Genomic DNA, 60,948 nt, shown 5'->3' on the forward strand with positions numbered 1-60,948 from the left:
GTGAAGAACAGTGAACCGGGTGTGTGTTTGAGGCTCTTTGATATTGGGCCTGATGTTGACAGATCCCTTTAACTGTTCATTTACAGGATTACTGTCTGTTTGAACAGCATTCACACCAAGGAACGATAATGCTCACACTGGCCCTGTATGTGCTCACTCTCTCCCCCTCTCTTTCGCACTCTTTCTCAGAGATAATGGTTAGAAATGTAATGTTTTTTTAAATCGAGCTTGTCGTGTTGGGCATGAAAGCAGGTCTAGCTGTCAGAGATCTGCGCTGGCCATCAACTTGAACGTGGCCACTTGGCCAAGGTTAATACAGACACAATGGTGTCCAAACACGCAGGCATCACTGGAATTTGCACCTGCCTGAGACATGGCTCCTGTGATTGGCCTACGCCACGGAGAGACGGACCTCGCTGACCATATCTGCGCAGATTTGCATTCCTTTATAACGTAGAGGAGAAAGGGGGGGGGGGGGTGAGTTAAAATATGTGAACATGGAGCAGAAGTAGCTATGATTGTTTCAATTGACTGAAGGCAGGGAATTGAGGACTAGTTATGAGAATGTTTGCATCATTGCAGCTGTAGTTGTTTGTAGGTGATCAGAATCAGAATCGACTTTATTGTCACATCACAGGTTTACAGGTGATGAGAGGGTCTGAGATATAGGAAGGCAAAAGGGGGGTGTACCTATTTTCATGCAAAATGTGCTTGTACGCTGTGTGGCCACTCGGTCTCGGCATGCCCGCATCATAAACGACCCAGCGCCTGTGCAGTTGTTGTTTAGTGGCGGGACCCTGCATGTTACTGATTTTCCTTCCAGGGTGAGGGGAGCCGGTCCAGGGCTCAGATTAAAAGGCCTCTCTTCCCACCCGCGTGCGAATCACAAATCACGCAGAGCCACAGTGCTTCCTCTGCCCAGGAACCCAACAAACACTCAGTTAAAAAAGCCGCAGCCACAGCCCTGGGTTTTCATCTCGCTGGGCACGGAAAGCCGAGTTTGTATTTTAATTAAACAAGCGTGTGTGCCAACGTTGACATGTGGAAGTCACTGCTTCAATGAATTCTGTACTGTACACTTTCTTTTAGCCGGCTCTTTTAATTCTAGAGTGCAATCTGCAAGCAAAACTCCTAGTAATTAGGCAGTTAGACACAGAGCTACCGTTTGTGAGTGGGCGCAAACTGTGCATGTCCATACAGCTGTACTGTAGCATGCACACAACAATCCTCAGAAAGCTAATGTGGTGGAACAATTTATCCTAATACATCATGTTGTTATCATCTGCTGTGTGCTCTGCATCAAACTTTGGCTCTATCCGCTCAACACTGACATGAATTGTGTTCATATCACAGCCTTGTACCAGTTAAAGACCTCTGGGGGAGGGGGTAATTGAATGGCCTATCTGCCCCATGTTAAATCCTAATTCTCTCTCTCAACAGGCCCCTGGCGGCATGCTTTATGGGATTATATGCAACCAGGCATTTAGGATGTTGTAGCACAGATAGACCTTCCTCCCTGCATACAGCTTGTTCCCCCTTTCTCCTTGTTCCTGCCTTTCACCTTCTCGCCTGAGAGGATTAAGTCAGGCTTCCGGACATGGAGCGCTGCATGGCGAGGATGAGACGTTTGAAAGGTCCTCTGGAGACGGGAAGGGACTTGGACTCTGGCGTCACGGCAACAATTGCTGCTTTCTCACAGTGCGTTCTGGGGTCAAGACTTTTTTTCAAAGTTGACAAAGAGCCAACCTATTTTTCACCGAGAATGTGAATATAAACAAAACAACTTTGTGTGCAGATTGCTCGGCTCTACCCGAGAGACAGAGTGGAGTCTGCGGGACGAGAGTCTACGAAGTGAAATGGCTATTTGTTGAATTGTATTATTGTTCAGTGGTGTGGAGACAGTGTATTTGTGGCTCTGATGGAACTCTGCTCCAAGGTCAATGGCATGCTCGACCAATGTCATCTTTGTTCTATCTCGGGTAAATCTTTTCGTTTTTGGAAGCAAAACATCGTAAAAATGGAAAACTGGGCACATCAACAGCTCCAGTTCAAACCCGGGTCACGTTGAATTTGATCAATCCACCTAATTCAGAGATAATCTTGGTTGGTTGATCGATTGATTGAAAATGATCTGTGTTTATTGCATACTTTTTGTTTAGTTTTTGCTTTTGCAAAAAAATATTGTCCATGTTCACTTTTTGGGGCGGTGTAGCCGCCCCCTATAAGTGAGTTTTGGACACCGACCAAAACATTTGTGTACCCCCTAACCCTTCCATTGTTAATGCAAATCGATACTTTTTTCATATCAGCCAATCACATTACAGCTAGTGTCATCACCACTAACTGTAATGTGATTGGCTGACTTTGCAAATTCAGGACTGTGATTGGCTAGCGAAACACATGACACATGTGCAGCCCTATGAATAGCAGTATGGACTTTAAAAAAAGTCATTTATCCTTTTTTTTAAGTGAGTCATGTTGTGATGACCACACACCGCCCACTTCACACTGGGTGTGATTTTTTATCAGCCTAATGCCTACAGCTTGAAATTACCCATACTGTACCTCTGGCCTGTATAGTAGCATTCTATACAGAAACATACAAACCCCTTTTTTGGACAGGTAATGAAATGTGTCTCCCACACGTGTGTGCATAAACACCCATGAAGGACTTTAGGGGCCTTGCGAAACATATTGCATTGTCTCGAATTCTTCAGGTTTTCATGCACAAAGGCAACTTGTTTTTTTGTGCCAGTTCTGCTGGAGTTGGGGTAGGGGTCAAGGGTCATGACTGAGGCGCTGTGTGTCAGCTGCAGAGGGGACCCCTCACAAAGCCTGTGGGGAATTATGGCCCACCAGCTCCTAGTCCATTATTGGCATGTTGAGTTGACCCCCCCCCCCCCCCCCCCCCCTCCTTTTTGAATATCACGTCATGGGGTAACAAAAGACTCATGCAAGGCAGGCCTCTCTTTCTCCCCCAATCTATCTGACTTTCTCCATCACGCATGCATACTGTATACTGACACTCTTTTTCCCCCTTAATTTCTCACTCCGTTTTAGCTTTGATACAAGAGTCAAGATTCAAATGTATTTGTCACTAACTTATACAAGTACAAGCAGTGAAATTGATTGGGAGTTGTTCCGCAAATTGACACTTTAACATCATATATTAAAGTACAAAATAAATAATAATATAATATAATAATAATAATAATAATAATAATACAAATATACAATGAAGAATACATTAGGTTTAGATCTTGTCTTGGACAGGTACAATAACTTCATTTGGCAGGCATTTTAAAAAAATGTACAGGTAAGTTCCAAAAGTGCTGTCCAACATGCTGTCTGCCGTGTTTGACTCCTAACATACTGTACACACATGATGAAGGTACCTGGAATGAACTCAGAAGTACAGCTTCAAAGAGGTCATTCACGGTACTACGCTACTCCAGAGTTATTTATATTTATCCACAAGTGACTTGTTTGCGTTCCCAACAAACTCCTTTCAAAATACTTTCTCCATTAACCACTTTAGTCCTGGCATCCCAATTTTGGGCATGTAATTATAGGGCAAACATTTTAACATTTTCAAAAATAGTAGATCTATAAGCTCACAATGTGTCACAAAGTAAAGCGCTGAGAGCTTGTAGATCTGTTGTTTATCAACTATTTTCAAAATAATTGAAAAAAAGTTTTGTGTTTAAAGGAACAGTGTCAGTTTTTTTTTTAAGTTTCCATCGGAATTCTCAAAGTAACAACACACTTAAACATATTTTAGTAAACTCAGCAAAAACACAGATCCCCCACTTGTAGTTTCAGAAATCCCTGGGGCTTGGCCCAGGGATTTCTGGTCAGTACTTCACTATCACAATCCTGGCAGGCAGAATGTCTTTCATCTCCTTGCCTCAACCCTAGAAATAATGATGTATATCTCCTCACTCTATCTGTCCCTCAGACTCTATCTCCATGGCTTACAGCAGTGCTTCCCGGGTCTTTACCGAACCTCAAGGCTACGCTTTAGATAATTTCCGGCATCCTGTGACTCGCGAGATCAGCCGAACGATAATATTTCTCGCTCTATTTATAACTGGCTTCATTAGAAATCCTGCTTGGAATATGTCAATATTGCCTTAAAATGACTCCACTATGGGGGGTCTAAAGGATTCCAAGACAAGTAGATGTATTCTTTTCATTTGGAACGTAAAATTTTGTTTTCAGGCATTTAATGCATTGCCGTGGTGATGGCTGGAGGTGGCGGAGGAATTGGAATAGCTGGGAGGAGAGATAGACTTGAGAAATGGGTTCCTTGATCCATTTGAAGGCAGCACTGGATATTGGGCCCACAGTTACTGCAATACAGACAGTGTTTGAAGTTCTTGATCAATAAGGGTGTCAGTGTGTTCTTTGTTTGCTGCCTCTGGCAGTCACAAAGGGCCAGTGGATCACAGTGCTGTGACAGTTGTTGTTGTTATTTGGCAAATCTGGATGCACTTATATTTTTTCCGTGCCAATAATCATTTGCTCCAGGCTGCATTCTTCCCCAGCTTGATGTGTGCAAGTGAGTTCCTCATTTGCACCTGTGTAGAATTACCGATGCTGTACAACACATTGTCATTTGATATTTGTGTGGAAATCAGTTCAGTATTTCCTCTGAACAACAACAGTGACCAGCAAAATAAAAGGATTTAGTTGACACTAGAGTGGGGTGTGTCTACAGGAAGACATCTGTTATTTCCACACAAGTGACAGGGTCACTTATGGAACCAATTTGCATTCAATGAAGCACATCCCCTGTTGCGCTTTAATGAAACGGAAAGAGGGAGATATGCAGATTGCCACTGCAGTAATGACATGTTGATAACACTTTGATAACCTTTGTTAACACGTTAACACTTGCTTAAATGACTCGAGATTAAATTAGTTCAGTATCATCTTGGGCTGCTAATGGAAATGGGTTTCCCTTTTCCGCAGATAAACAAAGCTGATAGTGGTAAACATCCACCAGCTTTCCTCTCACAGGGTTATAACACCTCTGGCTTTTGACTGAAGGCCATTGATGGATGTCATTAACTACAACCCTCTAATCCTATCATCGCTGTCTAACATGTTGCCTCTATTTTCTTTTTGATGGGTCCATTATGTGTTAGTGTATTTCATTTGTTTTGTGTATCTGCCTGTTAGCTTAGAAAACAGAGGGTTTCCACAATAAATCTCAGCCATCATTTTTTAATCAGTGAACAAATGTCAACTTGTATGGGAGAAAAAACATAAATACATACTGTAATATAATGCACAGTAAAATCCTCGGGTGTTCTTTTTTTACTCTGAGGGTGTAAAAATGGACCGTTACGGGTCAGAGTTGTATTGACACTGAGGATTTTTATTTTGTGTTCTTTGTGTGTCCTGTATACTGTCATTTGAAAGGATCCACACTTTTAGAGCACAGGCATAGCGAATTGGCCCTATTCAGGCTATTGTGACAGATGCTGCCGTGCGCGTCTGCTGCGCACGTTGTTTCATGCGTGCTAAGCCACGTGCGTGTGTGGTGTGGTGCAAGAAAGCGAGGGCACATGCGTGCCACAGCAGGAGGTATGGCGTGAGCAGAGCTCCCTCCACATGCGTGTTCTACGTGTTCAGCTGTCACAGAGCCACCAGGGGACGCCAGGAATTTCATGACCCCCGCCCTCTCTCTCCCTCTCTCTCCTCCCACACTCCTCCCACATTCCCCCCTTCCTTCTATATTGTCTTCTATATTTTTCCCTCTTATTGTCCCTCATCCCTGTCATCCCATTTTCCTCTCTTCTCCTCCCATTCATTTCTCCTCCTGCTCTCTGACCTTTTCTGTGTGGTACAATCCCAACTAACTGACCCCCCACTCCTTCTACCCCCATCACCCTCTCCACCCATCCCAATACCCCCATTTCTTTCAGCTGTGCCTGCCTGGCATGAACTTGAGATGCTGGTGGTTTGGCCCCCTGGTGTCTGAAGGGTCCTGGGAACCAGCAGCAGAGGGGCCGAGGCTTGATAAACACAGTGACCAGTAAGGGTCCCTCCTGGCTACCATACTGTCAATGACACATGGGCTTAGCTGCAGAATTTCACAATAATTCACAGGGCAGCCGTTTTACTCCTATACGTGGCGGTAATACCTCCCGTGTGTGATGTCACAACTCAAGGAGCCCGCTGGCAGCTGGCACCTTCAAAGCTTTGATCCCTGTGTCGGTCATCTGACACTGGGCAGCCAGCGCCACGTCAGGGAGAGAGCGAGGGGATGGAGGGGGTTAGCATGGCATTAGCCATGTGGTTAGTATTCAGCCTGTGGTGTAGGACAAGACAGGCCAATGTCACCCCAAGGTCTGCATTCCCCCTGCATCGCAGCAGCATTCTCCAGCTCCTGCTCTCTCCACTGACCCAGAGGCAGGATCACAGCTATGACACCTCTCTGTATCTCATTCAGACGGAGAGAATGGGGCAAGTGAACCGAGTAGCCCCCCAACACTGGCCCCTGCCTGCACCTGCGAGCCCTGCTGATGAGTAGCAAGAGAGGAAGGGGAGAATGGGAGAATGAAGATCCTTATTTAAAGGATAAAGCTTGGACTTGGGGCAAGTGTGTTGAAGTGTGAGGGGTTGTTGCAGGGGAGAGCTGTTTGAGGAAACCGATTAGATGTCCGTTATGGTAGGTTATTAATTTCTGAAGGAGGAGGGGGGTGGAAAGGACGCGGGGAGACATCAAGAAAGAGAGCATATGAGAGAGTGAATGGGGGTTACCACCACTGACCCCCTGCAGGTCATTCAGTCATTCATAGGATGAGGCCATTTTATAAGGCTCCTTCTTCCCTGCCTTTGTTGCTATTCTCCCCATCAGCGGAAGAGAATTTGGAAATCAGAAGATAAGTCTCGTCATGGGAAATGAATGAGGTGTCTGTCAGCAGAGGAGGGGAGGTACCCAGTAGCTATCTCTGAAAAGATTTGGGGGTTACGTTCTCAAAGGCCTTCTACGGGTCCTCGCTTGATAAGACTGCCGTCCTTTTTCCTCGAAGACACCGCAGAGCCTGATAACCCGTTCTGTCTGCGTGGATGTATGATGTTTACAGATGTGCTCAGCTCCTGGGAAAAAAACAGTCCCTCTTCCCTACCGGGGCGGCCATCTTTAATCCGGTAAAGAGCAGGGGGATTTGGTCGCCCCTGGCCTGCCTGACGGCCCTTTGGAAATCTCTCGCCCGTGAGAATGGGGGCTTGGGGGACGGAGGTGTGGGCTGGGGTGTGTGCGTAGCCATGCAGGAGGGGACAGTCTTTGTGAATTTAGTTAATCTAATTTGAGCTTTTTCCCCCGAAGGCTCTCTCTTTCCCTGGCCCCTGCCCCTGTTCCAGACCTCAACCCAAGAAGGCCAAAGTTTCACGTTGTCCTGGTGAAAATAGGCTTTGTTTTGTTTAATCCAATATCCTTATGCAGTAAACCTGGGGTGAATATAAACGGGAAAGTCTGATGAAAAGGTGGATGTATCCTTTTACTGTGTGTGCACGGGGCACTCAGATCTGATTGTCAGATTGGAAAGCTGATACACAGTGGAGATTAGAGGGATACACTCAAATAAACATATTTAGCACAACACAGGAAGTGTGGCCTCTCTGCTGCTCTGTAAATAAAGTTTGAATGCAACAACACTTTGATTATTATTTAGCAGGATTAGTGTGACACAGAAGTGGAAAGAACTCATCCGATCTCCAAATGTCTTGAAATATGTTTTCATACAGACTCCTGCAGAAACCTTTTGTGCTATCTTGTTTATATATCCATACACCACATGGACTGTATTGCTGAATAAAGGCAATCTAATGGGACAAGGCACTGAGTATCAAATGAAACTGAGTATCAAAAAACTTGAGACAGGTGACCAGGGTGTGAAAATGTCTTACAAAATGCAAATGCTCACATTTAAAGGTCTTTCTCTGGTGTTTCACACCTCTGGTGAATACACTGTGATGCTGTTTAGCTGTGAGATGTGTATTCACACATAACACTGGGCCTTTTGATGTTGGCGTGTTGGATATCATCAAGGTCCCGTAATCCATTTGTAATGGTTCAGTGGATGGGGACAGTTTTTTGATTAATGGGCCAGGCTTTGTCACCTAATTGTCCCAGTGTTTAGCGTGAACGAGTGAGTTTGTACATTCATTTGCTCTCACATCAATGGTATCATTGCATTGCATTGATTAAATAGGAAATGGCCCATTAGAAGTGTTGATGTTGGAACAAGTCTCGCTGATAGCAACTGTTTGTACTCATGTAAGCTTTGTATCTTTTCTGTCTCCCTTTTTTGCTCTCTTTCTCTCTCTCTCTCTCTCTCTCTCGCGCTTCCTCTTCCCTTAGCTATGCAATTTTTAGTGTCTGCTGCACTGCCCTCCTTTTTTAACTTAAGGCAATAGATGGCGAAGGGCAAGAATGCAGCTGTGTTGGATTGCAAGGATTTGTCACACTGAGGTGTGAGGGCTGCTGCCTGCGCTGCTGCCCCTGTAGATGTAACAGTTTAGTGCCAATGGCACTCCCACTGTGGAGCCATTACAGAGGTTTATTGCTTTATTAGTTTGATTCTGCAGAGCACATTATTCTGTGGCCACTGTTATAGGGAGGGGGGTGGTCAGAGAAATAAGGGAATATACTCTGTAAACCTGTGTGTTAAGTAGCATTACTGGTCAATTTGGCATAGTCTGTCCCCTCATTCTCTCTCTCTCTCTCTCTTGCTCTCTCTGTCTGTACTCTCTTTCTGTGCTCTCCCCACCCTGCCTCTCAGTCATGCACTCTCTTGCGCTCTCCTTCTCTCTTTCTCCTCCCATTCCCTCTCTTTCCCCCTCCTTTCTCTCTCCCTCTCTCCCTTTCTCCCTCTCTGGCTCTCAAGTTACGTTGGACTGGGGGTTTTCTTGCTTGCATCCTATAGAGTGTCGTGTGTGTGTGCGTGTGTGTGTGTGTGTGTGTGTGTGTGTGTTTGTGTGTACTGTGTGTGTGAGTGTGTGTCTCCCCCTGCGCTGTGCCGTGTCCTTGTCCCTGCCTCCTGGCAGCAAGGAGCCACCCAGCAGCCGGGCTGTGATTGGGCAGGGGGAGTGGGGTTTCTTGACACAGCTCTACGGTGCCGACTCGCACACCGCTCCCGGGGACGTGTTTCAACAGATGGTCGAGGTTAGAGAGTGTCATCACATCGGAGAGAGGATTAGAGGAGAGAGGTTGTCTTCCAGGAGCTGTGTGGTCCCAGCCTATAGACCCCCCCCTCTATACTCTTCAATCCCAAGCAACCCTCACACCGAAGACGCACTCACTCAACCCCCCCTCTCCATGAGTGGAGGCAGAAGACTTGCTGCAGAAGAGAAGAGAAGAGTCAAACTCCAAGAGAGAGAGAGAGAGAGAGGAATCCTAGCCTTTCCTCTCACCCTGCCAGCGCTCTGCTCTCCTGCCCTCCAGGTACTTTTTTTTTGTGTGTGCAACTTTCCTACTATTTCACTATTTTCTGTTTCTTTTTCTTGCATTACTGTGAACTGTTCTACTGCTTTTTGCTTCTTACACGTCTGCCTGGTGTGGCGTTACACAGAATTAAGACTGTGGTTTTGACAGCGTGGAGATAAGAGTGCTGTGGAGTATCTCTCAGCAGTGATTTGTGGTGTTGCTGTGTTTCTGCACACTTCCAACTGTGTGTGTGTGTGTGTGTGTGTGTGTGTGTGTGTGTGTGTGTGTGTGTGTGTGTGTGTGTGTGTGTGTGTGTGTGTGTGTGTGTGTGTGTGTGTGTGTGTGTGTGTGTGTGTGTTGCCTGTACACAGCACAGCAGCCCTCTGTGTGCAGAAGTTTTACCCCCTTGAATGACAGGAATTCTCCCCGTCACAAATTCCTCTGTCTCCGGGGATTAGAAGGCAGTACATTCCATTAATCTCATTTTGTTTTGCCTCCTCTGCCCATAAGCAACCACTGAATTTCTCTTGTCTTCTGTTTTTTTTTTGGTTGTTGTTTTTTTGCTTGGATGTTTTTTGGGGCTTGAACACTAATGGTATCAGAGAATCATGCTGTTGACCCCTCTGAAAAGTTAAGTACATGAGCGACTGTGGTGTCAGTCGTGGTTCTCCTACCCATTTGGGTGGTTCTCCTACCCATTCTGATGGCTTTACCCAAGCCATCTGCATGTGACGTATCATATATACAGTACACCAAGAAGTACACATTTGTGGTCTAACATTTTTCGTCAGTTTTCAGACTTAAAAGAATCACTTTTTTCTCACATGACCTGAAGAAAACGATTCAGGCTTCTCCTTATTCATTTTTTATTAGTTTCTTCGAGGGTGCCTAAAATAGAAAACCAAAAACCACTGGTTTGGTTAATGTCCATTCCCCAAACTCAGTGTAGCATTTAACACCCCTTCACATCAGTCCAGTTAAGACTTTTCATAAATCTAATTCAGAGTGCACTCTTGGCAGACGGTGTCAGTGTAGCCTAAATGGATGGGCTGTTGAAGAGCATTTTCCGCACAAACTGTCAGAGCTGCACCAGAGAGAGAGAGAGAGAGAGAGAGAGAGAGAGAGGGAGAGAGAGAGAGTCGCAGCGAATGTACGCCTCACTTCAGCTATTTAGCTCAACTCAAGTGAGAAGGGAAACTTGCCAATGGAGTGGGAATATGATGTATAGTATTTATGCCCAGCTCCAGGCACTGTGTGTGTAGTGTGCGTGCATGTATGTGAACCTGTGTGTGTGTGTGTGTGTGTGTGTGTGTGTGTGTGTGTGTGTGTGTGTGTGTGTGTGTGTGTGTGTGTGTGTGTAAGGTGTTTGCGAATGGAGATTGTGCAGCTGTGAAAGACTGTGAACAGCAGCGGGACTGAGGAGTGAGGAGGTTGTATGGGTGAAAGCTGCTGTTGTGTGAATATGTGTTTGCCTTAGTAAATCAGCCATAGCTACACTTCCTGCCTGTTACTTGAAGTATTTAACGAAACCACTGGTAGATTGTGATAGCTGCTGCTCTTTAGTGTGTGTGTGTGTGTGTGTGTGTGTGTGTGTGTGTGTGTGTGTGTGTGTGTGTGTGTGTGCCCGTGTGTTGTGATGGTTTGCATGAGCAGGGTAATGATACATTAATTATAATTTAGCTGATAATGGATAGTAAATAATTATGCTTTTAAGTGATGCTAGACCAGTTTCATCCCAGCACTTCAGCTGGAAAGCGTTTCACCTCCACTTGAAATGCGACTAGTGTTTGTTGCAGGAGTCACTGAGTTCAGCCTCAGTTGTTAAAGTCCCGCTGTTATGGAGATCCATGCGAGTGACTTCTCACTGTTCGCATGTGTTGTATGGGCTCTCTGTGCGTACCTACCGGCCCATACGAACTGCACAATCTCTCCCTCTGACCTAGTTTCCCTCCTAAATGGCGAGCTTATGCTGTGGTCGTGTTCAAAGGCTACCGCCAATTGGTTGTACCGGGCACAATTAGCGTAAAACGGAACGGGCATGGTTCAGATTTCCATGCATTGCCAGACCCTGACTCTGCAAAGGTTTGCAGAGGAACGACAGGCTCTGTGTGCTTTAAGACCTGAACTGAGTCAATCTTTACGTTCTGTGTCGTTGAACCTCCCCCCAACCCACCCCACCCGTCTGTCTTGTCTGTCCATCCAAACCCACTGGCACAGGCCAGTTCCAGCCAGCAGTGTTTCAGTGTTTTTTTCTGATTCCTCAGCTGGACATATAGGAGGGCATCGGCTTTAAGAACAGCACCAACTGGTCCTAGAGGGAAGGGAGGTCCTTTCAAGCGTCACTGTGCTACAAACAACGTGAGCAGCTGGTGCAAATAACGTGAGGGTCCAGGGGGCAGAGGCTTGCCAAGACAAACGTTTTTCCAGTAGCTGCTTTGCCGTCATTCGAATCTACTGAGCTGTGTGTGTGTGTGTGAGTGTGTGTCTGTGTGCATGCAAGCGTGTGTTTGAACGCAAAGGCTGGCGTAATAACATTGTTCTGATAGATATGGCATGAGGGAAGAGGTGGAATTTGCGGCCGCGTTGTGCAATGCTAAGTGTTATTCCTACAAATGGAAAAGTGTGTGTGCCTGTGCGAGCGCGCTGGCGCGTGCATGCGTGTGTGTGTGTATGTGAATGCCAACCACAGTGAATCAGAGTTCTCAGACATCCTGAATGACCTCATAGGTGCTGACTGATGAACAAGAGCAAAGAAATGTATCTCAAAATAGTCAGACTAAATAAGCTCTATGAGAGGGACATAAAACACAAAGAGTCTATAAGTCTGCATCATGTCAATGCCTGAGTTCTAATATGTATAACTGTCAGAAATACTACAAGCAGATTGATTTAGTACTAAGAGTGTCCTGTGTGCGTGAGCTGGCTAGCGGTGCAGCTCTTCGGAGCAGGCTTAGGAGGCACATATGTAAAGTATTTTACCTCCCCACATCTTTCTCCTTTATGAACTCCAAATCAGGAACATGTTTGACGCGGCACTGCCCTCTTTTCCATAAGGTTTTCTTCTTCTTCTTCTTTTTCTGCTTCTGCTTCTTCAAGTCACAATTTGATCTTTACAGAATGCCCCTTAGCCTCAACCTGGTGCTGTATTTTTGCACTTAGCTACCTACCTTATGTCAAGAAAATGGCTGACGGTACATCCTTCAGGCTCTTCACAACATGAACTCAAGCGTCCCTATTCTGGGGGGGCAAATATTCCGCGAAAAATAGCAGATCGGCATGCTCAATGTGTTGTAACACGGCACATTGTGAGTTCGTAGATCGGATAGATATTTTTGGCGCAGATATTTGGTGTAGAGGGAAAAGGGAGGGGACCAAGTATAGAGGCCTGGGGTTTAAGTGGTGCGTTTTAAGTGGCTCTGTTGTGAGAGATGCCACATATCTAGCATCAGATCTCTGCTCCAGGGTCTCTGTTGGATGCAGTGTAATGGGAAGTCTTTCAAATGACTTTCCATATTCCTGGGAGACTGGAGGGAAAGTGGTGGTCTATAAAAAGCAGAAGAAGAAGAAGAAGAAGAAGAGAGTCTGGGGATGTGATGCAGAAATGTTGAAAAAGAGGCACTGATGAATATGCAATGTCAAAACTTTAGTCTTATATTGAGCAATATTTTGCCACAATTTGTGCTCTGTTCAAACTCAAGTTTACTAATTGTCTTTTTTTTCCTCTCACTTTTTTGGTTTTGTCAAAGTTTAGTGCGTTTGGGGTTTGTTTTTTGTTTTGTTTTTTATTTGACATCAGTTGGTGCAAGAGAATATGAATTATGCAAAGCTTAGTTTGTGCAAATCATTGTGCAAATCCAAACATGATTCTGTTTATCTTTTAACCACCAGTATTGTGTGTGTGTGTGTCACTCTCACCTCATGCATGGAAGAGTGCGTTAAGAAAAGGTTTCCTAAACCACCCTCTGCTCAAAGCTTTTGTTTATCTCAAGGGCTTAATGATAGTGTTGCTCACACAGGACTGATTGCATGGTAGCACTCAGGCAGAATACACAGTCCTATCACTGCAAATGACCAGTATTTGAACACTGAGCTCATGGCATGCTTTATTTATGTGGGATCCGGAGAGGCTATCTTTAGATGAGTCAGCCACTTTCTCGGTTGCCTCACTGTCCCTCGCTGTTCAAACAGTGATATGGAGTTAAGATATGCTTCCAAATGCAGGCTGACATAGAGACGAGCGTCCTCTGCTTTTACCAGCACGGCTCAAGGGAAATCTACCTTGCACGCATGAATGCCCACAAGCATGTGCTTTACGCATGTGCACGCACACATTTACACACAAAGACACACACACACACACACACACACACGAGCACGCTCGCACTGCAGGGAGCTATTTTGGGGGTGTTTGGGAGCTCACAATAGCACCCCCAAGTGTTTGTTCAGTCTCTGTTGGATGCGGTGGAGGTCAGGGCAGGCAAACATCACATCCACCTCATCGCTGGGAGGAATTTGCTAATCCTCCAACACACCTTCACGTGTTAACTAAATGGAGCGAAGTGAGCACACGGCCACTACGTTCTCCTGTGCCAGCATTTCCTCTCTTTTCTACAGCATCAGATCATGGCCAGTTAAGACACACACGCCTGTGTTCTGGAAGTCAGGATGGTAGCTCAACCTATGAAGGAACCGGCTTCCAAACGTGCACCCCCAGACCCTTCTTATTCTTATTTCATTTATTTTTTATGTATTAGTGGATGGAGTGGAGAAAGTGCAGGAGAGTGGGTGAGAGTGCATGAAATCAAAGAAGAAAACAAAGAGAGAGAGCAAGGGAGTTTTATTTTCACAGGGTCCGGAGCAGCTCTCATTCAAATATCACTGCACGTGGATGCAGCATGGGCTGCAAGGGGCAGGGGCAGAGAGGAGAGAGAAGGAGGAAAAAAGGGGGAGATGTGAACAAGGAATCAAGGGGGGCTTGGGTGGGAGGGAGTGGTAGGAGAGGGAGAGAAAGGGAGAGAGAGAGAGATAGGGGACTCATTGGAGTGCAGTTGCTTACCCGAGTGGTGGTGAGTCACAGAACGAGCAGGCTTTACTTTCCACACATACTGTCTCGTCACACACACACACACACACGTCTCGAGAGACACACACACACGCACACGCACACACACACACACACACACACACACACACACACACACACACACACACACACACACACACACACACACAGTGTGCTTGAAACGCATGCAATCTTAGTATATTATAATCTTCCTTGCGGCACAGGCATGCACGCGAGAGAGCAACGTAGCAAAACGTGTGTGTGTACACACATACACAAAGTATCCCCCCACCCCGGAGGGCTGCACTGTCCCTGCTTTGTCATCCCTCTTGTCCAATAATCCGCTCCCCGGGGAGAAGCAATCTGTTTTAGATTTGAAAGAGAAAGGAGCCCTGCCTGGATCACGTACAATTAAGCAGCCGTCAGAATGCATCGTCCTGAGGTTTGAGGGAGAAGTGCTGCCCCTGGGGGGGAATGGGGGGGGGGGTCCTCCTCCCTTTCATCTGCCGCCCCTCCAGAATGGAGATAATGGGGAGGGAGGGATGGAGGGATAGAAAGGGTTTAGAAGGGGAGGGTTGGGAGGAATGAATAAGTTTCTTCCTCACCCCATCCATCCCCTGCTCCGCGGCTCCGCTAATAGAAGCCAGCATGCGTTTGTTTCAGCTCCTCTGCGCCTTTTCTTCCACCTCTCCCCCGGAGCGGGCAAACACATTCAGCCTCTGCCAGCTCTCCCCTCCACTGTCTGTCTCTCTGTGCGCGCATGTGTGTGTGTGTGTGTGTCTGTGGCCATGTGGTACTAAGAACTACTAAGAACTATAGGAACTAGTAGCCTCTGGTCCTGTTTTTTCTTCTTGACCAGAGCAGTCTCTTTCTCTGTGCTGCGTGGATGCAGCATAATCGTATCTTTGACCAGCTGTTTACTAGTGAGTCGCTGAGCAACTCTCAAGGCAGTTTGTTTATCCTGCCAAGGTCCAGCTTGATGTGTTATCTCTGCTTTGTTTGCCCTGAAATGCCCGCGGTTAGTTCAGCTGAGTTACACTTGTGTTTTCTGGTGCCTCTTGAATATACCGTGGTGCTATATTGACTGCATTCCTCCCAGCTTTGCGTTGGAATGGCAGCATTTTGGAGAGGTAAGCTAAGCTGCATATTTGATGCTTTGTGTAATATATGGGAGCTCTCTAGTAGTCATCATTTTTTTTAAGATGTAGAGGAAGGAGCCAGAACTTTTGCCAGGAAAGATAAAGTTAATTGAATTACAAATTACGTTATTGCACGCTTTGGAAAGCCACACACATTGAGCCAAGGGCAAAGGAATGAGAGCCCCCTTGAGTACAAATTACAGGTTAGGGATGTCTGTCTGACTGTGTGTGTGTGTGTGTGTGTGTGTGTGTGTGTGTGTGTGTGTGTGTGTGTGTCTCTTACACTTGCATGTTGCCAGAGAGAGTGAAAGACTCCTATAGGCTAGCATGTACGACATACAGTACACAAGGAGGGCAGGTGCAATCGGTTGGACGCATTTTATGAGCGGTATCATGTGTTGGTGTATGTCACACTCATGGAAGAGTTTGTTTATGGCATCCAGGGTCACACAGCCTAGGTTCTCATGCTCTATGTATGTCTATGGTTTCCAGAGAATAGGCCTGCACATGCTCTACATTTCGTTGGTGTAGCATTTCACGCTCCAGCTGCGGCAGTACTCTCGCCTGGGGTTTCTGCTGACTGAACTGCTGTCTTCTTTCGCCCGTCGACTGAAAATGCACATCGTTACACACAAACTCACGAGAGAACTCAAATCTCAAACTCTGTCAAGAACGCAATACAAACTTGCTCAAAGCTTCTCTCTGGAACATGAATCAATTGTGTTTTTCAGTCTTTATGTTAAAATTGTCCCCTTTGTGTTTGACTTCGGTCTCTGAAAGCTTTTTTGCCTTAAGCACCATGTTAGAGTTACAAGAACCCAGTTGAACTTCATTTTTGTGGTATTCGTGGTGTAGTAAGGTGATGTAAACACGCTTCCAGTATACAACTTTTAAAAATGTAACCAGATCAGGTTGTCTGTTAAAGACTCACTTTTACACACACAGACACAGACACACACACACACACACACACACACACACACACACACACACACACACACACACACACACACACACACACACACACACACACACACACACCCCCCATCTCAATCTCTCTCTCCTCCCTCTCTCTCTCTCTCTCTCTCTCTCTCTCTCTCTCTCTCACACCCTCTCTCTCCCAACACACTGGAAGAAACCAAATTTGCTGCATTGTACATGAAAACAATTGCCCTGCCTCTGACAAATCTGTTCAACAAGTGGCCTTAAAGAAGGCCACATTAATCATTGCACCGTCCGTGTTGCCCATTAATTCTCTAAACTAATACAGATTGAGTCTTCTCTTGTGTTCATTGTCAATGAGTAACCCGGGCCTACAGGCATGCAAGGACCCTGTTTCTTCCTAATGGCTCATTACGGTTTAGGCCTTAACTGCAAAACACAGACCCCCTCCGCTCTGCCTCGAGAAAGAACGTCATGTTGTACATGAAAGGGGATTGAAATGTTGATGCAATGCCACTCTGCCACTCTTTTCAAGTCGGTAGTTGGTATGAAAACATTCCAGGACTATTGAAGTTAGAACACTGAGCCTGAACCAAAAATAAAAAAATAAATAAAGCAAATCCCCCAAACTCGTTGCACTCGCTCCGTCTCTGTGCTGCTGTGCTGCTGATTTCATGGAAAAAAGAAAAAGTCAATCTCTTTATTCTTGACAATTACCTCAGTGGAAACCCATTGAAGCAATTTGCCATAGTTCTCTTTTGTGGCTGAAAGAATAATTTATCCGCACCATATTTGACATGTGGCAGAGAGACGAGAAAGCCACCCGTGAGCGAGCAGTTCTTTCTCTCTCTCTCTCTCTCTCTCTCTCCCCCTCCTCTCTCTTTCTTTCCCTGATAGAGTGTTTTCTGATGGGAGTGTGGGGTTTGACAAGAGTGGAGCAGCAGGAATATTAATGACCTGTATTTTATTCATCTCAGGTCCCCTATCTCTAATCGTTTCCATTCATGGCTCAGAATAGAATAGAAACGCTGAGATGTTGGTTCATACAATTTTTCCATGGCTGCTGTTCCTCAGATTGCGATTCCAGTTATTTCTGTGGTATCACACAGTGAATTGAAATGTCACGTCGCTGGGTGGGTTTCCTTCTCGTTCATCCTTTGATGTGATAAATATGTTTTCCCAACTTGACACGTCAATCCACCTTAAATAATGTAATCAGTCTACGGCAATCCTCTATCATAGAACAAAGAAATAAAGAGATCTGAAAGGTGATGTTGAGGCAATGAGCCGAAGGATAACGCGCCAACTTTATACATAATACATCACTGTTTTGACTTTACCATCACATGATTTAGCATTAATCCCCATTGGTAAAAGATGCAAACGTGAAAGCTTGTGGTTAGAGGTACCATGTAAAACATGCACGCACACGCACACACACACACATACAGCCTTTCTGAAATGTGTGTGTGTGTGTTTTAATTATTTCCCTCTTAGCGTTCCCAGAAGCCCCTCATGATTCCCAGCAGACCACCTGGTAACCCACAAGCCACTCTTAACTTTGAAGTCTGTGGGACCAGGATTCATTTAATTATATATTTACATGCATCCATAATTAATGATGGCGTGGCCTGGCAGCCTTGGCACTACAAAGGGTTTCTTACCCGCTCAGGGAGATGGACAAGGGGTTTAACTCAGGGCAAGGCGTGCCCCCGGGCCAGGTTCACATTTCACTGAATCGACGCCATTCTTCTAGCTGCGGAGTGACCACTGGTAACCACCCAAATGAAGAACCACAGGTCATGGGATCATGATCGCCGTGACGTTTTCATTTCTGAGGTTGCTTGTTTGAGACATGCAAAGCTTAAGGTTAAGACTCAGATATATGGCCGTCAAATTGAAGAGCAGTGTGTGTGTGTGTGTGTGTGTGTGTGTGTGTGTGTGTTTGTGTGTGTGTGTGTGTGTGTTGCTATGTTTTTTCATATTTTTTTCAGTAAACATCCCCGAAAACAAAGACTCATTGATCTCTCCCTCCCACCACTCCACACTCGCGCTTGAATTTCTTGCTGGAATTTAGTCCGAGTGCCTACACCAATTTGGCCATTTTTTTGGTCAAACAAATCAACGACCTTAAGAGTCTGAAAACACCAAGGTATGAGACCGTTCCCAGTGTGTACACGCGGGCAAGTGAGTGTATCGGGACAGTGCTCTCCTTCAGTGAGCGTGGCGAGGCTGACAGGCGGGTCTTGGCGGGCACAGCGTTCTGCCCCTGGCCTGCCGGGCACGGCGGGTCGCAACACAGGCGCTCCTCAGTGTAAAGGGCCCTCATCAGGTCCCGTGGCGGCAGAGAGGCCAAATTCCCTCGGATTAGAGAAACATTTGGACTAACCTCAATATTAATCTAAGGCCGCTTCGTAATCATTTTTTTCCCCCTTAGAAATCGAACGAGAGTAATCAGGCCTTAAGCTTCACTTGCCATGAAAACCTTTAGCACTGGTTTGAGGCTAAATCAGGATACCTACCCTTGTTTTCCCCACTGCACCGCATACTTCTACCTCTTCCAACAGTGTTTTCTTTGTCTCTCATTTTACATTCATGCATGTACCACTCTTTTACCTTTGTCGCTCTTTCTCGCATGACAAAAGGATCTTTGCTGTTACTGGTGGTCTGCTAAACTATAGACTCAGAACAGCCAATAGAATTTGAACTATGCCATCAGGCTTTAATACCCCTCTCATCGCCATTGTTCCTCTGTGACTTGGCCGCCCCGTAGATGGACCGAACAAACAGTGGGAGCGAGAGAGAGAACGAGGGGGAAAGAAAAGAGAGGGGATTTGAGGTGCTTTGAAATGGCCATTGTCCTTAATGGTGAGGGTCTTTATGTATGACTGATTTACTTTAGAGGTCCATTGACCATATTCTGTTTTGGGTTTTGACTAGCATCTTATTTTAGGAATGTGAAACCCTCTCACATACCAAACCTCAACAAGAACCAATGTCCATAGGCAGAACCATGTACACGGTTGAGGAATTCTACTGCCACCGCAGTTTTCTTTGAGGGTACATACACATTGACATGTGGCCATCAGTCTGTGTTGTTTTACAGAAGAATTCCTCCGGTGTCATCCCTTTACAGCATGTCTCTATTGTTCTTGAACTATGATTGATAATCGCAAAGGACGTGGCGCTGAGCAAACGGCACCCAAGCCAAAATGATGTCTTTGTTTGTCGTGTTGCGCACCGTGGCCAGAGAAAAATGCTTCCGTAAAGATTACCCACCATGCTTTTTAATTGTTGCCCTCCTCTCCCTCTCTCTCTCTCTCTCTCTCTCTCTTTCTCTCTTTCTGATCCCCCACTATTTTTCTACCCCTGTAGCCCCCCTCTCCCCCTCTTAACCCCTGTGTGTGGGTATCCCCAGGTGGCTGAGGTTAGGCTAAACTAGCCACCATCAAAGCCACATTACCACGCGGGTCAGAGGACGGTCAGGGTGCAGAAGGGTGTGTGGTTGGAGGCCCTAACCGCAGGGCACAACCACCAACCAGCCCTGTTCTGAGTGGGTTACACCAACAGCAACTCCTCCTGACTCCAGCATGTTTGATGTTGCAGTACAAGCAAGGCACAGCTGTCAGCATGGCCACACCAAACGACTTTGAGCCCTGCTGTCACGTGCTGCAAGGGAGCCAGTGAACGGGCTTAGAGAGAGAAAACCCCATGAAAGTACCGTAAAGATTACAGGGGTGTTGAGGTGCGCTAAAGGTCGCTTGTTTTTGATGGCCATTAATCTGAAAATTGCGCATTTTTTACCTCTCTGGCAGCTGTGTGTAAGTAAGACTGAAAAGTCCATAGTGCCCTTTTTGTTTGGTTCCTTTGAACCCCCCGAGCCCTTTTCTTTCCTCTCGTCCGTCCCCACTATTTTCCCCCAGCTTAAGCCTGATGAGTACAGTAAGAGCTCATTTAAAGGGTCATTAGTGCTAATCCTCCGAAACAATGAGGAATGAGGAACACTGTGCACCCTAGTCCTCTGACTTGGGCCTGGCATAAAGGCCTCTTGTCTGTTCTCCAGATGTATAGAGGGCTGTTCTGCTGCTATCAAGCTGGATGCTATGAATAAATTCAGCTAAAGAGAATGACCCCAAAATATGGAAAATTATTTTCATGAAAAGACTCTTGAAGTTATTCAGAATTTATTGTTTCTTGCTGTAAAATAAAACTTTGTGTTTAACATTGGGAGCTCTATTTTAACTCATCTTTATGTTACAGATGTAATCTTTTTTTTAAATAAAACAGAAAAACTTATCAGATATCAACATGGCAGTGTGACATAAAATATAAGGTGCATGATATACATAATATGCTTGTTACAAAATAGCAGTGGGGTGAGGCAGTAAAAAAATAGCAGATGTAATGACGCATGCATGGTTTAGTTATATACTGTGTCTGATGTCCCTGGCTGAGCCTAAATGCGAGATGCTAGAGGTCTTTGACTTTATTGTGTTTTTATCGTTGATGTGTTCTTTTATGTGAAAAGCATGTACCGGTATACCATGTATTTTTCGTTTAATTATGACGTCTAAATAAATCAAATCAAATAAACATATATGATAGATAGTATAACACTGTCACTTTGTTAATCATAATATTTTAAGAAAATTATAATCTAAAACCTCTCCTTTACTCGTAGATTTGGGCAACATCTGTTGCCTAATCTTCATAGTTCATGATATGTCATGATATAGACTGTTTTACAGCCCCCCTCCCCCACAAAAGGATTTTAGCCAAACGCCAGTAGACCTCTGTCTACTTTAAAGCAGTCACAGTCTGATTGCGATATTTCATCCATACCGGATATGATACGGCTGCTGGTTTTGTGTTGAAGAGACTGTGTTATCCCATAAGTTGTGTGAGCTCCAGAATACCACGGACCATAGCACTCCTGACTGACACATTCTACACCAACCCTCCAGCCAGTGGGATGCTGGCGAAGATATTTGCCTGCATGAGGCAGAGAACGGTCTGGTATGTCAGTCCACTCTGATACCAGGGCACTTGTGGAAAACTGCTGTAGGAGGTCCACTGTGTTTCATATTTGGAATTGAATAGCAGATCTACCAGCTCACAATGTGTTGCGACACATCGTGTGCTTGTAGATCAGCTATTTTTCTGTACTAAGTAAGTTCATGAAATGAATGGATTACTTGAAATACTGCAGTAACTGTAATAATATTTCCCATGTTGTAAAAGTAAGCTAGAGCTACGGTGAAGATGAGTAGTGGCATCGTCTTGTTGTGTATAATAGCGTACTTGATAGCTGTTGACAATGTCGGTATACCTTTTCAGGCACGTGTCAGAGAGAGTTTGGGTCAAAGACGAACTTCAGGCGACCCAGAGAGGAAAGTGGAAGAGGATCAGGTCAAATTGAATTAGAACAGGAGACCTAGAGGACAGGGAGGCCACAGCTGTATCACTTTGCCTTCGTCACTTCAGCCCATATCACATGGGTCACTCCTTATTTTATTAACCCAGCTATCCAAGTCATTTAAGACAGTGTCACTATTGATATCACTGAGGCTAACCCCATTAGCACCACAAGGTTTGTATCAAATGGCACAATGAAACTCCTTGTCTGTTTTCTCAATTCCACAAGTCACATGAAAAGGCTATTGCTGGGAATCATTGGCATGTCAAATTGAATGTGTGCTGGGTGCTAATATTACACAGGCTGCCTGGCTGACCAGCTTTCCATTGGTTTTAAGGTCTTCCACAGCTTGTCAACGAGAGAGAGAGACAGAGAGACAGAGAGAGAGAGAGAGGGGCAGATTATGAACTTTTAGTTTCAGTGAGTGGGAATTGTTCAGAGTTATGTAGGAGGAGTCGGCAATGCTCGCTGGCTCACAGCGGGAGTGCGTGTTTTTTTGGGAGAGTGAGTGGAAGTACAGCCTGCGCATATGTGTGCGCGCGTGTGTGTGTGTCTGTGTGTGTCAGTGTGTGCCTCGGTGTGTTTGTACAGTAGGTTGTGTAGGATGGGTGTATGTAGGGTGTGTGTTATCCGGTGTGAAGGTCTGTGCACTCTGCCACCCTGTGCTGGAAGGGAGGGGGTTTGGGGGGGGAGTGGAGGGGGTTTGTCCAAACAGCGCCAGTGTTTGCACTGGGCTGTCAGGATGACTGGGCAGGCTGGCCCGGACACTGCCTGTCTGCAAAACTCTCCAAAAAAGCTCTTAAAGCTCCATTTGAAGCGATGCTTATCACGAGAACCCATCAAACTGGAGGAAAGGGTAAAGATAAGAAATGGGAGAGTCTCGTGTCTAAAACATGATTTTTCTCACCTAATTTTCATTTTTATATTTGTTTTGGAAGGGTGCCATACGTTTGGGGTGTTCTCACCTGTCATCTCTTGACAGGTCCATCTGTTAGACGCATCACTGAGAGCAGGTGTTGCAGGGTTTGCCGATGTAAGCTGCGTCTGTTTAGGGTGTGTGTGTGTGTGTGTGTGTGTTGGGACAGACGTTAGACATGTGGAAACGCCAGGACCAGCCCCCTGGTCATGATCTCACTGCCCTTTGCCTTCTGTACAATTTCATTGGCCGTAGCAAATTACCCGTGACCTCATCCATCTTTGCGTGTCTTCCTCAACAGCTTGTTTGAAACAACCTCGTTTTAGTGAAGAAAATAAACCGTTTTAGATATAGATCCAGATTATACTGTATTTAAATGATAGAATGATCGACAAATGACATTATATTAAATGTTATACTTTTAAAATGTGTTTTACTTCAGCAGATGCTCTTTTCCAGAATGTCTTAGACATTTGGCATAGAGTTTGCATAGACAGCAGTATAGTGCAGGGGTCTTCAACAGGGGGTCCGGGACCCCTAGGGGGTCCTCAGAGTTACTACAGGGGGTCCGCCAAATCTTTGTGTGATATGATAGGATTTTTTATTTTACCTTAACCACTTGAACCCTCACATCCCTTTTCTGAGGAGAACTTCAGCCAAAAATAGCAGATCTACAAGCTCACAACGCCTCGCGCTGCGAGGCGTTGTGAGCTTGTAGATCGGCTATTTTTGGCAAAGAGGTATAGGTGTAGAGGGGAAAAAAACAGACCACAGATTTTTTTTTATTTTTATCTGACACAATTGTATACGATATAGAGGGGGTCCCTGCTTCATCTCTCTCTCAGCTAGGGGGTCCTTGGCCTGAAAACGTTGAAGACCCCTGGTATAGTGTAATACAATAGCATATTCTGCATTTGTTTAAAATGCAACCTGATGGGTTCCATGTATTCTTATTTTGCATTTGCCAACAAATCAGTCGCCAGTCGGGCACCATCCCCTGTGTGCTCAACTTGGACGGAAAGAAAGGGCGGTGGCCGGTCTCAGGTGTTCGTTTTCCATGCCATTAACTCACAATGGAGAAGCGGCATGGTGCCACTGAGTGAGACCACAGCCCATAAGGCACTCATGCAGTAGTCATTAGTACAGTGTGGTTCATCATCCACCCACAAGCCACGCTCTGAGATACTCAATAATATCGTAAACTTTTAATATTGTATGTAATTACTTGTCATGTTTCACCCCGGTCAGAAAACATTTGATACGTGTATAGAGCAATATGGGGGTTACTCCCTAGCATCACCCAAGCATCCCTGCTCCTTATTTCCTTATATCAGCTCTTGTTGCCTATTTAGATAGATGCTGGTTTTGATATCCTGATGTATGTTGTTTACTCGTTCATAGATGCTGAGCATATACTGTAGATACAGTAGATACATGCTAGGTTTGATGTCTACCTGCTATCATAGTTGCTTTGTGGCACTTGGTTGTTTTCTTGGCATTCTATTTACTTGGCCGCTTACCCTGTTGATGGTTTACCAGAGGTCAGGCTAAATGGCTAAATTAGGTTAAATACAAAAAATATGGCATGGAGGACTCTGTCTTGGGATAACCACAAAAAAGAGTCTCCTCTTTCTATAGTGAGCTGTGTGTTGAGCCTTGGGTTATTTAGACTTTTTATGACAAGCCATGACATTGAGATGTTGTCCACTGTCCTTGGCTGGCTGGCTGGCTGGCTATCTCTCTCCCTCTCTCTGTGTGTGTGTGTGTGTGTGTGTGTGTGTGTGTGTGTGTGTGTGTGTGTGTGTGTGTGTGTGTGTGTGTGTGTGTGTGTGTGTGTGTGTGTGTGTGTGTGTGTGTGTGTGTGTGTGTGTGTGTGTGTGTGTGTGTGTGTGTGTGTGTGTGCACGTAAGTGCGTGTGTGTGTGTGACCAAGTGAGGAGAGGGGCCACGAAGGGCTAGGATGACTCAGTGTAAACCTGTGATTGGCGACAGTGGCATGGGGTTAATGTAGCGGAACCCTCCCTCCCCTGGGACGCCCATCTCCCTTGTCCCCCAACTGTGGTCCCATCCTCCCCACAGGCCCTCTGTCACGCTTGACTCGCCAGGGGGTGACGTTTGAGTGACAGGTGGTGGGTGGACCACGATTGGCTCTCTCGTGGGTGTTTTGAGTGTGGGCCAGCCAATGGCGTGGCCTCAGCACAAGTTAGCCCCAAACAAGAGCTCTGCGGTTGATATGATGGGCAGTTGGAGTTAACGTGCACTACCGTGTGGTTGGTTGGTTGTGTGTGTGTAGTGTGTGTGTGTGTGTGTGTGTGTTTGTGTGTGTCTGTTATCTCGCACAGGAAGAGAGAATCAGACTCTTGCCGGTCTAGGGTGAATGCGTGCTCATAGAGGAGTAATACACAGAAAAGTTGCAACATGAGACTCGTGGAATCCTCCAGGGTGAGATCGGTTTCTTTCGTTGCGCTCTGCTGTTTATTGTGTGGAAGTCAGTTTTGAAGGTTTGCTGTGGTTTACTTGTTAGTTCAGACTAGGACAGGAGAGTTGAAGATGAGAGATTTTTTTCGAGTGGCGAGTGTAATTCAGTCAACATGCAACACATGTTGGATATGTTAAGAGACATATTTCTTGGTGGACTTTTAAGGGTCTCTTAACTCGAGGGGGAAACCCTCCCTTTGGTTTCTCTGCTGATTGATATTGTTGAGTTTGAGGGTGATTTGTGAGAGGACGTCATTATTGTCATTGAAGTAAATACGCTGACATACTCTCAGAGGGAATCTGGGAACTCCATTGACTCTTTTTTTTTTCTTTTTCTCCCACTTATAGTTTGATGTTTCCTTTCTTGCTCTTTATTTCCTCTTTGTACCATTTCCCCATCGCACGCAAACCTCTCAACTGCAGAGCTCTGATCTGGATCTGTGGCTTTGACCCGTATACTCACCCCGTCCACCCCCGATTCCTTTCCTCTGTCTCCTCAGACGCGGCCGTAAGAGCTCCACCGGCGTGAGCGAGCAACCCTCCATCCAGTCCTCCTCTCCGCTCCATCTTACCATCTGCCTGCGTCCCGCCCTCGGTCTTAGGCCATCATGCTGCTGCAGTGTGTGGCCTGGCTGGTCCTCCTGTCCCTGGACTGGGCCCCAGGCAGTTCGGCCTTCACCACCACCAGAGCCCAGGGCCTGAGGGGGCGCATCCAGAGGGACCGCCGGAACATACGGCCCAACATCATTCTCATCATGACTGATGACCAAGATGTTGAGCTGGGTAAGAGTCACATCTCTGGAACTGGTTTATAAATGTTATTTTTTACATTCTTGCCTCGCCTTCATTTTCTCTCTCTCTCTCTCTCTCTCTCTCTCTCTCTCTCTCTCTCTCTCTCTCTCTCTCTCTCTCTCTCATTATCTATGTGGGATTCACTCCAAGATTTATGAACGTGTTGTAGCCTTCTTCTGCACATGAAATATTAAATGGAAACCATAAGCTGGAGCAGAAGGGCCATCTGGGCCTTAGCATAGCTTTATCTGTGTTTACTTCATTCATAATGGATTGTGATTATGTTTACTGCTGTCTATTTTAAGATGCTTTGAGAAAGCGTCACCTAGTCTGTGTTTTTTCCACAGGAGAATAAAATAAATAGTGGTTCATTTTTAGAAGATTCTTTCCTATTGGAATCCCACAGACAGTAACATTTGGCACAGGGTGCTACGTGTTGGCATATTATCTGGTTTAATTTTGCGGTATTAGTCACAGCTGTGTGGCGAAACTCAAAACAGAAATTCTGCAGAACATTCAAAGCGTTTCCCCAGCGTCAACCTCACTCTCCCCTCTCTCTCTCTTTCTCTCTCTCTCTCTCTCCAAAACGCAGGTTCTCTTCAGGTGATGAATAAAACTCGCAAGATCATGGAGGACGGGGGCACGAGTTTCACCAACGCTTTCGTCACCACACCCATGTGCTGCCCGTCGCGCTCTTCCATGCTGACGGGGAAGTACGTCCACAACCACAACACCTACACCAACAACGAGAACTGCTCGTCCCCATCCTGGCAGGCCCAACACGAGCCACGCTCCTTCGCCGTGTACCTCAACAACACCGGCTACAGGACGGGTAGGTAGACACACAGTGGGAAGACAAAAGCCCCGTATTTTGGTCAGCATATTAAACAATGTATTGAAGGGATAGCCCCTTGAGATGAATCATCTCATTTTCAAGGGGGTCCTCAAAATACACACAAATACACACAGGTACAGGCACAATCACATACAAAATACAGTACAACATGCACAAAGGCTATTATTTACCCATTCACCTACCCACTCACAGATCACTTCCAATCAACCCACATCACCCACATAAAATAAACACATAATAAATTGAGTAAAGACATAAAGGTAAATGATTAACTAATATATAACTATTTTGGCCTTACAGGCCGTAGTCATTACGAGACTAGAACAAATAACATGATGTTTAAACATCTTTGATAATATCACAAGAAACCAGTTGTAAGGAGTGGCAAAGTCATAATGCGGTTGTGACAGGAAAATAATCCTAGTGTAATGCCAGTAGAGTAAGGACGATACAATACGTGGCTGAGAAGGAAGAGAGGGTAGGAAGGGAGACCCATGAAAAGATGAATTTTCAGGTTATAACAGGTCATCCCACGTTGAACCCCATGTTACCTTTTTCCACTGGGGTTCCGTCAGTCAATGCTACAGTCGCTCAAATGGCCTGCTGGCCCACTTATATATACATAAGTAAGTAAGTAGGTCGGAGAGGCTTACTAACAGGACTATTAGTCAATGCAGATTTTTACGGGAAGCCTAGAGAGTCTGCCCTGCCTGCCCTGCCCTGTTCTGCCCTGCCCGCCTGTCTGCTGTGAGAAATGCAAACACGGCCAGGGTGCCAGGTCCCTGTCGTGGCTCATCAGCCAGTGTCTGCATGAGTGATGGGCAAGCGCTGGCCTGGGCAGCTCAATGGGGTGCTGTGGGTTGCAGCGTGGCCTGCGGTTTTCGAGCTGATGTGTTAGTCTACAATTAGCCTTCTCCTGGACTGGCTGGCTTTGAGCCCAGCGTACTGGGAACGGTTGTGTAGTAAAGACCGTGGGGGGGGGGGGGGGGGGGGGTCGGACATTATACTCATGCACACAAGTATACCCACACAGCACCATAAAAAAAAAAAGTGATTGTATGGATAGACGGCACAATGCGCCAAAACCCAGCACACATCGATGTTGACCTTTCTCGAAGCTCTGTTTTAAAACTTTCCTCTTCTCCTCTGCAGCGTTCTTCGGCAAGTATCTCAACGAATACAACGGCAGCTACATCCCGCCCGGGTGGCGTGAGTGGGTCGGACTGATCAAAAATTCTCGCTTCTATAATTACACTGTCTGTCGAAACGGCTTCAAGGAGAAGCACGGTGCCGATTATGCCAAGGTATGTGCCCGCCGGTGTGTTCCCACAACCCCTTACAAAGGGAGCCGTTAACTCAATCACGTTTTTGTTTTTTACCTTTATGACCCAATGTCAGGTCTTCTCCTGACTAATTGCAGGGTCCCCCCCCCCCACTCCCCTGCACTTATAAAAATAGAAATCACAGCCGCTTGGCTTATAAGAGTGTTATGATCCAGACTGGAATTCTCAGGGGAGGATGAAAGGGGAGGTGTTGATATGAAGTGGCGTCTACTTGTTCTGCAGTGCATTAAAGTGTCTCTTTATTACGGTGTGGCTTACCACAACATTTAGACACCTTTATGTTTATAGGGGACCCGAGCTGCATGTGGAAATTACCACCTTGCACCTTGTTACTGTCTCTCTCTCTCTCTCTCTCTCTCTCTCTCTCTCTCTCTCTTTCCACTGTCTCTCTCACTCTCCTCTGCACTGTGAGAGTGGCAGAGCGATTCCATGCTGCCATGGCAGGAAGATGTAGGAGGAAAAGTTCATTTTGCCATTCCAGTGTCAGAGTCCGGCTATGAGCGATGGGATGGCTACGTGTTTGCACTGCAGGGCTTCGCATGGCATCGGGCATCCATCTTCCCGCAATGTTTTTGGAGGAGCTGTCAGGTTCTTTTCCCAGCTCTGTGCCAATGTCCTCCCAGGTAGCGTAGTCCTGGGGGCATGAGGAATGCGCAAGGGGGGTTTCATGGTTTGGGCACATGTCAAGTCGAGTTTTTAAATGGTCTGCCTGAAGGATGGGCAAACAAATGTTTGGACTGGTACTCCCATGCCAAATGACTTGCTTGTTGAGTTAGACCGAGGTGTAAAGTTACCCACAAGCTGAGGGCAAGGTGTTTACGAGACGTGGGCCCAGTAAGCAGGTTGTGGTTTGAGACCAAATGGACCCACTATGAGCACTCACCTGCCAGAACCCATTAACCTACCACTAGAATGATGGCTCCCCTTCTCCACACCGAGTCCCACAGGGTGAGGAGTTCAGCGTGTCACGGTGAGTGCAGTTGGCTCACCGGGTCATTGTGATGTGATGTGGCTGCTCACCCAGTGAGATGATTTCATCCAACTCCATCTAGTTCTCCACCTGTGAGGAGGCTGAGATATTTGAGGTTAGGGTCCTCGCCATAATGCACTGTGTAATGGTTTAGCAGCCTCTCTCCACTTCTAAAGCATTCCTCTCATTCCATGACAGCAGGGAGATGAAATGAAAATCTAGCATGCTAGCATTATCTATGTCAGCGATAACAATTTATTCTTATCAATTTTAGATACATATGCTTGGTATAAGATAAGACAAGACAAGACAATAAAAGATATAATGAAGTTAAAACCACAATCTGAATGATGAATGTTGACGGTCAAACATTTAGATAAATGTTTGCAGCATAAATCAGACTGAGAAAGTTAAACTGGAAGTGATGAGTTGCTACGTGCTCACCGTAAGTATCACTTACAGTACTACCAATCATCTACAAATGACGCATGTTTTACTTGGCCAGCCATTGTTTCTCCTCACTCTCACTTCCATTTGCCCTGCCAGAGCCCTTAGCGGCAATGAGTCAGATTATGGAGCATTGGCAGTCCACAGGAAACCAGTATGGCAAATTGGCGATGCTTCTTTGCCATGTGCATGCGATACACCAGCCTGTGTGTTGTGTGTGTGTGTGTTAGTGTGTGCAGCCAGGCCATTAAGGACGGTCATAAAAAAGACTATTAATAGACACAGGCTAAATCATCCAAACCCACTCCTGACATTTCAGGGAAATCACCCCCTTTCCCCATTGTCGGTGTCAGCTGTGTGCCAACGTGCAGGTAGAACGCCTAATCATCTGGTGGAATCTTGGCAAGTGCTGCAGTGATTTTAGCCGAGGGTGTAACTCTGTGCAAGTAAAATACTCCTACAGTGCTCCTGGCATCAGGCTTTGATAGGAAGGCAGTCATAAGACAATGCCAAACTTCCTGAGTCTAAGCTCCCCAGAGTTGCCCATAATTCCCAGGTCATACACAAACACATTTAAACCCAAATGTGACTGTAGTCCTCTCATAATATGGTGTGTTCTGTTTCTTCGAAATGGCCGTAGTGTGGGCATGGCCATTTTACCCTGTATTTACATCATACTGTAGGGGTTGGGTGGTTCTCACCCGCACTACCGAGTACGACGTAAGAGCAAAGTGGCAGCCATGGGAATGTGGTCAATAGAAATGTACTGTGGGGTCACAGAGACTGCATGCCTTTCTCGTCATCTGCTCTCCTACTCTCTCCCCACCCCTGGTAAACTCTGAGGCTATTCTAATTAATACATTCCTTCATCTCCCATGCTGGTGCATACAAGAAAGAGAGAGAGATAGAGAGAGAGAGAGAGAGAGAGAGAGAGACATGGTGCAATAGCATGAAGGGAGAGGAGGGGAATGGATGGCATGGATGGAGAGAAGTGGAGGGAGAGATTGTTGTCATAACAGCATACCAGTTGAAAGAGCACCAGACTCCCCCCCGCCATCAAATGGTGTCGCATCCAATCCTGCACAGTCACTGATGAGGCAGCAGTTTGCTCATACACATGCACAGATTGCACGGCACGCACACACACACGTAAGCACAAACACACGCACACACACACGCACACACACACACACACACACACACACACACACACACACACACACACACACACACACACACACACACACACACACACACGCAAGGCAGATTGGTGCTGTAGTGTACTCAGTGGTCCCTCATATCCTTATCAGCCCCTCGTCCTTACTAATCTTTTAAGCTAAGCTGTTCTATTTAGTGTTGATCTAGCTCTTTTTGTCCTTCCAGGACTATTTCACAGATCTGATCACCAACGACAGCATCAACTACTTCCGCATGTCCAAGAGGATGTTCCCGCACCGTCCTGTGATGATGGTCATCAGCCACGCTGCCCCGCATGGCCCGGAGGACTCGGCGCCACAGTACTCTGAATTCTTCCCCAATGCCTCACAACACATGTAAGTTACACACGAAACACTTAAATACACACATCAGGGGTCAACGTTTATACTGTATGTCTTGACATTTTTTTTATCATCATGATATAAATGGGTTTTAATGTTGAAAGCTCTACACATACAGCACATTTTTAGATCTTGTAGAGTCATTTTCAGTTACAGTGTGTAGGCCTTGTTCCTCTCATTCCTTGCTTTATAGTGTAGAACAGCATTTAACCCTGTGACACAATGCAGAAGCGTGGGCCTGTAAATTATACACACAGAAATACCCGTTGGACCAGACATTTCACAGAATCTGTCTGGCAACGGTTATGTCTGTTGCTGTTGGGGAATTTTTCTCACTTAAATGCCAATTTGCCTACTTTTATGATTTTGGTGCGCTGCACATCAGGTCTCCATTCTAAGAACGCAGTTACAAGCGTGAAAGCCGACAAGTGCAGAGGAGCCGCTGGGGAAGACGACTCGGCGAGCGTGAAATCAAAAATGATTTATCATCTAAGAATAGCTATGGGTACACACCAGGGAGACCATCACGGATGTTTTTGTGTGTGTTTTATTTTTTATGGAGTGATGCTCCCATGCCAAGCCCACAGTGGCCTCCCACATCTCTCAACGCCAAGCTGTGGCAGCGTTCCGATGCTGTGGGTCGTTCCATGGCAACGCGCCTTAGCCCATCCCTACGTCGGCACCTCTACCCCCGTCTCCCTGGAATCCCTGAGGCCACCGGCTGGGGGGTGGGTGGGGTTGGTGGGAGATGGAGTTCAGGAAGGGGGGGGGGCCATATGCTCTCACCGCTCCTCTCCGTGTCTCTCTCCGCTTTGCTTATCTTTCCGAGTGTCTTCCTCTTCTTCTCTATCCTCGCCGTCCGTATCTATTCGCCCCTTCTCCGTTTTTTTACTCCGTCTCCTCGTCCCCTTCCTCCTCCTGTTCAACCCCAACCCCCCCCCCATCCTCCTATGTAATTCCCAGAGGACTTCCTGACCCTGTACATATCAATCAGTGGTCTCTCCCTGCGGCTCCCGGGATGTGAGGAATGCATTGTGTGCTCTGGAACACCCTTTGTGACATTATTAATTTATTTTTAGCGCAAGCCTCCGGGCAGAGATGGGTGGAGCCAGGGGCCTTGGGGTGAATGGAGGGCTGCCCCACTGATCGCTTGCGTTTGTACCGTAGGTGCAGCGAGGGTCTGTAAATTGTGGTGCCACCTGAGTGGCAAGACAGATGGCATGGCATGGCACTGCTGCTCGCAGGTTTACAGGCATAGTTGCTGACTGTGCAGTTTATAACCAAATATGGTGCAAAACTCTTTTCATGGAGAGATGTAATTGGAGCACAGTTTCTGTTTTAAGCACCATTCTATTTGGGGCACTGTTCCATTTCGAGTTAACGTTGGTCCAGAGAGGCTTGGTAACACCCTACAGAAGCCAACCGTGTGCCAGATAAGGTCATCCGCTACCTAACCCCCCAGGTAATGGAAAATTACGATTGGAAGCTCTGTGTGCTCTGTGTCACTTTTCCTCTTGGCTGTATAAGCTATAATACAACTAATCTGTAATGCATGTATTTGGGAGGAGGCTGTGTGGCTGTAAAACGGGAGCCAGCTTGTAAATCAAAAAGGCGTCTGTACTTTTGACGGGGAGCAATAGCAGGGGAGGGTTTGATGTTAATGTCATTAACATTCCTCGCCCCAAAGGTTTTCTACCAGGCCTACTCAGACGCAAAGGGTAGCTGCTCCACAGTTTTGCTTGGTCAGGCCTCCCTGCAAAGACACTGAATCTTAAATTATATCTGGATACAGCTGAATGTGTAGCTTTTGGGAAAGGCAGTGAGCCATGTTGAGCGGGAGACCATAACCGCAGCTCTGCCTATCGCTCAAAGTAGTCAGGAGACATTGTGAAGCGAACACAGGGCCCTCGAGGGTAGAAATCCATGGCTAATTCCACAAAACGCCAACCTTATATGCGACAGGTGGCAGGTGTGACCTCCCCCTATATGGGACTGGCTTCATTCCAGTGACCCCTGCATTCCTGGTTCCCTGGTGCCCAGGACTCCATACCTTGGTGGCCCAGTGCCCAGAGACGGGTCCCTTTGTGGGGCTTATTAGACCGCCCGGTTGGCTGGGTGAAGAGTTCACCCCTTTGCACAATGAGGGCCTGAGCAGCGGAGGGTAGGAAGGCAGCTCACTCAATCAGATCAGAGCAGCTCCCATAGCAAGTCTTCATTAAGTACCTAAGCCTGGGTATGCTGTCTAGAGGTCTGCCACTACAGGGGTGGAATCTGAAGAGCCCACTCCTTTTAATTCATGCATTGTGCTAAGACCATGTTTCTAAAATAAAAAAAACTATGTGAATAATTTGCCAGCATTGTAGCATTATTCTAGGAACACTTAAGAAAGCTCTGTGGGTCTAATCTAGATTTGGACTTTGGAACATGCACTATTCATCATTGTATTTCATGACCCGGGAACTGCAGAGCACTTCCAGGCACAAAAGGCAAATTATACTCATTCTGTCTTTTCTGGTCTATGTGGCCCTTCTGGTCCTGACAACCAATACCACAGCAGACAGGTGAACAGCGTCTCTCAGCCACAACTCCACAAACAACACCCTCTCTCCCTCCCACTCGCTGTTTACCCAGCCTTTTTATTCCCTCACTTCAAATGACCATGACTTATTGAGTTTTCGGTCCAGGGGTTGTTGCAAACTTGACTTTGGGGGCCTATTATTTTCTTAAGCATGTGCCAACCCTCAAACGACTCGTCCATGCCAAGAGCGCAGCGGAGCGGGGAGACTCTCGTCTCTGTGCGAGCTGAGAGATGACCGGAGGGAGGCGCGCGGAAAAACAGCTAGCGTGCCGGGCCGCCTGTCCGAGCATTAGGACATTTCCCTCAGCAAACAGGCCCGGTTATTGATGCTTGTCAAACACACCCGACAGCAGGTTAGAAGAACCCACAGGCACCTGTTGCTGAAAAATGGCAGACAGGTGCCCGTTGACATGTTTTAAATGGGTTCTTTATGTCTGTTAATGTCTGTTAGGTGGCATGATGTCTCCCGTGTTTTTGAGAGCGTTCCAGTGAGATTTTTTTCTTGCATGCATGCGACTGTCGGGCACATGGTACATGCTCTGTCAGTTCCAACACTGGCGCCATGACGGCACACATTCTACCACTGCAAACATGCCTCTAGCGTGTTTTCCTTGGTTGAAAGTTGGAATAAAGCCAATTTGTCTAATATCTCTCCCCGTCTGTCTTGCTTCTCCCTAGCACCCCTAGCTACAACTACGCCCCCAACATGGACAAACACTGGATCATGCAGTACACAGGGCCGATGAGACCCATACACATGGAGTTTACTAACTTCCTCCACAGGAAACGGCTGCAGACGCTCATGTCCGTGGATGACTCAGTGCAGAAGGTAAATTGTTTTCTTAGTGGAATAGAGTAAATTAGAATCTTGTCCACACATGTGGAAATGTGTCTTTGGCTTCACCTTGGCAGGGATATCCATGTGTCTTGTCGATGCCAGCCTCACACAACACTCGGATCAGTAATTTTGGATGAGACGTCATGAGCTATCAGCGGTGCCTATTATAGCATGTAGTCCTTCATCGGAATAGCACAGATTTTCCTCTGGAAGGCTCTTGCGTACCTCACAGTGATGGAAGAAGTACTCACATTATTTACTTACTTTACTAGTAAAAGTATCAATACCACAATGTAGAAATGCTTCTGTTACAAGTAAAAGTCCTGTATCCAAAATTAAAAAGTACAAAGTAAAAGTACAAAAGTATTTAAATGTTTATTTAAGTACCAGTCTAATGTCTAAATATACCGGTACTTAAATTACCAAAAGTAAAAGTAGTCACATATGAACAAAAGAGGATTTCCAAAGAAGTACTGCTTGCCAAAAAAGGTGTGAAATGCAGACTTGCAACGAAAAGAATTCCAAGGCACTCAAGTGAAAAAATACATACATTTATTTAGAGCAATGCAAATGAATATGACCGAGTAAAAGTAGTCATTTTGTAGAATGTCCCATTTTACATGTTTTCAAATGTATAAAATGTATTCAAATCTTTTGAAAATTGCAGATCTACAAGCTCACATGCGACGCATTGCTAGCTTGTACAGTAGATCGGCTATTTTCAAATAGCCAAAGTTTAAGGGCTGAAGTTATGTATATTTTGTAATCTAAATCTACAAAGTACCTAGTAACTAAAGTGGTCAAATAATTGTAGTGGAGTAAAAGTATAATATTTGCCTCTGAGATGTAGTGGAGTAGAAGAAAAAGTATTGAAAATTGGAAATACTCAAGTAAACTTAGAAGATACATCAACATTGTACCCAAGTACAGTACTTGAATACATGTACTTAGTGTCTTTCCATCACTGGTACCTCAGGCTTTCTCAGACATGCTTCTTCGTTATTTTCCAGGTTTATGAAATGTTAGTGGAAACCGGAGAGCTGGACAACACTTACATCATATACACAGCAGACCACGGCTACCACATCGGTCAGTTTGGGCTCGTGAAGGGCAAATCCATGCCTTATGACTTTGACATCCGAGTGCCATTCTTCCTGAGAGGCCCCAATGTGGAACCAGGAGCAGTGTAAGACCATCCAGTCATATTATGTTCATGTAGTCACAGCAGGTGACATTGTTTCCATGGAGAGCAAACGTGTCCGTTTATGAAAACTTTGGAGCATTGTTGGAGTTACAAGGTTTATTCCAGGACACTGGCTATGTTCCTACAGCACTCATTAGAGCGGCTCAGTCAATGATTCTGATTAATCCCACATGGTGCTGTCAGTATACTTGTTTTAAATAGCTTTTTGCCACACTACATCATGTGCTATTCAGAGGATGATGTTTAGTTTAATTTGGTGTGTGTGTGTGTGTGTGTGTGTGTGCGTGTGTGTCTTTAGGAACCCTCATATGGTGCTGAACATTGACCTCGCTCCCACTATTCTTCACATTGCTGGACTGGACACCCCCCCAGACATGGATGGAAAATCCATCCTTAAGCTGCTGGAACAGGAGAAGACGGGCAACAGGTTTGTCTATGGGCCCATAATACCATTTTATAATCCAAAACCTTAAATACAATAAGAGTTTATTGTGTACTATATGTTACACTCCCATGTATAAGCCCTTGTTGTTTAGTGAACACAAAGTATTTCAGCAAGGTGACTGCTTCAGGTCCAGCTTTGTGGGGAGTATCCAATTGCAAGTTGAACGGATTGCTTTCAGCTTTGAGCTTTGACCGAGATACTTATAAGCTCTAATGAAGTTTCCTGTAGTTAAATTAACTATGTTGAATCATGCATTTCCCCAGAGCAACTCATTACCAATGGAAGGTGTTATTAGAATGTCAGACCATTATTCATGTAACATTAGTGATCCACTATTGATTAAAATAAAATACATACTGTGATTTAGTACATCTCACCAGAATGACTGTAAACAATTTAACTAAGGCATGAGATACTCTCCAATGTTCCTGACCATAAGCATTAGATTAGTATCATAACACGAATAACAAAATGTTAGATCCTATTGGAAGAGACTGGGAGCAACAGAGAGGACAGATATATTGACTTTCAAGCTCCAAAAGCAGAGTTTTCAACACATTTTGTTCCCCCATGGTCCATAGCCATACTTGACCCTGCAAAGCTCGCTGTGATCAACTTGCATAATGCTGACTTGTCTTTCTGTCGGTGAGTGCAACAGGCCATATGAATTCTATAAACCTTGTGCGTTTTGTTTTCCCAGATTCAAACCCAACCGGAAACCCAAAGTCTGGAGGGACACATTCCTTGTGGAGCGAGGGTAAACTGGCATTCTTTATTCCCTTTCCACCCCTCAGGCACACATCTCTGTCACTTCAGAACGTGGCTGTGTCGCACAAGCCCGACAGAACTTTACACTGAACCCGAGACGTGTGAGGCCCAGTGGGTGCTCCCTCACGCAGAATCCCAGCCTCTCTCCCCAGTTATTTGTTATCTGACAGACATTTCCTGACCACAGTCGGCTTGGAAGGCAGCGACGGCATAGGGCGGTTAGAAATATCCTCGGTTTTTGCTTTTTCAGTGTGGCTATAAACGGCTGGCACTCTGTGACAGTTCACGCAAGAGGCGCTGACACAATGTGTAGCAGGGCATTCTGCCGGTTGCGGGGGAAAAACAAGCCGAGCCTTTGTCCTCCGCGGGGGCCCCCTCGCTGCATATTCAGCACGCCACCGAGACGCTAAACTTGACATAGCCTGTGCTGTCCTTGCTCTGCCGCAGACAGCCAGAGGATACATTACAGCAACACTGTGGAGCTAGACACGCAGAAAATAAACAAGGGCTGGCCAGGCTCAGGATGATGTTACCTGAGGAATGGCAGGAAGGCTCACACTCGATCCGCGCACAGGACGTGTCACCGTCCCTGCCCCCCTCCCCCACCCCACCCCCGGTGCGGAATGCATCAGCCGAGCTATCGGCGGCACCTGCCTGTTTCTTCATGACCTGTTTTCTCTATAGACCATGGCTCTCTCGCTATAGCACATCTGTAAACCCGGCAAGTTCCTTTACTTAACCTTTCTTTTGCTGCCATCGGATATCTTTTCATGCTTCAAGAACATGACATGTCACATTTCAGCCGCCTCTTTTTTTCACTCAACATGCGCTAACCCTAGGAGTGAAATGTGTGAAAACCTGGCTGCACAAAGAAATTAACTTCTTCCTCTGGGTCATTCCGATTGAATGAGAGGGCAAAGGAGGGCATGTCTCCTATCACTGGTTACGTCCCAGGATGTACTGGCAATGGGCGTAATGATACTGTGTATTACGTCTCAGAGAGATACACCCTCAGATAGCTCCTGTTTTCCCATACCCTCCTTTCCTCACAAAGCCATTTTGCTTGCTTGATGCTCCGCCATGATTCCCTTCTCCCTTCCCACAGTGTTTTCTTTTTTTTCAATGGGTTAGGGTTCATTCAGCGCATGAGCAAAGAGCTCATGCAGTGGTGAACGCGTCAGCATCTCCAGACACGTGTCCAGGAGGTTAACTGGAGAACCGGTTAGCTCTGCTGCTGCTGCTGGTGATCAGTCTCCCTGCTGGCTTATGTTTGTGTGACAGAGGAAATATCCGGCCCGTGGACTGCTGTGTACGAAATGAAAAGTCCATGACCCTTGACCTGTCGGGGCTTTAGCTTGCTTTAATCCAACCTTCCATTAATCCACAATGTTTATGAAGGCTGTCCACCGGGGCTCCGTTCTGCAAGTGCTGAGATTAGCCTCCACGGACCTTCCACTCTGTTACTTAGACGCAGAGGTGACGGCAGCATGCAGTGCGCTGCGTCACATGCCGTAGCTAAAGTATTATTTTATCACTCTGTCATCGGCCACGTGCTTGACGGAATCTGTTTGTAATGTCCTCCAGTTACCTTCCAGTGCCGTGCAGTCTCAATCAGGCAGTGACTGACAGCTGGAGCCTTGCTCTGCTATTTGAGGAACCAATCATATCTGCATGCAGGAAAAAAAACAGAAGTGGCAAGTTAATTCAGTTGCGCAGCCGCTAATGCAGCCGTCGGGGAGTTACACAGAAAACAACTGTTAGCTGTTTAATCACCCTTGGCTGGAAGCTAGAGAAAACAACCAGCCAGTGTGTGAACACTGGCTGGTTTCCCTTTGGCCCAGTGTGTCAGACAGGATGGGACAGGACAGCGGCTCTACTCTTGAAGGGGACAGCTTGTTCTTGTCGTGGTCGTCGCTCTGTCTGTGGGTCTTGAACAGCCAGGACACTTTGGCAGAGAGCTGGCAAGTCTCTCTCTGTGTGTGTGTGTGTGTGTGTGTGTGTGTGTGTGTGTGTGTGTGTGTGTGTGTGTGTGTGTGTGTGTGTGTGTGTGTGTGTGTGTGTGTGTGGTGGGTGGGGAGTTGGCGTGGGATTTACCATAGACTTGGCTGGACCCGGTGGTGAAGGGGGCCAATGTGGTGCCAAGGCGAGGTCAAACAGCTTGGCCTTGGACTTGCACCGGTGAGAGGCTGAGCTGGGCTCCCGGCCTTAGGGGCTGGCACACACAGGCACTGCATAGCCACTCACAGGCTATTATCATGAGAAACACACACACACACACACACACACACACACACACACAACCTATCGTCACGAAACATAGACCTAACAGGGCAGCAGAACACTCCTTAGAGGAGACTGCTCAATATTGTGTAATATGTAATATACAAGCCCCTGATTGGTCCATTGTGTCATCACTGATTTCGATTTTTCACTGTTGTGTTGTGCAGAAAGATCTTGAGAAAGAAGGATGACTCGACGAACACACAGCACACCAACAGTCTTCCCAAATACAAGAAGGTTAAAGAAACCTGCCAACAGGCTGAATTCCAGACGCCCTGTGAGCAGCCAGGACAGGTAAAACAAACAGACAAACTCTGTCTCTCTGTCTCTGTCTCTCTCTCTCTCTCTCTCTCTCTCTCTCTCTCTCTCTCTCTCTCACTCGCTCACACACACACACACACACACACACACACACACACACACACACACACACACACACACACACACACACACACACACACACACACACACACACACACACACACACACACACACACACACACACACACACACCTATTTCCTAAAACCTTTGGTAGCCTTTTGTGAAGGGAAGGGAGTTGCCTTCATATCCACAAAGTCAAATTTCCTTGCTTTCTTTTCCAATGGCAGAGAGGTGCAAATCAATCATCCCAAATGTTGGCATGTTAGCAGCCTGGTGGACCAGCGGTCTACAGAACCACAAGTCAAATAGCCACTTACATCAATTGGTCCATAATTGGGCATTTTTGCACTGTTGTGTTGTAGACTAATTTGTTGGGGCTTCCTTTCATCTCTGCCCATTAATTTTGAAACCAGCATTAAGTGGTATGTGGCCAGGGAGCAGGCAGACCTGAACAATACAAATTGTTACAATCTTCAGGTAGCATTAAACGGCACACAGAGGGTGTTTGAGGAGCTAACTAATGCGAACCAGATCCCTTTTATTGCCACGTGCGTGTGTGTACATAACACTCAATCACTTATTAAATGCTACTAAAGTGGCGATTCTAGCTCTGTGTGTGTGTGTGTGTGTGTGTGTGTGTGTGTGTGTGTGTGTGTGTGTGTGTGTGTGTGTGTGTGTGTGTGTGTGTGTGTGTGTGTCTGTGTGTCTGTGTGTGTGTGTGTGTGTGTGCTATAAATGATGTAGTGTACTTGTGTACAGTACACACATTAATGTGTTGCTGCATAACATGGGGGTGGGGATTTGGTCATAAAAAGTCTTTCTGGCATGATTTAACAGAACCTCCTAGTGAGCAGGCCTGAACTGCAGTCAAGTGTTCCTTACACACACACACACACACACACACACACACACACACACACACACACACACACACACACACACACACACACACACACACACACACACACAGGGGAACACGTATTACTGTCACGCACAGCTCTGACACTCCTTCTCTTATTCCTTCTCCCCTTCCCTTCCCTTGCTCTGGCACCCTCTCTGATCCTGTCTCTCTTGTGCAAACAAAGCATGGTTGACAGTGAGCATCATCACATCGTCAGGATATACTATATTTTGATACAGTACTATCTCTACGCACCTTTCTATAACAACACCCACCCAAACTTTACTGAACCCAAAAATCAAGGGAGCATATGAATTGTTGGACGTCAATGGGTTTTCAGAAAGGACCCGTCAGATCCTCAATTTTAATTGTTATAAATGTCGAGAGGTTTGTGCCAGAGAAAACAGAAACCTTAGATAAATGCCCTATGTACGTGAAGAAGACCTATGACATTGTTTATATGGAGCTATTGTATTACTTCGTCTTCCCTTTCTGAACCGCGTCCCTCCTTTTGCTCGTACAGTTCCTGTTCCCGTCCCCCCCTTTATTATCAATTAAGAGGTGAAAGTGAAAGCTTGCCGTCACAGTTTTGTATAATGCTGAGTTACACAGCTTCAGCTAAAGAGGGACTGGGGGCAAGGGGGACGGGAACTGTACGAGCAAAAGGAGGGACGCTTCTGCCCCCCCCCCCCCCCCCCCCCCCCCCCCCCCCCCACACACACACACCCCTAGACACACCTCTCTGACATCCCCATCCCTCTCTTCTGGCCTGCACGTGTGTGTGTGTGTGTGTGTGTGTGTGTGTGTGTGTGTGTGTGTGTGTGTGTGTGTGTGTGTGTGTGTGTGTGTGTGTGTGTGTGTGTGTGTGTGTGTGCACGCGCTCATCTTTGCCAATACATCTCTTTGCCTGTTTTGCTCATTTTCTCTCCCTATCTCTCTCCATGTATTACCTCCCTCCATGCAACCCTGACCCATGTTGATATAACAGCTCTGTTGGATCCACAAGTCGTTTGTCAGTGTGTGTGTGTGTGTGTGTGTGTGTGTGTGAGAGAGTTACACAGGAAACCCGATCTGCCTTATGGCCTTTTGTTTGGAGCCCTGTTCCCACACTCAACTCACTGATCATCTGCCTCTGGTCCGTTTAAAACTAGCAGCGCTGCTCACAGTAATTAAGCTCCAGTGAGGTTTTTGTTTTTTATTTTTTTGGGTGGGAATGCACAGTGAGAGGGGGAACAGTGCACGGATGTACATGTACAGAATTACGCTGGTGACGCACTTGGCATCGACACATCCAGCAGATCAGTGAGAGTGAGAGGGGGTGTGCGTGTGTAGGGGGGTTCCACGTTGTTTACAGACACCAGACAGATCCAATTCATCTCGTGCGGTGGTTTTGGTTTATCTTTCTCACCACTCTTGGAGGCCATTCTTTCCCACAGCCCCGTCTGGGACTAGCCTGATGTGTCTGTCAAAAGCCCTTTTGTCTCTGGGAGTCAAATCAGAATCCGTGCAAAACAGAGGCCTTGTGATTTGCAACCTTAGATTGTTTTTTTTCCTCTAATATGAGTTACAGTCATAGTGCTTTACTGGCTGGTCAAAATATTGTTCATGACCAAACTAGGATAGGTGAATACATTTCTCAAAAGGAGCACTGATTTAACTACTTAAACCATATATACTTTGTTGACCGGGGTCCCTCTTGGTTCTGTACTCGGCCCCCTCTTTTTTCCCCTCTACACCAAATTTCTTGAACCAAAAATAGGCAACCTATAATAAACGCGATGTGTTCTGAGCTCGTGGATCTGATATTTTCACCAAATTAATGCCCAGAATAGGGACGCTGCAGTTCACGTGGGTAATGACTCAATTTCAATTCCGAAGGTTTTTGACTTTCCTCTCGCTACACTTTAAAACAACGACACACACACACACACACACACACATGCACGTGTTCCCCACTGTGCATCAATTATTTTTGTTTGTGTTTTGACAGAAGTGGCACTGCATAGAGGAGATCACAGGGAAGTGGAGGATCCAGAAATGTAAGGGCAGTGGCCTGAAGGAGAGCTCCAGGAAACGCGTCCGCAGCCTGAGGCCCCGCAGCAGCTACGACAGCCGGGACGGGGACTGTGACTGCGGGGACGCACTCTACAAGCCTCCCAGGGCCGGTCGCCGCGGCCACCGCCAGTTCGGGTCTTCCTCCGGTCAACGTAAGTGAAACGCAGAAACGTCAAATCCACCGCGGTGCATCCGGCTTTGTCGGGCGTCTATGCGAACACAATTGGCCCTTGTCAGCAGGGAGTGTTGGGCGGGAGGAGTAGTCCTCCCGGTGGGGGCTCCTCACTGGCATGTGAGTCAGTAGGATACAACAGCAGTGACAACACAGAAATGTGTGTGGGGAGGAATTAATTGACGACTTAATTGGGGAGAAAAAAGAGGGGGGGGAATAATTGGCTACGCTGCATAAAAAAAATACAAAAAATGCAGAAACCTCTCGCGTTGGAGACAAAAAATGTGTGGGGATGATTGGTCTCTGTGCTTGGTGAAATCTTGATCTTTTGTTGGCTGCCTTTAGCAAATAAACTCCCATGACGTCATGCAAGGGCTGCGGGAACACAGGTGTGGAATGAAGAATAAAGCCTGTGGTTTTGGTTCAAAGGTACTGCACAGGCCAAGGGGCTTAGGAAGCACTCAATTCGGTATCAAACGCCTAAATCAACCATTTGAATCCAAATGCTCTCAAATCCCTTATCAAATATTTTAAAGATGATTGGTGATGAAAAGAATCTGAATAGTTTTCATTACTCTCAGTGCCTAAACCAGTCCAGACTCTTTGGCTGAACTTAAAATACATTTAAATAAAGCCGACATGCAGAAGACTGAATGTGTTTACCCAATGTGAGACTTTAAAAAAAAAAAAGTTTACTATTTTGTATGCATGTATTATAATAAATACATAGTATAGTATGACATTTATTATATTGCACCTTTTGATAACATAGTATAGGTCTATTTTATTTCTATTGTAGATTTTTATTCTATAGTGTTTTTTGCAACAGTATAATATACTAATATACTGTAATATAGTGTAGTATTTATTTTTGTAAAAAAAATAAATATTTTGGATGATTATACAATATATTATTTATTAATTCAGATTCTAATGGCCTTTAAAAACAATTTTGATGACATAATACAATTTATTTTTTCTTTCTACTGGGTTACAGAGCGTTTATTATTGCACTTTTGGATAACATTGTATAGTATGATACTTGCTTGTTTGACAATTTTGTTTTTAATGCCATATTATAGTATAGTATAGTTCTTTATTTAAATCTAGGGTTAGGGTATAATACAAAGTTATTTGTATATTGTATGTTACGTCTTTTCCCCCTTTTTTTATTTACATAGAATAAAGTAATGCCATTCGGACAATAAATAGGTATTGCATTTTCCTTAAAGTTTAGTGTAGTATAGACAACAGCTGCATGGGGGGGGGGGGGTAATTGCGTTCTTCTCTTTTGTGGATGTTGGTGTGGTCAAGCTGTATTTTGGTATGATTGATGCTTTGACGCCATCTAGTGTAGCTTTTAAGTGTTGCAACCGAACTACAAGTATCTGACTGAACTTGATCTGAGAATGTTTTTCTCTATGGAGCTTCAGTTGGGTAGGGTTTAGGTCAGGACAATTGAAATAGTGTCAGAAAAGTAATTAACCACATGAACCCTAGCGTCTAGGCTCTTGTTGTAAATGTCCTACTGTATGTCCCATCTTGCACCAAACAATTAATACTTTATCTGTATATATTTCTTGACCTTCTTTTACAGGTTATCGGCCTCGTTTTGTCCATACCAGGCCTGCCCGGTCTTTGTCTGTGGAGTTTGAAGGTCAGATATATGATATCGACCTGCAGGCGGATGACCAGACGGCTGTCCGGCGCCGTGTCATCACAAAGCGCCACTATGAGCCAGAGGACCCAGAATTTGGCCTGGGGACAGATGATGGCTCAGAGGAAATGTTGGCGGATGACACCAATGCTGTGGGATACCCTAACTCAGTCAAGGTCACCCACAAGTAAGATCTCCCTCTACTCCGATTATACAAATGTCTTCTAAATCCACAGTTTTCTGAAAAACTTAGGTTTCTATATCAGTGGTTCTCAAACTTTTTCATGTCAAGGACCCCCAACATTATATGTATTTGGCCACGGACCCCCATGTTAAACTATTTTGTTCCAGGGACCCCTAGAAGCAAAGATTTCAGTTTAAAAAAAATGCTTTAAAAATATATATAATGTATGTTTCAAAGATTTGCACACATTTTCAAGATTTTTCAAAAATAGCAGATCTACAAACTCATAGCACGTCACTTCGTGCCGCGCTATGAGCTTTTATATCTGCTATTTTTGAAAGATTGTGACACACACACTCATAGACATAGCTAAAATCTAAAATGACACAGATGCTTTCCCGGTCTTGATGGGTTAACTGCCTTCAGTAGCGATTAAATATTGCTCGATTCTGTCCAGAGAGCTGTGTATTAACAAGCGTGCATGTCTCCATCGCAGGTGCTACATACTGATGAATGACACGGTCCATTGTGAAAGAGAGATCTACCAGTCCTCCAAAGCCTGGAAAGACCATAAGAGCTACGTAGACCAAGAGGTGAGCGAAGCGAACCCAAAACCCATTTGCTGCTGTAACGTCACCGAAAGATACACCGCCTCTGGCTGGGCCCATGCCCATGCATGCCTTAACCATTGGTTGCTTGTACTTTCCTAATTTAAGCTAGGATTTTCAGATTGATTTGCCTTACATTCACTCCAACTTCCTCTTCAAAGAGCATCCGCTAAATGCTTGAAATGTCAAGCTGTCATTTTGATTACAAAAAGATCTGATTACGTTGAATGAATGGAACAATATAATTCAAACAAGGGTACTTTTACGAGAACTTCAAACAGAATAAATCGAATCAAAGAGACAGGGAGAAGAAATAAGTAGAAAAATCTGTCCTCCTAACTCCTACATGTATAATTATCCTGTTTGTTTCATACTCAATTCCAGATTGAAGCACTTCAAGACAAAATCAAAAACCTCCGCGAAGTAAGAGGACACTTAAAGAGGAGAAGACCAGACGAATGTAACTGTGACAAGAAAAGGTCAGTCATCTACATTGACCTCAGACAAACTCAGTACTTCCCCCACTTCTTAAACTCAGTACTTCCCCCACTTCTTCCTATGTGATTTTCTCACAGTATTCCAACTTATTTCGATCTATAGCTTATTTCAGGCCTTACGCCAAACCCTTTTTAGGGTCCATGATAGATGAAGGTTTTCTCTCGGGACCTTAGTGTCTTTCTCTGTTTATTAAAACCAGCTACTATAGCAAAGGAGAGAGAAACAAGGCAGAGAGATTGAAGAACAAGAATCACCAGCTACACCCCTTTAAGTGAGTTCCTTTTCCCCTACAAGTGTTGGTTTGCCCCCGTTCATCGTTGTTCCCCTTCCATGTTAACCACTCTGACCTTCCTGACTGGCTGACGCATAGTAAACACGCGTCACACACCCATCTAATATTCTAACAGCGTCTGACTGTTCCTTCCTTGCTGTAACATTATGTTAACGAGATGACGTGCGATGCCAGTCATACTTTTGCATGGTCAGCGTATGCCGATTTATTCCCCTGTCATCTTGTAAATGTCGTAACTAAACCTCACTTTTGTTTGGATGACCTTGCAGATCCCAGTTTACCTGACTGGTGTAGCGTGTGCGTGTGCGTGTGTGTGTGTGTGGTGATGTATGAGGTAATGTGCTCTCGGGTAATAAAACTAATTTCTGAAACGCACACGTCGCCCGCAAGTTTACCATGAGCGCCTGTGTCCTCCAGTGGGGCATAAATGCCAAAGCAACCACATAAACGTCCTTGTTGTTTACCTAACCTTTGTATGTGTGTGTTGTGCGCAACGTGACGTGTGCATGTCTGGAAATGATCGGCTGAGCCGCATGGAAAAGACAGAATGAGGGGAAGTCAGTCAAAATGAAGCCCTCAAACATAGTGATCAGCTTGCACTGTGAAACATTGGGAACGGATTATGCCAATACAAAGCAGCTGTTCAAATGCTGTCTCTGGTGTGTTCAGGCAGTGAGGAAGAAGGGACAGTGGCTCGAATGTCAACCCAGAGAACATTGGACATTAGTAAGAGCTTAAACATGAAGTAAACACGCTGTCATGTACTGGCACACACTTCTGCCTTCTGGAAGTTCCCCCTCCACAAGGTCTGTCTGTGGCTGTGGTTACTGGCATGGCAGGGCATGAGGAAATGATGTCAACATGTTCGGTGATTAGGCCTCCTTCTTCTGTCCAGCAGGGAGGCGGCGCAGGAAGTAGACGGCAAGGCTCAGCTGTACAACGAGATCCGCAGGAAGAAGAAAGAGAGGAAGGAGAGGAAGAGGCAGAGGAAGGGAGACGACTGCAGTCTGCCCGGCCTCACTTGCTTCACCCACAACAATGACCACTGGCAGACTGCCCCCTTTTGGAACTGTACGTAACTACACTGCTGCACACTGTCTGATGCTGTTTTTAATGTATTAGTGCATACTATAGAATGTAAAACAAAACATGAACTACTAAATAATAATTCAAATACAATGAGCAGTAGGATTTGACAGCAGTGGCTGACCTTTGTTTTTTCCTGCAGTGGGTGGGTTCTGTGCATGCACCAGCTCCAACAACAACACCTACTGGTGCTTGAGGACCATCAATGAGACTCACAACACACTGTTCTGTGAGTTCGCCACCGGCTTCCTGGAGTACTTTGACCTCAACAATGACCCCTACCAGGTGAGACAATTATTTGATTCTCTGTCTGTCTGTCTTGTTCTTGTATCAATATAACATTTTAAGTATTTTTGAAATCTTGTTTGAAATTACCTAAAGATGCAAGTTTCTGAACTGTCCACAGCCCTCCTTTTAGACAAAGACTGAATAGGCAGAAACGGTACGATCTTATAATGAGCATTAGTGAGATATGAGGTTAGGTTGAAAATTGGTGAAGTGGTCCCTTAAGAGGTTGGCCTGAGATGGCAGCGGTGTGCCTCCATCCTGTTTTGGTATTGTGACATATTCTGTACAGGTGTGACATGTGTGAGCCTAATCAAACATATATGTGTCCTGTTTGTGTGTGTTTTGCAGCTGACCAACGCTGTGTACGCAGTTGATCGGGACGTCCTCAACACCCTTCACGCTCAGCTGATGGAGATGAGAAGCTGTCAAGGCCACAAGCAGTGTAACCCTCGTCCTAAAGGCCTGGATACAGGTACAAAATGAACACCTCTTGACTTTTCTGCCTCCCCCCTGTATCTGCCCTCAAATATACATCCAGACAGGTGGACTCAAAACTCCTGATTATTGTGGTTGTTGTGTAAACTCTCAAGACAGCAAAGACTGAAACGGGTTTAAGAAACAACAAACTAAAGTGTTCTATAATTACAAAATAATTCTGGTTAAAAAAAAGAGACACGCTCTGCAGTAATATGAACGTCATAGATATAATGTGCATTGGTTACACATTGGGCATGTAATAATGGTTTTGTGTAACGTCAGTGTGGTTTGGTGTGGTACGTTTCCAATCTGGTTCAGTCTATGCAGTGTGTGTTTGCATGCTGCATGTGAATGGGTGTTGTCCACTCAAATGATGTATGCTGACATTTCAGGTGGAGGTCAAGGGATCATCATTGAGATGTGTGTTTCCCCGGTGTGTAGATGTGTTGACCCCAACACACACACACACACACACACACACACACACACACACACACACACACACACACACACACACACACACAATAGACACACACAATAGACACACACACACACACACACACACACACACACACACACACACACACACACACACAAACTCATGATTTTACTTTCTCAGCTCTCATTCTAGCACCACCTGATCTCCTGTGACCTGTTGTCTGTCTGCACTGCACACACACACACACACGCACAGCACACACACACAGCACACACACACACACGCACACACATGCGCGCGCATTTTGAACTGAATTGCACTACACTTTTCCACACAGAGAATCTCCCGAGACAACTTCAAATGTACTGGCGTTATAAAACCAGCGCCTACTTAGCCCTTGTTATACCATTGTGTGTGTTTGCAGCCGAACCCCCTTCCCCCCACGCTATGACTCACAAGTGTGATGTGATGTTATTTGGAGGTCGCTGTCCACACGGCTATTGAGGCTGTCATTACACATGAGCATCATCGCGTTGATCAGCCACATTATTATTTATTTCTTTAACCGCCATGAGGAACAAGATATCACGCGCCAACAGCAGCAGACCTGTTAATAAGTAACGTTGCCGTGGTGATCTAAGCCTGTAAGGCTGAGTGTGTGTGTGTGTGTGTGTGTGTGTGTGTATGTATCAAGAGCTGGTGGTCTTGTTTATGTCCAGAGGACCAAAAAAAAAACACCATGTCAGTAATTACGAGCTGGAGAGTGGACAATCGTAGTGGCCAAGCATGTCTCTCAGAGAGAAGGCGTGTGTTTGAACACTGGCATGTCGTTTCACGAAACGCTGCCAGCAACGACTCACACGCGGCGGCCCTGAAATCTGTTACCAGCACTGGCTGCGTCTTTGCCTGGGTCAGCTGCCAACAACTCCCCCGAACCCATGAAATTGTTATTGCGGTTATACACAGCAGTGTTTTCATTGGAAGGGGAGATTGTCAGAAAGTGAAACGGTCTGGTTGAACTGGATCCAGCAATAACTTCCATCTATTCGTGGCGTGTGAGTCACGCAGTGGACATCTTGGTCACCTGATTGAATAACCCTGTACATTCTGCCTTCAAGGGAACACCCCCCACACCGTTGAACCTCTCACTGCTCCGATCTCTCCCGTCTGATATACGACCTCATCTTTCTGTCCAACCCAATCAAATGAGACTTCATCGTTTCCTCCGTGCAGCCGTATCTCTCTCTCCCTCGCATCCTTATGCCCGTCTCATGCCCTCTCTTCATCCAATAATTGCATTTCTCCGTAGGGAATTGCAGCTGTGCATGACGGAATCCTCAATGTGAATGTCGTATCCTATACCTGCCAACCCCTCCCCCCTGACCACCCACTATCTCTTAGATTCGAAGCATTAACATTCAATTGCTTTTATTTTCCTGATCAGGAGGTAAAGATGGAGGAAGCTATGAGCCACACAGGTATCCAAACCTTTTATATCTCTCTTCAGTGGCTTTCTTTAACACATGCATGGGCCAAGCCTGCCTCATATTCCCACTAATATCCATCCGTTGGAGTTGCCGGCGCTTTTGATCTGTGGCTGCATGCTGGGGACGCACCGCTAACAAATCATAACTGACCTGTTTTGATTCTGTTTTTCTCTTTTGATTGAAGCAGCTTCCATTGTTGCCATTTCTACAGGCATTTTATATCTGCTGTCTTGTGGCAACGGTTTATTTGAGGCCACTGCAACAGGCAGTACACTCATATCAGCTGGTTCATTTGCACAGTAAACTCATTCACTACTGCTTTTTATTTATGTATTAATTGCATCGCGGCTCAAGGGAGCCTAGTGTGGACTCAGTTGGGCCTGTGTAATGGTTTTGGCTAATGTCTGTATAGCATGACTGAAAAACAAATATATATATATATATCCAGATAAAGTTGCTCTGAAAATGTGCTTTCACCTGAGCGCCACCCTAAACCTAAAATGCACGTGAATGCAAATGCATGGAATCATGGCATCATCTCCGTCATCATCTCCGCATCATTCCACAATTCACACATTGGTCTTTAACATCACCGTTAATGCCAGCCATATCCACAGAACATACATAGCCATCACCATCACCATCAGAATGACCCTTCATATTTTTTTTACTCATGGCATCAGCTAGTGGTAGTACTATGGACACCTGAGTTGCTGTGACCTCTCTGTCCTACCGCTGACCTTTGCCCTTTTGACCTTTGTTTCTGGCACCTGCTTACCAGGCAACAGCAGCATCGAAAATGGTCAAAGAGGAGACCGAGCTTCTCCTATCTGTGAGTCTCTTGAGTCTATGTCAAACCCTCTCCACTCCTCTTCGTTTTACACTAGACCAGTGGTTCTCAAACTTTTTTAATTTCAAGGACCTGCATAACTCTGAGAGCGTACATATTTGTACGCTCTCAGAGTTACAGACTTGTAACAGTCCATTTAGAACCCCTCAAGGTAACCTGAGGGTCCCTGGACCCCACTTTGAGAACCACTACATTAGACACTAAAGTAGTTGCAGTAGTTACAAGAACATTGATCAGCCAAGAGACAACATCGGCATTGATTCTCTGTGAGATATATTTTTCTTCTATTGGCTGCTAATCTATTGACATCCAATGTGACTCTAATTTAGCCTTTTGCTTTCATTTTGTTTTAATTTGCCTTCCTCAATATAATTTAGTGTTTGTCTTGTGTTCTTGGGATGAACCACTCAGCAGCCGACATTCTCTTATTTCTCCTGAAAATTCTCCTTTTTTTGCAGAAGTTCATCATGTTTTTCCCCTTTACTCCCTTTTTGATTCTTTAATTTCAGGTTGCCTAGATGTTTATTTCATTCCAACTCAGGCCAATAATTGTTACTCATGCCATTACTTGTTCTGTTCTGAAATGTAGACAGTGTTCACATTTTTATTATTTTTAAATCATGGAGCAACACAAAATAACTTGATGGGAAATGGATAATTTTTTTCTGGCTTGATGTTTCTACGGCAGCATGCGTTTGTTGCACTACTCTCGGCTTTGCCATAGTGTGGGTGCTGTGTTAACTTGTAATGCTGCTTCAAAGTGTGCAAGTGTGTGTTAACGTGTGTGTGTGTGTGTGTGTGTGTGTGTGTGTGTGTGTGTGTGTGTGTGTGTGTGTGTGTGTGTGTGTGTGTGTGTGTGTGTGTGTGTGTGTGTGTGTGTGTGTGTGTGTGTGTGTGTGTGTGTGTGTGTGCGTGCGTGCGTGCGTGCGTGCGTGCGTGCGTGCGTGCGTGCGTGCGTGCGGGTGTGTTTTTGTGTGTGTGTGCGAGCGCATGCATGCCTGTTGGAAGCTGGCTGCCTTAGTGAAAGCCAGGAGCTGGACATGACTGCATGCCGTCTGAGCAGACTTTAAAACCAGCTCCCTGTTGTATACTGGTGTACTCTCCCTAACCCTAACTGGTTCTCTGCCATCTCCCTCTCTCCCCAGCACACAGCCAATATGGGACGGACGACAAGGTTAAGCTTCCTAACTTGACGGAGGAGGAGGTGGATTGGCAGGGACTGGAGGATCTGTATAGCATCAACGAGAGCCTATACGAGTACAGGCCCGACTACGGCCCCAGCCCGGAAGACTGGGTCAACTTCCAGATGGATATAGATCATATGTTTGCACTGCGACACATTTTAAACAAACTCAACCGAACCCATAAGCTTGTCGACGACCCCTCCCTGGCAGAGCTGGGCTCCGGGGCCGGGGGTGGGGGCCTGGAGGAGGGCAGCGGAGGAGAGGAGTGGACCACAGTGAAGGAGGCGTGGCCAGGGACGGTCAGACCAAACCAGGCGAGTGCCGAAGCTGGCCGCACCACCCCCGCTCCCAGCACGCCACCGCCAGCCACACCCAGGCCCACACCCACGTCAGAGAGGAGACTGGCATCCGCCGCGAACGACCTTCCCGAGAAGCCGATAGGCAGGCTCGGAGCGTCCGCGGCGACATCGGCACCCAGGAGGGGAGGGGCCGCTGCCGCTCGCGGCGACGCGTGGACCCAGCAGCTGGAGGAGATGGACGGAGAGGAAGGGGATTTCAGCGGGAACGGGATGACGGAGCTGGAGACGCGGCACGATGGCGTGCTGCGTGCCGCTCACAGCGGCATGCACGACCAGCTGCTGCTGCCGGAGCCCGGCTCCCATCACAGCCTGGAGGCTGAGGATGACGAAGACATATTCCAGTCCCAAGGCTACCTCCCTCTCTCCCCACAGACACTTAGGCCTGAGGTGCCGGCCAGCGCCAACACCCAAACACAGACTAGAACCCCACAGAGTGCAGGGGAGACACTGCCCTTGACCCCGGACTATGAGGGCAGTGGCTCCCAGCCTCAGCCCTCCAATCAGACCCTGTGAGGCAGACGCATTGCAGCCATTGGCTGCTCGTCACAGAGACACGGGAATTGGGAGACGAGCTCGCCAAGAGTGACGGCGAGTGATGTCACTCAGTCAAAAGTCAAAGCTGTATAATGAGTATTAAAGTTATTATTGTTTATTTTTTTACAGGCGCTTTCATTCATTAGTAAAAGAACAGTGTTATGTTTTTTCTTCCAAATATATATTTAGAAAAGACAAAAGCCTTAACGCAGCTACAGTACAGATTAAATATTGGAAGTTATTTTAATTCCAGATGGATTACGGCAGTTACATTATACTGTATATACTGTATACAGTATGTCTGTTATATATGTATGCCATATATACAATGTATATATATGTGTATATACTGTATATAAATATACTGTGTCTGTTTGTGTGTATATATATACCAAACCCTCCCTGGCAGAGGGATATATATATAGTAAACACACACACACACACACACACACACACACACACACACACACTGTATATTAGAATGGTGAAACCATTTCAGCATCTGAATGGATAGCATTAGCCTATGTCAGGTACATGTAGCCTTGGAACAGACTATTCATAAATTATATATAAATGTAACCACTCACCATTCAGATGCCAACAGTTGGCCCCCAAATGCACTTTTGAACATTTTGGCTTTCCACGGTGACACTACCCCTTCCACTGTGGCTTATTAATAAAGGTGTCCACTGATTTTTTTGAAATTATTACAATACTATTATTATTACTTTTAACACTAAGAGGAAAACTGGACTGTTTGAAAAAGGTTACAAAATGCACAAAAATGTGGAGCATTTATGATTGATTAATATAATACACATTTCCCTTTGTTCACGTGGTTTTGTCTGTGCCTGTTTCCTGTCAGAACTAGTATCTGCACATAGTAATTCTTGGCCTTTCTTCTAATCTGCTTTGAATAATCTGCTTTGAATCATTTCAGACACTCATAGCAAAGTATGTCATTTTAATGTACATTTTGCTTGGCAGCCCCCCTGACTCTATTCGATTTGTCCAAATTCTGTAAGCACAGCCCATCGGGTTAAAAATAAAGGTGTGAGTGCAACAGCACCTTCTTGTTCTGTACGTTTCCATCAGTTATATTTCAATTGAACAAATTAACAGATTAGCAGACCTATGCAACCACCACAGTTGAGAAGATACATTGTGTAACTTTTTTTTATTCAGTATTGTGCTGTATGTTGTAGTGCTTTGATAATCAAAAGTAAGATGTTGTTGCACATGGCCAATTCACTTTGAATGTAAAGGTACAGTATAGTTGCATAAACATGTACAGCTTTGTCTATTCGAACATAGCAACTACAGTATATACACAGTGGGAATCGCATGAAACGAAATATTCCAAGGTCGTCATCGACAACATTCATCTACTATCTGCTTTCGGTCCTTAATTGTTGCACCATGAACCTGGGGCCTATTACACGAAAGGAGAATTAAATAAGCCTGGATTTAAGTCAAATCCAGGTTTGACAAAGTCTGGTCCGTACAGCCTGGTTTATTCCGTTCCATGAACGCCAAGCCAGGCTGAAAAGGAGTGACTTTGTCGAGCTAGACCTTGTCAAGCCAGGCTGTGTCGAGCCAGGATGGTAAAGCCAGGCTTCACGTACCTATAAAAGACCATGAAAGTCGATAGCAGAATCCTTGAACTTGACCAATCATGGAGCCCAAAACCAGAGCGGCGTTCTTCTCTGTGGCTGAACAGCAGCACTGCAGCAGCTCATGGAACAGTGGCGTTCCCAGGAATTACATTTAGTGCAGGCGAGATTCAACACTACACTACACACACTGACTACAAAACTGAAAAACGTTAATAAAAACAATATGCAAGTATAATCAATCAATCAATTCTTCAGCGGTGGTCTCTTTATGTTGTAGTTTAGTAATGAATGGCTCAAGCTGCTCTCAGAGCCCCTTTTATGCCAGGTGAGTGTAGGTGATGGCCCAGACCCCCCCCCACCCTGGCACTCCTGGTACCCCATGAAGACAAAGGCATACATTTGCATCACTATATAGGCGAGGGTCGCTCTGCTGAATAGATACGGTGGTGATTAGCTGCCTGCCCGCGTGAATGGACGAGGAGGCGGGCTAATGGTCTGACGGCTACTATTCTGTTTGGATTTTTTTCACTGCCTGTCTTTCAGTCAGTCTTTTACTTCATTTTCTAGGGGAGGCGAGATTTTAGTTCCTGCCTCTACGGTGGGTACGCCACTGATAGCGTCACAATCATTTTTAACCACTTAGCTTTGGCTATTCAAAAATCTTGAAAATGTGTGCATATCTTTGAAATATATATACATTTTTAAAGCGAACATTTTTAACTCAAATCTTTGCTTCTGGGGGTCCCTGGCTCAAAACATTTTCAGAAGGGGGTCCGCAGCCAAATGTATATCAATTTAGGGGTCCTTGCATGAAAAAGGTTGAAAACCACTGTTCTAAATGGCAGTGGTTCACAAACTTTTTAGCTCAAGAGTCTTGAGGCTTGGGTCCCGGCTCCCGGGGATACATCAAATTTCTCTTTTGGGTCTTGAGTCCCAAGCCTGTGAACCAGAATGTTATAGGTTTGATTCGTATACCTGAGATTGTGTGAAAGTATCGCCAAATTTGGGGGAAAAAAACATTTTTTCACATGGGGGTTGCACACTATGCAAACCACTCTATCCATTCACCTACAGCTGTTTCTATGATATCTGTGGATCTAAAACATTTTGAGGTCAAGGCCCCCATGTGAAAAGATGTAGTGTCAGGGCCCCCCATGATAAAGATTTATATTTAATACTTAAAAAGAATATATATATATATATTTTTTTCCAAATTTGTTGATACTTTCACAATAACAGGCCAGCTGTGCCTTGCCATGGATTGGCAAGGCACTTTTTTAAAGTTTTAAATACAAATCTTTCTTTATTTTTTGTTTTACACACTCCATGAAGCCTTGAATTCACGGAGATTTTTAGCAGCTGCATAGCTGCTCTAGAAACAGGCTCAGACGTGGTCATACGCGACATGTATTTGACATGTATTTGTTCATTGGCTGTCCTGCGACATGTATTCGACATGTATTTGTTCATTGGCTGTCCTGGCTGTCCTTCACTACTTTAAGCCAATGGGGGACACTTCCCCGTTTAAGCCAATGGACGGCCCGTCCTTCGCAGCACCCGCCTCCCCTCGCAGCACCTCCCCTCCTGAAGGCAATCATAGTGAGAGGCTGAGAGTCATAAAGTCATTAAGTCATAAAAACTCGGCCAGCGGAGAATCTACTAATCATCTGTGATTTACAACAGCCGTTCTACTGAGCGTTACGTTCTACACGCTCATCACAATAGACATCGTGTCTCCCTTCAGTGTTGATTTAACTCTGAGGAGAAGTTCTTCTCTAGTTGTGATGACATGCAGTGGTGGAAAAAGTACTCAAATGTTTTACTTGAGTAAAAGTATGCATGCAGCTGCTAATAATGTGACTGTCAAGTCAAATTTATTCTTGTTTTGTTTGTGACACATTCCTGATCCTGAGCACAGACTCAGACATATTGGTTGGATGCATGGCGCATATAATAGGCTATCGCATTGTAGATTAGTAGGCGATAATTCCAACATTCATTCACTCCTCATGTTTAAGCCTAACTGAATTATATATTTATGGACTTGTATATAAATTGTATATATTTTTGGACGACTTGTGCATTTAATTTGTCGGCAATACTTTGCCACACTTTCTCCCTGGATCAATTTATTGCAGCCGGGTTTCCTTTCTTGCTTATTATACATTTTACTTCCTCGTATGATTCCAGGGAGACATCAAATTTCTCTTTTGGGTCTTGAGTCAAGACAGAGGATCCCGGGGAGACATCAAATTGACTCAAGACCCAAAAGAGAAATTTGATGTCTCCCCGGGATCCTCGGTCTTGATTCAAGACTCTTTTGGGTCTTGAGTCTTGGGACTCAACAAGTGGCTAGGGGCTAGACAAGGTCTAGCTCGACAAAGTCGCTCCTTTTCGGCCTGGCTTGGCGTTCATGAAACGGAATAAACCAGGCTGTACGGACCAGACTTTGTCAAACCTGGATTTGACTTAAATCCAGGCTTATTTAATTCTCCTTTCGTGTAATAGGCCCCTGGTTCGATTCCAGGCCAGGACACATGTTGAGGCGTCACTGAGCGAGACATTGGAGTTGGAGTGGAGTTTCTAGGTGAAAGTGTTTTTTGAGGTCCCAAAATCTTACTAGTACTACAATTCTAAAACTATGAAACATTTCAAAGATTCCTTTTCAGACAAACATGTCCCCATTAAGATAAACATTTTAAGGTTTGAATGGGGGTTCTGGGTGTAAGTATGTACACTGTGGTATTCAGTGAAAGATTAGATAAAGGTAAAAGCCCCAGGTAAAAGTTTGAAAGATGTCCCTGAAGAATTTGAACTCAGGACCTACTGTATGCAAGGCTTGTATCTTAACCACTGCTCCACCATGGTTCATGCTTTCGCTGGTCTGTTGCACGCTGTTAACTGAAAGATCAGATAAAGGTGCAAGAGTCAGGTAAAAGTTGGAAAACTGTCCTTGCAGGATTTGAACTCAGGCCCTTCTATGACTGATCTGTAAGCACTAAAAGACAAATCTGGGGTCGAGCAGGAAAGTTATATAATGAAGCTTTAAATAATAGAGTATTTCAGTGTGAGTGTTGAGTGTTGCTGTGGCGGTCTAATGGTCTGACTTCATGAGTGACAGTGGCTCAGGGGTAGAGTGGCCGGTAGAGCAGCAGGATGGCAACAGTGAGGTTCCCAGATTGATCCCGGTCTCCCCCGGAGTTAGTGTCAAAGTGTCCTTGAGTAAGACGCTGAACCCATAATTGCTCCCTATGAGCAGGTTGGTGCCTTGCACGGTTTTCTCCACCATCGGTGGGTGAATGTAATGCACATTCTATGTAAAACTCTTTGGATAAAAGCGCTTTCAACAGTATTTCAACAGAAATTCCATGTTCAAATCAGCATTTCAATGTAACTTTACCAACTAAAGGCTTATATACAAAAGAATGCTTCAACGGTATTAAAACACATTTGCTGAGTGGTGGTGAAGTGGGCTAATTATCAGACTCTCAGCAAAGAGATTCTATGTTCAAATCCCAGTCCTCCTGTACAGTAGATCTATGCTGGAATATTAGAACTTAACTTTACTAACTGCTGGCTAACATACAAAATTACGCCTCAAGAATACTAAGAGACACAAGTTGTGAGAGACTCAGTGGTAGTGTAGTGGTGTAATGATCAGACTCTTAGCACAGAGATTCCATGTTCAAATTCCTGCCCTCGGCCCTCCTATAGTTCAATGTTTGAATTTTCATGGCTAAAATACAAAAGAATTCTTCAATAGTCCTAAGAGACAAGAGCTGTGAGTACCTTGCAGGGTGGTAGTGTAATGGTCTAATGTACTGACTTTCATCACAGAGGTTTCATGTTCAAATCCTTGTCCTCCTATAGTTCAATGTTGGAGTACTTTGGAATTGTCAAGGCTAAAATACTAAATATCAACTCAAAAGCATTAGAAGACACCTGCTGAGGGCCCAACGATGCCTTGGTGCAATGGTGTGATGTGCTTGATCGGTTGCCTCTGCTACAGACAGTTTGCAGGTTTAAGTCCCGTTTCCATCAAGGTACTGGAGGACCACCGCACATATCCCCCTGTTTCCTTAGAAGTAACGGTGGGCGGTTATGTTTGAAAGAACTCTGTCCAGTGGACCTTTTATGGAAATAAATGATTATATTTTGTGCCACCGACCCCATAAGTGAAAAATGATTCCAGATTTATTCGACAAGCTGCTTGTTAACTTGTCTTCTAACATTAAAGACAGGTGTCCCAATGGGGTTTTGAACCTAGGTTTAAAGTTTCACTGGCAGTTGCACTAACTACAGTAGTTGGCTAAAGCAACAGGCCCACTAGGGAGCAGACATGCAGCCATTGGTCATTTTTATACCAAGCTCATGGAAGCAATGTCATTGGGCATCCAGGTGTCAATCAACTCTAGTCAACATAGCAGGTTCTGACAGGGGGTGGGCCTAAAAAAAAAGCAGGAAGGAAGACAGTCTGAGAGAGAGAGAGAGAGAGCTCCGTTCCGTCAGCAACGATAGGACATCCGGTTTTTGAGCTAGCAACAATAAGGTTTCCGGTTGCCTTCAAAATAAGATCGCGAATTTGTAATGTTTTTTAAAAGACACAAATCTATTTTAAAAATACATTTATGATGTATGTCTTTTAAATGGCGCATACTAGAACACTTCTAATTGCCTTTTTTTTTTAAAGACACATTTATTGAAAAAATATATTTATGATGTATGTCTTTTAAATGGCTTACACTAGAGCAGTGGTTCTCAAACTTTTTCATGTCAAGGACCCCCAAATTGATATATATTTGTATTATATTATTGTATCGTATTATTATTTGTATTATATTTGAAAATATCTTGTGCAGGGACCCCCAGAAGAGAAGATTTGTGTTGCAAATGAAAAAGTTCAAAAGAATTTCAAGATTTTTCAAAAATGTAAAAAAAATAGCAGATCTACAAGCTCGCAGCACGGCATGAAGTGACGCGCTGCGAGCTTGTAGATCTGCTATATTTAAAATAGCGAACTTATAAATGGATAAAGTGGTTAACTACTTTTGCTGGGGACCCCCTGGAACCATCCCAAAGACCCCTGGGGGTCCCCGGACCCCACTTTGAGAACCAATGTAGGCCTACTATAGCACTTCTAAGTGAGGTTGTTCCAGATTTAAATTGGCTATTGATCCCCATTAAATGTGCACAGTTTCTGATCCTGTTTTGCACTTGGATATTGTGTTCATTTGTGTGTGTTAGATATATGTATTTGCAGGAGCAAAAGAACAATGATAAAAGCAACAACAAAATATGCTACATGTAATAATAGTAGATGCAGAGCAGGTAAGATAAATAAATTAAAAAAAAGTATAGGGTTTATTAAGTTGATCTCACCTATTTAAAAAATAAAATACAATACAAATAAGAATGTAATCAGAAAAATAAATTTAAAACGTATATTATTTAACGACATACATACAACATGGACACAGTATCAAAAGAAAAGATTAAAGGCATATTGGTAGATTTGTAGTATATGTGCTGTTCCATAACTGAGCGCCCCTGCACTTGATAGGAAAAAAAATGGTGGGCCGCCCAGTGCGGCCAGAGGTCAGAAAAGTGCCGCTTCGGCGCTTTCAGACGCTAAGCCCGAGAGGTGTAAAAAAAAAGTGTGGCGGACCGTCCAGTGAGGTCAGAGGTCAGAAAAGTGGCAAAAAGTGCCGCTTTCAGACAATAGTGGGCGCTGCACAGGAGACGGCTCCGCGAGGCAACACTTTGGACATACGCACGCGTTCAGGGAGACCTCCTCTACAATACCACACTCTCGGATAAGCCCGAGAGGTGTAAAAAAAAGTGTGGCGGACCGTCCAGTGAGGTCAGAGGTCAGAAAAGTGGCAAAAAGTGCCGCTTTCAGACAATAGTGGGCGCTGCACAGGAGACGGCTCCGCGAGGCAACACTTTGAACATACGCACGCGTTCAGGGAGACCTCCTCTACAATACCACACTCTCGGATAAGCCCGAGAGGTGTAAAAAAAAGTGTGGCGGACCGTCCAGTGAGGTCAGAGGTCAGAAAAGTGGCAAAAAGTGCCGCTTTCAGACAATAGTGGGCGCTGCACAGGAGACGGCTCCGCGAGGCAACACTTTGGACATACGCACACGTTCAGGGAGACCTCCTCTACTACACCACACTCTCCGCTAAGCCCGAGAGGTGTAAAAAAAAGTGTGGCGGACCGTCCAGTGAGGTCAGAGGTCAGAAAAGTGGCAAAAAGTGCCGCTTTCAGACAATAGTGGGCGCTGCACAGGAGACGGCTCCGCGAGGCAACACTTTGGACATACGCACGCGTTCAGGGAGACCTCCTCTACAATACCACACTCTCGGATAAGCCCGAGAGGTGTAAAAAAAAGTGTGGCGGGCCGTCCAG

General features: G+C 45.5%; 1 protein-coding gene across 8 annotated transcripts; it reads left to right on the forward strand.

Moving 5' to 3' along the window:
• Positions 1 to 9,156: 9,156 nt before the first annotated feature.
• On the forward strand, positions 9,157 to 55,316 carry sulf1 (sulfatase 1; the record flags this gene model as incomplete). Of its 8 annotated transcripts, none has more annotated exons than XM_084049222.1 (20): positions 9,157 to 9,457; positions 25,892 to 26,174; positions 26,776 to 27,015; positions 28,192 to 28,343; positions 31,183 to 31,352; positions 34,615 to 34,765; positions 35,785 to 35,960; positions 36,277 to 36,405; positions 37,124 to 37,180; positions 39,639 to 39,765; positions 42,745 to 42,961; positions 44,579 to 44,825; positions 45,319 to 45,415; positions 45,815 to 45,909; positions 46,128 to 46,199; positions 47,116 to 47,291; positions 47,449 to 47,591; positions 47,943 to 48,066; positions 49,955 to 49,988; positions 51,993 to 52,166. In XM_084049222.1, exons 2-20 carry the CDS (start codon positions 26,000 to 26,002, stop codon positions 52,024 to 52,026), a joined length of 2,616 nt encoding a protein of 871 aa, XP_083905348.1. In that variant the 5' UTR covers positions 9,157 to 9,457; positions 25,892 to 25,999. The 8 variants fall into 8 exon arrangements, with proteins under 8 accessions (XP_083905348.1, XP_083905349.1, XP_083905344.1 ...); XM_084049223.1 differs by having other exon boundaries at positions 47,119 to 47,291; XM_084049218.1 differs by lacking the exon at positions 49,955 to 49,988 and having other exon boundaries at positions 51,993 to 55,316.
• Positions 55,317 to 60,948: the final 5,632 nt, after the last annotated feature.

Source organism: Gymnoscopelus microlampas, assembly GCF_963454915.1.
Source record: "Gymnoscopelus microlampas genome assembly, chromosome: 22".
Lineage (NCBI taxonomy): Eukaryota > Metazoa > Chordata > Actinopteri > Myctophiformes > Myctophidae > Gymnoscopelus > Gymnoscopelus microlampas.